Genomic DNA, 60,948 nt, shown 5'->3' on the forward strand with positions numbered 1-60,948 from the left:
CACACACACACGCAAAAAAGATCAAATTTAGAAGAAAAAAATATATATAGAACAAACACAATATTTATTTTTTGGTCAAATAGGAAAACGAGGCAAAATTGCAGCTCATGAACTTTGGATTATATAAGGGGATTAAAAATCTGTATCACTCAAATTCTACAAATTCATAATTCCAGCGGATTTTATACAAAATCCGGACTCATCGAACACAATTACTGATAATTAATTAAAAATTAATCACTGTGCTGTTGGAGTCTCTTAATTGAGTTCAATACTGCGATAAAACCAAAGGGTATGCTGATCATAATCCAAAGATCAAAACCCAACAAATAAAGATACTAATTTTATCATTTTTACAGTAAAAGCAAGCAAACCCAGATCATAAAACAATCAAAACTCAAATCCCATCACAGCAAACAACTCGGAAAACATAAGAAATACAGAATGCCATGCAATCTGAGATTACTGAAACTGCAGAAAATAGCAGTGCAGAAAGAATAAACAAGGAAGAAACAGATGCTTACAGAGGGGAGGAAGAAGAAGGAAGGAGGAGGGAGAGGTGACAGAGAAGCAAGAAACTGACGAAGGTGGAAGATGGGAATCAATACGAATTTCTTTATATATATTATATTTATAGTATTTCATCACATTACTCAAAAATTAATTTTACTAATTATTTATACACAATAAAAAAAAAAAAACTGCGGTAGAAGTTGAGAAGGAATAAGGAATTTACCTTCTGGGTTTCCACGTGCATCCAATCATCTTGACAAAACACACACACGAAATCAACTCTCTCTCTCTCTCTCTCTTCAAACAAAGTAAACGGATAAAATCACAGACTGGAGATAAAAACGTGAAAAATAAACTCCCTCTACAGATGAAGAGAAGATCCTCTACCCTATATTCTCTGCTAAATGGAAGGAAAAGACAAAAAAAAGGGAACATTAAAAACTTGAGTATGGACATCCGACCACGTTATTTAGAAGGGATATGTAACAAAGATACATAATTTTTTTGGTATTTTAATCTCATCCCGTCTCGTGTAATTCTTTTCAAAATAAAAACGATAGTCAAATAGTTCTACGGAATATTTTCTTGAGGATAAACTTACTGATAGTAATTTTGTCCTCAAAAACTAATAGCCAAAACATAACATTTTCTCACTGTTTTTAAATGAGTGGTGTTATCTGCACGTATTTTTACCTTTCAGACACTTTTCTCAATTTTTTTACCATTGGACTGAATGATTGAAGAAGATCAAACTATAAAATTAACAAAAATGTGTGGAACGTAAAAAAATGTGTGTGTAGATAACACAAACCTATCCAAATATCCAATTATGGTGGTGGGATTTTGTCTATACCAACATTACCAACCTCACAATTTACTCCATGCTAGCACATCATTTTTCCTTTATATGTAATTACCAAACTATTTTTGGCTTTAAACCCATTGCTAAAACTATTTGAAATAAGAACCATAAATTTGAAATTTCTAATATGAATTAATTTAATAATATCTTTAGAAAGGTTGGTGAAATTTAATTTCTTACTAGTTTGTTTACCAGTAATATCTCTAGTTTTATTTCTACTGTGGCCCACATAAAAGGGTTTTATTTCTATCTTCCCCTTCATAAATCTTTTTTTTTTCTTGATTCATTTTCTATTTGCCTGCATGACTTTGAATTTCTTCTTGTTTGTTTCTCCAAAAGCAACTATTTGTAAACTTTTTATCTCTACTAATTAATAAAACACACATTGTCAACCAAAATCCTATGAAATTACCAGTTTAACTCTCTAATTAAAACAGAACATGAAAAAGAAATATGAGGCAGAAATGTAATTTCACACAACCAAATTTTGTTTTTTTTTTTCAAAGCCTCACCTACATGTAATCTTAACATATATCTAATTAAAATAAATAAATAAATAAACTTCTCACTCTCATCCTCTCTCTCCTTCTATTTCAAAAACAAAAATAAAAGTGTGTGATCATATGCTAGTAGAGTATTAAGCATGTTAATCAAATCTCATTATTAGATTATCACTTAAGTAATAATACAATTGGTTGAAAACTTAAAAAAAAAATCCAATTAATTGTATTACGACATTTTGTTTATCGAGCCGTATTCTCGACATATTGAAAATTTTCTCGTACCCATCACCTCCGTGATCCCACATATTGACCATCCACTAAGTGGGGGGCTGTATTTAAGAAAATTATGCATGATGAGAAAACATATACGTCCTATTTCTATGGGCACCCACGGTGAGAAAACAAATCAAATCACACTTGTCGATCAACTATTGGAAAGTTGAGAAACCCCCTAGATCAATGAGGGGTTGTGTTTAACTTGCCGCTCCTTTTCATAGCTTGAATTCTTTTCACTTCAAAGTGCTCGTGGAAAGCATTTTTATCTTGAGAAAAAAAAAAAAATTAAAGATGACAGCCTAATCACGTAGCTGATCAAGTCATTTTTACAAACACATAAAATTGTACTATTTTTTTATTATACTTAATCTCACGCTAATTCTATCATATGTAAAATATGTCATGATCGGATAACCCATAATCATATAAAGATGAAAGCTTTAAGTCATGTTTCATGTTGTTTATACTTTAAGTATCATCATGTTAGCCATCATTGACTCCAATTTTTATTCGGAGTATGATTTTTTCCCTCCAAATTTCCTCTCCCTCCCTCTTCTCTTACTTTTTCCAATTTCTTTCTTTCTCTATAAAGAAAGTCAACACCAAATGTTAATACATCTTAATCGTAACCGTTCAAATAGAATAAACTAAAAAAAGTGAAATTTAAAAGAAAGAAAATCTTACTTTTTTTTTCCAACCTCCACCACCACATCCACATAAATTAGTGACACAAAACATGCAATGGAAATGATGAAACACATCAAAGAGTAGTTTGGAATCTCTCACACTCAATCAAAACAGATAAAAAGTGGGAAAAGAAGTTGCCCAAGTAAAAAGTGTGTCCTAAAAAACCAACAAATCAAAATCATAGCCCCACCACATCATGACAGATCAAAGACTTCCTTCCTCCCTCCGAATGAGGATTCTCATTGTTAGGATCGCACAATGTACGATTAAACAGACATAAAGAATCATGAGGATCCTCATAAAGAGGATCCGGAATACTCCAGTAGACAGTAGAGTTTCAGAGAATCTTAGCATTATCAAAGCCTGACACACTGATGGGGTCCTTACATTGTTTACTCCTTTTGGGGAGAAGCAGGCAACCATGAACCATGGCCTTCATGACTTGGCTGACATCTCTCCTTTCACCCTCTCTTCAGTCTCTTCCTTCCGTTGATTCCCAATTTGACTGTTTGAAAATGAAACAAACCCACTTTTCCTAATGGGACTTGGACGGATGGGGTACACGTCACGGCAGTATCTCGGTTGAATAATATAATCCAAGAGGATCCTTGCGGAATCTTGAAAATTCTTCAATCACATCCGTTCATCATATATCGTAAGTTCTGAAATCATTGTAATTTTTTTTATTTAAAATTAAATATAAACAGTACTTAACAAAAATTGACTGCACGATATACGATAAACGGATGTGATTAAAGGATTCCCGAAATCCTCACAAATAGATTCTGGCAAGAATCCTCTCTCTAATATAATGTCTTCTAGAGCATAACTAATGCATAATATTTTGTTATTAAACTAATACATCGCAATAGCGGTATATCTATACGTATAAATTAATACTTCACTTTAGCGCTTATCCTTTCAATTATTAGAAAAATGAAGGCATTTTTTAAAAATTAATACTTTTATGTTTTATTAAATTGTTAATGTTGCCTCCGAGTTGATCAAGTTTCATTCTTTAATTGAAATTTCATAATCCTTAATTAGAGTTAATTAGACTTCTTTCATTTTGTAATCCTCCTTGACAATTATTGAACCATTGAATAGGGGTATGACAAAATTGACCATACAACCATTATTTCATCATAAACCATCGATCCATATGTTGCAATCGATCTAAACAAATTATTATAATTTGGTGGTCCTAAAGTAAATCCTCTACATTAAGAGCAATTAGTCTCCCCAAACCATTATTTTTGCGTAAATATTGTTTCTCAAAAGCCGCTTAGTACTACAGTTTAATAATATTCCTATTTACTTATAATCGAGAGGTTTTTAGTTCGATTATCGTCAAAGATAAATTCGAACTAACATTGTGTGACTTAGCCTATTCTTTCAACCCCTTAGATAATTAGTGGTCTAAATTGATCCCACAAGTTTTTTTTAATGTAGTTCTAAATTCTCTATGTTTCTTCTTATGCTATGTTTTTGTATCATATGCCTTGGTTAAAATAGCATGTTGTACTAATTAATTACCTCAAATTTTTCAAAGGGTTTCCAAGTTCACAAGGAACTATACAGGAGAAGAGAGATCCTTTTACATAAACTGTAAGATAATCTAAATATAGCTTCCCAGAATTGTAAATTTTATCATTTAAAATATTCAAACTTGAGTGCAAAACAAATTCGGAGAAACAAAGTATTTTAAGTGAGTTTAAAATTTTGCAATTTGTCAAAAAGCCAACAAAATACACTTAAATTGGCCGTTGAAATGTTGATAATTATGAAGTCTTTATATTTTTTCTGAGAAAAGTTAAGATGAAGCAGTAACGTGTGGGGATGTAATTGCCTTCACCAAAATTTTGCTTTCCCACCTTTGAAAGTAATATTTCGTATTGCCAAATGGTATCTTTGATTATTTTACACCAATAGTAAAATACACTCATTACACAAATGGTTTGGATACGTGAACTGAAGACTTACAGATACTCTGGTTGAAAGATGTAACTACGAGACGGATGCTCAGGGAAAAATGGTAAAGGAAGACCTAGAAAGACTTGGAAATAAACTTTAAGAAAGGATATGAACGTAAGACTTGGAAAGAAACCTAACACAGTGGCATTATATATGATTCATACAGCTGACCTCATATAATGGGATAGATTTGGTTGTTGTTGTTGTAGTAGTAGTAAAATACAGCCATTTAATCAGAAAAAAAAATAATAATCTAACAAGTTGTATATACGTTATTATTATTTTTATATTAATCATTGTGTGCAAATTATTCTAACTTGGAGTTGTTCAAATTTCAACCAAATACGTAGTTAAAATGCTAAAACAATTAGGCAAGATTTAGTGTTTGAGCCAAAGCAGCCTCGAACTTGAGCAAACTATACACGCAAACAAAACTATCAGGACGTGAGTCAAACTCGGGCGTATAAAGGGAGCAAATTTGCTATAACGAAAGGATATGAATGTAAGATGTGGCACAAAACCTAGTGCAATGGCATTATATATGATTCATACAGCTGACATTGTCTAGTGGGATAAGAGATTTGATTGTTGTTGTAGTAGTAGTAAAATACAACCATTTAATCAGAAAAAAAAATTAATAATCTAACAAGTTGTATATACGTTATTATTATTTTTATATTAATCATTGTGTGCAAATTATTCTAACTTGGAGTTGTTCAAATTTCAACCAAATACGTAGTTAAAATGCTAAAACAATTAGGCAAGATTTAGTGCTTGAGCCAAAGTAGCCTCGAACTTGAGCAAACTATACATGCAAACAAAACTATCAGGACGAGATTCAAACTCGAGCGTATAAAGGGAGCAAATTTGCTATAATGAAAGGATATGAACATAAGATGTGACGCAAAACCTAGCGCAATGACATTCATACAGCTGACCTCATCTAGTGGGATAAGAGATTTGGTTGTTGTTGTAGTAGTAGTAAAATACAGCCATTTAATCAGAAAAAAATAATAATAATCTAACAAGTTGTATATACGTTATTATTATTTTTATATTAATCATTGTGTGCAAATTATTCTAATTTGGAGTTGTTCAAATTTCAACCAAATACGTAGTTAAAATGCTAAAACAATTAGGCAAGATTTAGTGTTGAGCCAAGGCAGCCTCGAACTTGAGCAAACTATGCACGCAAACAAAAATATCACGAGATTCAAACTCGGGCGTATAAAGAGAGCAAATTTGCTATAACGAACATAATTAGGCCCGCGTTTGCATATTTATGACATTAATTGTTAGATTATGCTTGACACATGTTTGGTCTTAGCTAAGAAAAGAAACCCATGTTAGCTAAGAAAAGAAACCCATCAATCTGAAAATAGTTAGTTTGCCAAATCTCAGTGGTGAACTAAAAAGGGATTTGGTTTATTGTTATAGACTTTTTCGTTTGAGGATTCTTTTGTTTCATTTTGTTGATTTATTTTAGTGTTTTTGGGCAATTTGTGATTAACGATAGTTTGGTTTCTCCTACCTTATACATGTGTTGTCTAATCTGGGATTAAGATCTTAGGGGTGTGCTATCCACACATCTCATTTTACTTCTCACACACCCCTTGATAATTTCAATCCGTTGATATTCTTCAATTCATCATATCCAACAGCCGAATATTGAAAAGATGTGTGAAAAGTAAAATGAGATGTGTGGATATCACATCCCAAAATCTTAACCCCTCTCTCTCTCTCTCTCTCTCTCTCTCTCTCTCTCTACACACACACACGTATACATATATACAGTGACGGTAATTAAATTGGAACCAAGGTGGTTTTAGAATCATTTGGAGTTTGGAAAATACACATGTGAAAGTCTTTCAAAGGTCCTTCAAATGTTTGGTCGGAGTCCATTTCGTACCCACCAAGTGTTTGAAGTAGGGGTGTGTGCACACCCCTACTTACTTCTCCCACACCCTTTGTTAATTTCTGTCATTTGATTTTCTTTAATTCATCCAATCTGACGGCCAAAAATTAAAAATGTGTGAGAGAAATAAAAATGGGTGTGTGGATATCACACCCCTTTGAAGTAACGCATGTTATGCATATCTCGGCAGGTTGCGTCGAGTGTACTTGACAAGTTCTCTCAATAGCACTCATTAGATTACTTCGACAAATATTGATATATATTGATATGTGCGCAACATGATTCGGTAAACGACAATAAACCCACAAAATGTTTGACGAAATACCTCAGTAAATAAAACTTAAACCTTCAACACTAAAACTCTCTATATTCAAATATTGGATCTGCGATATTATACATATGGGATCACATATTTCCCCACAGATTGGAGGATGGTTACTTGTAGATGGGGATCGGTAGCCGGTTTCAGGTTGAATGGCCATGCTTCTTTGCCCGGTTTCAATACGTTAAATTTTCCCACATGCTACGTCGAGTTAACGAACTTTGAACTTTTTCATATTTGTACGTATATAATGCATCCAATCACAACGACTCCCCGCCCCTCCCCCTCTTCTCTCCCAATCAATTCGAGAAAAATTTGCATCTCACGAGTTCATATTCTCCGATTCTATTAAATCTCTTTCTCAATCACATAATAATTAAGTTACGTGAGAAAGAAGTATAGAAGATGTGAACTGATGAGTTACACGAGGAGATAGAAAAAGGTATGAGCTTGGATTTGGATAGTCAAGTTATTGTTCTTCATCTTTTTGCTTGGTGACAAAATTACGTGACGAGAAAAATAAAGACGGATATTATCCGATTCTCTTAAATCTCTTTCTCAATCACATAATAATTAACTTACGTGAGAAAGAAGTATAAAAGATGTGAACTGATGAGTTACACGAGGAGATAGAAAAAGGTATGAGCTTGGATTTGGATAGTCAAGTTATTGTTCTTCATCTTTTTGCTCGGTGACAAAATTACGTGACGAGAAAAATAAAGACGGAATGGATATAAATCAGGGATAGGAAATGATTTTCTCCTTAATGAAGAGCCTCCTCATGTAACCTAACTAGGAATTTGTCAATGAGTGAGGAAATTAAAGGGAGGTCTAAATCGTGTCCGTTCATCGTACATTATGTGGTCAGTTTTTGTCAAGTATTGGTAATGTTTAATTTTAAATAAAAGTATTTAAAATAATTTCTAACCACACAATGTACAACTACGATTTGAGGATTTCCAGAATCCTTACAAAGAGGATCCTCTTTAGTCTAAATCAAATCTAACATGATCCTCTCTGGTTCCTTTTGGTGAGAATCCTAGAAAATCGTGAATCGTGTCCGTTCATCGTATATCATGCGGTCAGTTTTTATCAGGAACTATTTGTGTTTAATTTTAAATAAAAATATTTAAAATAATTTCTGATCGCACAATATATAATAAACAGATATAATTTACGAATATCCAGAATCCTCACAGAGAATCCGACGAGGATCCGGATCATATCAGATGATGTAAGGATGGACGGAGAAAACCCACGTATTTGCTTTGGGGGCCTCCCAAAATGGACACATGCCCTCTTTTCAATTGACGTATAAGTTTTTGCACTATTAATATTATTTATTATTTTATTTTATTTTTAATTTTAAAAAAAGACCAACTGGTAGGTCATCATGACAATTCACCTTTTTAGAAGTCCAAAAGGCTCGTAGAGTCATTTCATCTTCTCTTAGCTACCATCGTGTGATTTGCAAATGCTAAAAATAGAATACAGGGCAATGTTGTATAGAATGCAGGTCTAGAATTTGTCTCAACCATTAGTCCATTTAGTGATAATTTTTATTATTATTATTGGATTTAATGAAATGAGTTCATTAGGAAAAGGATCCTCACATGATCATTTTCTTGGGAATCCGGAAAATTTCGTAATCATGACCGTTCATCATACATTGTGCGGTCAAAAATTATTTTAAATTTTAAATTTAAATATAAATAGTATTTAACAAAAACTGATCGCGTGATGTATGATAAATGGTCACGATCACGATATCACTTCGGATCTCCACGAAAAGGATCCGGCGAGGATCCTTTTCCAGTTCATCATTCTCCCCTGCACGACACTTCCCATTCAATTTCAATCTTCATCATTTTGAAGGCATATTCCATCTCTTTCCATCTCCAATCACCAACACTCTCACATAGGGATTCTAACTTTCAATTAGCTTGTTTTTTCACAACCTTTCAAATCAATTATGTACTGCGTTGTGTTTTAACTTTTTAATATGACAGTTCATGATCAGATTTAGATATCGTCACAGTAGCGTCTTTATTACGAAGAAGAAAGAGAAGTTTTTTAGACACCTAAGAGATGAAACACGAATCACTCACACTCCCAGTTTGTATTCGTGGTTGATTTAAGATACCACTGCAGTGATATCGTGATCGAATGCTTCATTGTGAACAGAGTGTTTCATTAGGAGACTTTTTCTTGTCCTAAGAAATGAACATGAAATTAAAATCCAACCAAAACTATGGAGGATAGCAACCAAAAACCGACAAGAAGCAACTCTCATTACACTCTCACAAGTCACAGGGCCTTGTATTCAATTCGTGCTGTCAATTTTAACTGTTCAATTCTCTCTTTTCTTTCTTGTTTTTCTTCTATCTGCTTTATGGAAACAGTGATAATTTTTTCTCTCTCCAAAAATTCCCATGGATTATCTTCATGTGAATCCAGTTGATCACATCACATTCTCCTCACCCCTTTTCTCACCGGACAAGGATTCTCTGTCCTCTTATTTTCGGTGCCCTCTCGTGCCCTCCTGTTTTGTGTGGTTACGGTTAAGCCACGTCAACATTTTATATTGTTTTTTATAGAGATAATAAGACAAAAATGAATAGTAATATAAAATGTTGACGTGGTTTAACCGTGACTATACAAACAGGAGGGCACGGGAGGGCACGGGAGGGCACGGGAGGACACCGGAAGTGGGAGGGCAGACAATCCTTGTCCTTTCTCACTGCTATCCTCGGATTAATTTTTCTGTAGGATAGTCAAATCATGAATTCTATCGTCTACTTGTATTATAATACGTAAATTATTGACGTTATGGATACAAACCCCTTTAGATAAATAGAGATAGCATGAGTTGCTCTTGATTAACAGTTCTGCTTTCACCCATTTGGTGAAGTAATCGACTGTCACAAAGACGAACTTCCTAAGGCGCCTTGAGAGCTTGAAATCTTAAACTAGAATGTTGGATTGGCTACAGTAGCTGTATTTACTTAACGCATTCACGATCTGATTTGGCACTCTAAAAAAAAAAAGCTACCTTATAAGAAGTGTACCGTAGGCAAGGTCCTACAACCCAAGATCAAATTACGGGGTATGATAAAACGCCTTCAAAACTTTAGTTGTGAATTTGAGTGGCATCTGCCAAATTCCCACCAAGAATTTGGCTACCCTGAATAGGCATGGCAGGAGATGGAATGGTCCTTCTGCCCACTCAATAGTATTTGAACATTGTAAGATTGTATGGCCCAAAAAAGTGAGGAATCTGAATACGGAAAGCATAGTGGAACCCTCCGGTCTCACTCACCCGAGTTAAAGTGCAAGGACACCGGAGTTCTGCTAAATCTGTGTAACATTTTCGACTAAAACATCACGAAGCTCTAAAAACTTAAGTTACAAGATACAATTCGATTGGCAATTTCAGTACTCTAGATACAGAAGCACCCTTTTATGCCTGTAAATGGCAATTTCAATCTCTAATCCCGCTGTTTTCGTGTCAACGGTCTGCCTTTGCTATTAGGATCCCTGTTTTCCTTCACATTTGCCTACTTCCACACAGAGCTTTCTGACTCTGCCTCAATGGACTCCAGATTAAACACTCGGTCCTTTTCTTTGCATTTAGCATCCACTTGTTCTGCATAGCATACACTCATAGGAATGTCTTCAAACCGTTGTGGATTATCCGGTACCTTTAGTAACCTTTCCGCACCAGGAGATGACACCTTCAAACCAAAACATAGTTTTATATATTAAACATGTTTGTATGGATCAAATTTACTTCCATTCACTAATCACACGATAAAGCCAGCCACATAATACCTCAAGAGCCAAATTTTGAGATATTTCTCCAAGTTCTCCGATTTCTGGCTGGTTTGGTATTGTTGTCCTTTGAAAAAAAAAACCGTTTCTGTTGTGATGTGAGAATAAGGTTATTTTTGCTGCTTCACGTTTTCAGTTTTTTTTCCACCAAAAACTATGAAAATAAGCTGTTTTTAAGTGTTTACCAAACACATTTTTTAGCTCAACTTATTTTGATACCCACTTTTTATAAAGAACTTCAGTACCAAGCCAGTACTTCATCTAATCGTTGCTTGTATTATTGACTGTAACTTTCAAGTTCCTCCATGCTGGGAGATAAAAGTAGAATATCATGTCAGAATCTCCTCATATCGAAGCGTTGCATATAAGGAAAAAGCTCATCACTGTTCAAACTACGGAACTCGTTTTCTCTAGCACTGTGCCACCGTGCAAGGCTGAGGCTCCTCCTCCCAATCATTCTTCTCTCTTTTGCCTTCTGGGCTTTGGCAACCAATTTTTACAAAGTATTTGCTTGCCGCTGCCGGCTCAGTCTCGTTATTTTCCGGTCGGACCACTCGGTTTTTATTTTAGTTTGCGCCCCTTTTCTTAAGCTAATTACATTTTGCACCCTTTAGTTTTCACATAACAGCAACCTACCATGGTCTTATTTTCTTACATCAACCCCATAACGTTTCAAAACGTGCATCTGTTTGACCGTTTGATCCTCTGTTAAATTGATATGATTTCACGTCAGGGGGAAATGTAATGTACAAGGTGAAGGTAGAGCACAATTACAAACTACCAACTGTTTAGTTATATACTTGACGGAATTCAAACGTTACACACACATTACATCACAGCTATAAACTACCTACCGTTACCCGCACAGCTCCTCAGTAACTTCATCTATATATGCCATTGCGGCAGTAAGAGACTACCGAAAATCAACAAAAATTACACTAGGGCAGCTATGATTCCCCCCTACAATCTAAGAATGGTTCTTAGCGTATCACAAAGATTTTGAATGGTCTGTTGCTCCTGAGTTGCTTGCATTTCTTGAAGCGGCATATCTTCGTAACACCTGAAAGCAAATGAAATCTCTAGAGTAAATAACAAGCAAAAAAAGCAAGTTGGCGGCGTGCAGGACATGCTTGCCGCGGCATAGATGATGTGACATGCTCACATATTATGCACATAAAACAACTTTCTTTTAATTTTTTAAGAGGTCGCACTTGGTGCGATGGCAAGTGCCTTCGCCCATGAGCAGTAGGTCTCGGGTTCGAGACTTGGGAGCAGCCTCTCCATAAATGGGGGTAAGGCTAGCCGACATTCACCTCTCCCAGACCCTGCGTAAAGCGGGAGCCTTGTGCACTGGGTACGACCTTTTTAAAGTGAGCTTGATAAATATAATTTGGTTGAAGAAGACATACATCTTGTGGTAGGCTAACGCTTGTGCCAGATTCATTAGAGTTGAACTTGTAAAGAGCCTTTTGTAAACACATGGAGGGAGGGGCATCTGCAGCGCATCAATAGATAAAAAAATGCTGAGAGAGAGAGGGAGGGAGGGAATGCAGAGAGAGAGAGAGAGAGAGATTTGACCTCGTTTTGCCCTCTTCGTCCCTTCTTAGACTGTCCATCACCAGTAAAAAGCTCCTGTAGTGCCTCCACGGCTACAGATCCACTATTATCCTGATGCATGCCTCCAAGAACATTGTCTGATAAGAGAGCAATGGGGGATATATCGGTTGCCCTCAAAAATGGAATAGGCACTGTATTACCAGCTGCATATATGGACCAAAGCTGCCATGAACATGAAAATAAGCAATTATATACTAGTGTTGAGCCTGTTGACAACCCGGTATTTTTTTAGGAAGGGCTGGTATTTAAGTCAAGGGGTTGGGATAATTTTAGATTAGTGATAAGAGAGGGAATTAGGGATGCCCCTTGAGGAGACGAAATGAGGAAGGCATGTCCCACTGTGATAGGGACCTATCAACAGGCAAGCATAGACCTCAGAGCGAATATTACCTTATCTTGCATTGCAAAAGCTTTCCGGCTGACAGCTTCATTCTTCACTTTGCCACTGCTTATACTGCTTGGACCTCCAACCTGGACTTGAGATGTGCTTTTTGTCTTTATGCTCTGCTCAGATGCCTGTAGAGTGTGCGTAACTGGAATGCCGTTTTTGGTAATACTACTTGAATTTTCCTCCCTGATAGAGCATCATCGTAAATCAGAGCACTGTTGTGGAACTATAGTTTATCTTTTGACTAGGCCATTGATATTACATAAAGCAATCTTATAAAACCTGTGGAGGGGGGGGGGGGGGGTAGGGGGAATCTAAAAAACAAGATTTCTATATGGAATTCACAAATAAAAAGTGAGGGCAGTACCTGGGTTTGGGTAATTTGCCTCCTGCGCCAGTATTGGAAGAGCTTTCAGGAAGTCCAGGAGCAGGTGAAGGTTCTTTGACACTAAAACTCTCTGTCTCGCTAGACATCTCATCTTTTTCATCCCCCTCATGAATAATAAACGTCCCAAAGTTACCTGTTGAACATAGGTTTCACATACATCAGATGGAAGGTATCCTACCCAAAAAGCAAATAGATAAGGGAGTTCACAGTTATGCGCCCACAGAACCGTTTCACTAAGATACATTCAACCAACTTGTCTTCAAAATGAACAATATGAAAATAACGATCTCCAATTTTGAACATCAAGTGATGTCATGTCCCATAGAGAGAGAGAGCACTAAATGATGTCACTATCAGTAATAGCTACACCGTCTTCCCTTATAAGTTTGATACTGCGAAACATAAGGTCCCACAGGTGACTTATCACCATACTTCATGCAATTGAAAAAGAAATAACAATAAATGTGTAAAGGAAAAAAATTCAAAGGAATAACTATTACGTCCCTTCTCAGAATTCAATATCAAATTAGCCCACTCAAACTAAAGTTTCCAAAGTATCTATTATGTACAGCCGACCTAGAGGTCTTCAAAGAACAAGCATACCTTCCCCAGCCATTCCCACATCACCAGATATGTGCTGCTTCCTCAATGTGCTACCTGAAGATACTTCATTTTCCACTTGGAGTGGCTTTGAAGGAACAGTATCTCCATAATCCTCATTGACTTTGGGAGCTTCAATTGTCTGCTTGAAATTATAAACATTTAAGATGAGAATGATTTGACACAAGTTGCACAAGGAAAGACAAAATAAGAATTCGTACACTATCCCGTTCAGGTGGAGCAATATGTTGTGCTTCCAAAGCCATTGAAGCCCTTGCTTGCCTTGCCTTTTCAATCTTTGCCAACATTACGGAGGGACCACATTGGCATTTTTCAATGAACTTGTGCTGCATTTTATAAAAAGTAATAAAGATACAAAATATCCAAGATTATGAGCTCTAGGCCAGATTAAGATATGTTTCTTTTCTTATAATATTATGGGTATCCAAATCTGCTTCAAGGTAAATATAATTATTCCACTCAGGAATTATATACATGCAAGAGAACGTATTGCCATTCACTATTAGCACTACCTTAAGCATCTCAGATGCAGTAGGGCGTAGACGAGGTTCTTTAGTTAGGCATTTTGCCACAAAATCATGAAACACAAGAGACCTGCAAAAGAATGCAGTACTATTTGAGCACAATTCTGCACAATAAAAAGCAAAAACAATGGACTTATACATAAAAAAAGGTTGGAACCATTGTGAACATAATAATTTGCACCGGTAAGAGTTTATATCTGAACCCTTTAATGTTTGATGTGAACTTCTTTAGTTCTATTGCAACTCCTCTCAAAAGAAAAACAGATTAAACTCAAATGCAGTAGCTCGGATAAGTCCCAGGCAAAGAATCACATTCCAAGAAATAAGTTGAACTCATGCTCGGTAATTTGAATCACGGCAGTGGTTATACTTTTGTAATAAAGAATTTTCGGATGAGCGCAAATCCCATAACAATAAAATCACAAAACCTACACTGCTTTAAGATACAGCATAAAGTTATTTAACATTGTCATACAGGCAACTGTTTTCAATAATGCTAGAGAAAGATCGGATATACAAAAGAATGAAAACGGACCATTTTTCTTTATCCTCAAGCATCGGGGCTGGCTCAAGGGATATCATGAATATAACCTATAATAGACAATAAATAGGTTACTTATCCCCTCAACAAGCAATAACTTGAAAGGGAAAAAAGGGGGAATTTTTTTTTAACATTATTAACATTCAACTTGGGAAAGACAAAAAAAAACAATCGAAAGATGAATACTGCAGAATTTTCCTTTCCTCTTTTTCTAAGTAGATTCTGCAATTAATTCCCTAGCCTTTATTCTGTCCATTAAAACTGAAACTGTGGAAACAAACGAAAAAATGCGGAACAAATGAGAAAAGGAAAAAGGAAACACTAAAAAAGGATTTTAATGGTGTACTCAAGTGGTCAACTCAATAACTTATAGTGGCAAAAAAATCCATTATAATATCATATACATTTCCAAGAGTAATGTACACATCAGAGAATGATTTTCAAACCTCATAACTTACAGCATTCCTAATTTTGAACTAGTTTTTTGAAATTTGTAAACCAAAAGAGAATAATGGAACCAGGGAAAAGAGAGATGAAGGCTGTATAAGTTTGGAGCCTTCATCAAGCCAATCATTCTCATACCGATATCAGTGCTATCAACCACACCACCTTATACTTGAATTACACATCACTTCACATCACAGGATCCCTACTTATACTTGGATATGACAATTTTGCTACTTGTATGTATCAGGGGCCATCTACAAGACACAGTTCTTGAAACATCCAATTTTTCTTACAAGCAATGATCGAGCTCAGTAACCCGGGTGCAGGGGTGCACACTCTTAACCAATTGAGCTACAAGCTCCTTAGAAGCATAAAAATTTTACTAATTCGATATCTTAACCTATTGTCAATAAAAGCAAAGAAGGAAAGATTATGCAACCTAGAAAGTGACATCTGTTTTCCATTTGAACATGCAACCTTGGTAGAAACGGAGATGAAAAATATGTAATTTGACTTTCAAGTAACTAGAAACTAAAAAGTTAAAACACTAACCCTCATTGGATGCACTGAAGATCTTGGAGGGAGCCCCTGAAAATTATTACAAGGAGAACATGACAGTATTCAAATTACTATGAATGGCGTGATCTCGTGAAGAAATATGATTAAGCAATTGGTGCTAAGAGAAGAAACAACTATTTGATCATGGGAACTAATACCAGTGTTCTCTACATAGACACAATAGTCATAAGTCCCAATACAGTTTTGAAAAGAACATGCTGAACATATATTACCTCTGCCATTTCAATTGCAGAAACACCAAGAGCCCATACATCCACCTGAAATTATACCAACAAGTCAGTCTTAACAAGGGCAGCACATAGAGAAGAAACAAGCAGGACAAAGGAAATAAACTGTGTAGAGTAGAAATGAATCACATGATACCTTTCCGTCGTAGCGACTTTCCTGAATAACTTCTGGAGCCATCCAATGTGGAGTGCCGATGAACTGAGAACAAAATAAAAGAACTTTCATGTATCAAGCACAAACAGAGTATCACCAAAAAGCCAAGTTTTGTAAGTGTCCATCCTATCAAACCACGATATGTTAGTCATAGTCAAGTCCAGGGAATCATCAGATTCCCTTGTTTACTTTTACAAGTCCCGTTAAGATACCCACTATTAAAAAAAAAGGGAAAACAATAATCATTTGACCTTTAGAGCAAAGTACTAGCAACTTCTGGACTATTAAGGGAAAATCTTGGAGAAATAAATCAAAATAAGTCAAATTAAACACAACTGTGCCGCAGTTATCACGTACATCTTATCAAAACGATAACATACCGTGTTGCGCTTTGACATGGTTCTTGTAAGTTGAGCTGCAACACCAAAATCACCTGCCAATATTGTCATGCACCAAAGTTGAGTAAAATTGTTGTTAAAAGTAGAAGAAAAATGAACTTCACCAGAAAAATTAAAACAGAAAAGAATAGCACAGAACATTTTATTATACTCCATTTCAATTGTCAACCTGGAATGTTGAAAAAATAATTAAGGGGAAAAATCCCCTTGGCACTTTCTTGATGATGTAATAATGCCACTAAGGTTTTGAAGTATTACAAAAGAGAACGTCATTAGCTGTGAAAGAATTGCATAATTGGATGTAAATAACATCCACAATTTTACCGAAATAGTACTGCATTAAATGAAAGATAATTTCACTCACCCAACTTGACATCTCCTTGTTCAGTTAACAGAATATTACCACCCTTAATATCTCTGTGGACCTTGAAAATCGAGTGCAGATACGCAAGGCCCTGTGCAAAAGAAATATTGTCCAAATACAGCAAACAATTTACATTGATAAATATAAACTGAATAAAAAATGAATGTATGTAAGGTGGCATCATCACTGAAATTTTGTTGTCAAGTTCAATTTACTTTCACATATAAAATGGAGAGAACATATATGAAGCATTTTATAGGCACTTCATGACAAAATTTAAGCATAAATAAACCCTTAATGAGATGCAATTGTTTACTTCGAACTCGAATATCCAATCAAAATTGATCTTACCTTCAAAGCTTCCCTACAAATGTAGGCTATTTGATACTCCTCCAGAGCATCCTCGGTAGCATTGATCAAGTCGGCAACACTACCACCACCACAGTACTCCATCACAATCTAACAAGACACAACAAAGGAGCAGTCTATAGTCTCAGATTTTGCACTACCCTACTTACAAACACTAACCAATAACAGCTTCATCATCTAGCAATTTCACCAGTAATCAAAGCAAATGCCAGTCATTACCCAAAGATACTCTTCTCCTTGGTAGCTCCCCAGGTACCGAACCACATTCGGATGGTTACATTGTTGCAGCATCTCGATTTCTCCGCAAATTTCTTCATACCCCTCTTCCTAAAACCAAATCAAAACAAAAATTCAAAATCAAACCAAATACAAATAAAATGCACGAAAAACCGAAAAGAAGATAACCGAAGCATACCTCTTGAGACAATGAAATGACTTTGATCGCCACCAGCTCCGACGTCTTAATATCCCTGGCTTTATAAACCTCGCCATAAGATCCCTTCCCTGCCAATTCAATCCAATTTCACAGAAAACTTGAACAGAAGTAAATGCAGAAGCAGCTGAGATGCATACAAGTTGAAAGTACAAGAAACCCACCAAGCTCATTGAGCAGCTCGTACTTTACAGTTGGGTCTTCTCTGGTAATGCTATCTGGTATCGAACTCGACGACATTTTAGTGGTTTGCCGATACTCTTCTCCCTGCGACGACCCACTGCCCCTCCTCTGCTTCCCAACTCCTAACTCCGACGAGGCCTGCATACTCGCCACTGCCCTACTCATCGTCGAACCAGCGCCGCTGCTCGTCCTCCTCACCACGGTCCCGCTGACCGACTCTCTCTCGCTCGACGGCCTCACCACAAAGGTCGAGAACCCACTGCCTTCTCCGTCATCGTCGAACGACGCCCGCTTGAAGTCGCGCGACCTCCTCGTGGTCCGGTTTCGATCGGGCTTAATGATCATTGTGCTGAAATCGCCGCCGTTTTCGTCTTCCTCTTCGTCGTCGAAGTAATCGATTGAGGGTCCGCCGCCGAAGTCCTTGGGGAGGCGTTTGAGGAGCGGAGGGAGAGAGGCGTCGTCGTCGTCTTCGTCTTCGTCGGCATTACCCTTATAGACCATGGTGGCGTAGAGGTCGGGTTCCGGGTCGGAGCTCTTGTGCTTGCTCTGTCGATTGGACTCGGCGTCATCATCGTCGTGGATGACTACCGTTGAGTAATCGGGTTTGGGTGGGATTTTTCGGGTCCGGCGAGTGGTGAGGATCGGATCCATTTCCGATTGGGAGTGAGAGATAGGGAGATAGAGAGAGAAAGAGTGTTAGCTAGTTGGCGATGGCCATAGCTCGGAGTGGATGCAAACCAGTTGGAACCAGCTGTCGAGCACGATGATGTTTTCGGGCTCTTGGGCTCAATAGTGTTTCCGATTTGGGCCGAACGTGATTCGTTTTTAAAGGACTTGAAAAGCCCATGTTTAGGTAACGCGCCTTGCTACTCATCCCCATAGGCACCCCCAAAAATACGGTCAATTTGTTTTTATATATTATATATATATATATATATATATTTGTAGCACTAAAACAATCTCTAGTTTAGTTTTTTTTTTTTTTTTTTTAATAAACGATTGCGTTAGTGGGTTAAATTGTTAAATCTTAGAGGGAAGGATGATCTGTGGGGGTCTAAACGATTGCGTTAGTGGGTTAAATTGTTAAATCTTAGAGGAAATGATGATCTATGGGGGTCTAACTTGCATTAGGATGCATAAGTATTATTACTTTCTGCCACTAGGTAAAACGTCATATGATGAATGATATAACAAAATGAAATTTTTACAAAAATATCTTTAAATGATGAATAGCAAAATGAAATTCGTATTACAACATTTGGACAATAAAAATGCCTTAATCACAACTGGATTAGTAATATTTGTAACCTAATCAACGACACCATGATATGCTTGATATTATTAGATTTATCACCACCACATGTCACGTGATGAGAAATTTCGAAAAAGTTAACATGCCAAATACTATTACTCAAATTTAATAACTTGAACAAGATTTTAACTAGATGCGTCGCCAAAGGAATTTCAAGGGGGCTCAACTGGCTATATTTCTAAAACGTGCATGGAAAAAAATAGCATGTTGTTCTCAAAACAAAATTGTCAGTTTCCAGGACATGACCTTAACTTTGATTTCACAGCTTTGCAATATGAACATATTGAAGTGAACAATCTCCATTAAATTGAAGGCATTTTTGTCAAAGCAACCCTTCACTTAAACTACTGGTTTCTTCAATTTAATCGAGATTTTTTACAAAAAAAACCAAAATAGTTGACAGTAGACAATCTCAAAGACCGCTTCTATTAATTTTAAAAATTCCAATAATTGTATGCAAAATGAACCATAAACTTGCCGGGGACGTAGTCGGAAAAGATTATCATCGGAATCACTATAGTATTGCATCTCCTTTACAAAATGAAAAGGAGTTGTGTCCATTTATATCCCTGCTGCTCCATGTATGGATATATATTCTCTCTCTCTCTATCCTTCAAAAAGGAAAAGGAATATAAATCTCACCCAACCCATCCTACCAAATCCAGCCTTTGGTTCTTATTCTTTAATCATCAATCATCATGCATGCTGCTCGATTACAATCACGTATATATCGACATAAATTTACTACAATGGAGATGTCATGACATATATATGCCTAAAATACGATAAGATGCATAAACTATAAACCACTAAAACGACAAACGAACCTCATTCCTCATCAACATCGTGAATTAGTATGTTATGCAAGAATTGCCCCCATACACTCTCATTCTCAAGTTAAAGTTGGCATATTTTTTTTTTTATGGTCCCTCAGTCAAGTATGTTCAAATGTCTCTTTCTCGTCTTTCCTTCTTTTTTTCAATTCATGTCTAAAGTTAATTTTTACCAAGCGAAGGAAGTACGTTTTCAATCATAAGCCTTTGTAATATAGAGTAACTCAATTTACTTGCATGCATTTGCAAAATTTTTCATTTTACTAATGTGAGACTCTTTTAAACTTCACATCCGCACATAACCTCTCTTGTGTGGCGAATTTTCGACTCAAACACATAAAAAACACAAATTAAGTGACATGGAGCACGTATAACATTTGGACTTCAATTGTGGGCTAACCTATACCATGAAAAAAATTGAAATACTGCCATAAAACCACTTAGGGCTGGTTTGGTATTGCTGTGCTTTGAAAAAAAAAACTGTTTTTGCTGTGCTGTGAGAATAATGTCATTTTTGCTACTTCACGTTTTCAGCTTTTTCACCCAAAACTGTGAAAATAAGCTGTTTTTAAGTTTTTACCAAACATTTTTTGTGTTCAGTTTTTTTTTTATACCCACTTTTTATAAAAAACACATCAGTACCAAACCAGTACTTAGCAAAATAAACAAAAACCCACATCCTCAAAACTTCACTCTCTTGGTTTGGACTTTAATTTCACAAATGCCAAATTAACGATTTTTCCTAACTAAGGTTCTAAAAGACGTTAGACGCTAGTTGGCGGTGAGTTGGGGCCTAGTGCATAGGCAGATTTAAGTAAATCCATTATATTTCGTGTAAATAAGTGTCTGTTTAATTCCATCATAAACTACAAAATCAATTAACATATATATGATGAAGTATTTGAACATAATGAAAACATGGGAATAAGTATACAAAGTGTGTTCATTTAAGTATTCAACAAGTTTCTTACAATTTAGTGAAAAAAATAAAATACAACATGAAAGTTATATATTTTATGTCTAAGTGAGTCGCAACCTAGATTAGGCCATCTCATACCGAAATGTCTAGAGAACTAAAAATAGCCAGAAAACAGTCTCCAACCAAAGGTTAGACCAAAGGGTTCGTGAGCCTCACCGGACAAAAAATGGCCAAAGGACCAACGGGCTGACTGGCCCAACCTAGCCAACCAACCCTGAGTCGGGCCACAAATTTGAATGCAACAACTAGCCGTTATATTTGATATTTTTTTTAATTTAAACAAAATTTATTTTTTTTCCTATAACTTTCTAAATCATTAAAAACATTAAATAACATAAAAAAATTCTCAGTTTTTCTTATAAAATTAAGTTGATAAGTTTTTAAATTTAAATAATAAATTATGTTTGGTTATATGATTCAAGTTGAAGATAATTTTTTGTCACATGGTTATATTTGACCCTCGGTTGAAGATGATAAAAAATACAGCCCTCCAGTGTTTATTAAAATATTAATTTATTAAAAAACAAGAGGGCTAAAATTGAGACCTCCAACTCTCATTTGGTTTGAGATAGCCTTAATTTTAAAAAACCTAAGCATTAATCGGAACAATGAACAACCACCTACCGTCTATAGAACAGTGTTCCTAACCTAACATGACGGAGTAAACAAACTTGCGACACAAAATGAAAGATCAAGAAACAAAATCACAGTAGAAAATTGTGGGGAAGTTGTATAAACACAAACACAAACCAACTCAACTTGCAAATTAGAATTAGAGGACATAAAACATAATAGCATAATTATACAAAGATTAGCAAAGTTAATCAACTTTGATTACCATATATTCCAAACTGTATTATACAGTCAATAAGCTGCCCATGCATTACGCTAACCCGACTTAATTAACCAAAACGACCCGCACTTAACCCAACAGATGAGCCCAAACTTGTGCATATGGTAGCCCCCCAGCTACGGCAGATAACATATCCAAACCTTGCACACCTAACCACGATTTACTCAAATTAAACTAGTCTACCCTAACTTGTTAACCAAGCTAATTAAATTACGCAGGGGTCGGTTTAACAACTAAACAAAGCTTCATCAAACAAGCCTAGGAACCACCTTGCAGACCAACGGGCTCTTCATCTCCATCGAAAGCTTCAAACACTCCGACAAGTCCACATCACAATTCTCCGATGCAACCCAGGTAAAGTTCTGCAGCAACTGAGCAAGCCAGAGCTGGACGGTGGCCAATCCCAATGCTTTCCCGGGACAAACCCTCCTCCCGGAACCGAAAGGCGCCAGCCTCAGATCAGTCCCCATGATACTCACATCCTCCGCCATGAATCGCTCCGGACTAAACTTCTCCGGTTCAGTCCAAACCTTCTCATCGTGTGTGATTGCCCACATGTTCACCATGGCAGATGTTCCGGCCGGTACAAAGTTATCTCCCACGTAGACATCATGGATGGCAATGCGAGCCCAGGATAGGAGAGGGCCTGGTGGGTGCACCCTCAGGCACTCCTTCACAATGGCTTGGAGGTAAGGCAGGTTGGGAATATCCGAACCCTGGACGGTTCTCGTGGAGCCCACCACGGCGTCGATTTCAGACTGAGCTTTAGTCTGGATTTCGGGGTGCAACACCATTCTTGCAAGGATCCATTCGAGCAGAATTGCCACCGTGTCTGTTCCTCTAAATATCATCTCCTGCAATTAGAACAGTTTAGGTCACAATTTTTCACTGCCGGCAGATTATCTACACAATAAAACACGTTATTTAAGCCACTTTATTGTTGTTTAATTGTGATTAATGTCGTATTAGCGAAAATCTTTACTTAGAACATCGTCACCTGTAAAACCGTTTTATGTTAGTATCTTTAATTTCATTTTTGTACAAGTTTAATATAAAAATATTCTTTTTTTTCCCAATTTTTTAAACAAAAACAAGAATGCTAAGCAATATATTACTACATTAAGTAAAATTAGAGTAGAAAGGTAAAAATTGTACCCAAAGCACAGCAATCATGTCAGAATCGCTGAGTTTGTCATCTTCCTCCAAGTCAAGCAGAACATCAACAAAATCTCCAACCTTTTCCTTCTCAAAGTCGTCACCTTTCGCCCTCTCTAGCCGATGCTCTTCGATGATCTTTCCAACGAAAACATTCACTTTCAAAACCAAATTTCTACACCTCTTCCTTACACCCTGCAAATCCAACCAACCCAAAAAAGGAAAATGGTTGCTCCAGTTAAAAACTCCGAGTAGTTCATACCCTTCAGTCACCAGACTCTCGACCTCCAGCCCATCTCCGCCCTTGTCGAACTCGTAGCATCGCCCAAAAACTGTTATCATAACGTTGTTGAGAGAACCAAAATGGAGCACCTTTTTCACCTGAACCTCACCGTTCTCCGTCATCAAACGCTTCAGCTCCTCCACCATTTTCATCCCCACTTCACGTCGGAAAACCTCGGAGCCGGCGATTCTTTTCGGACTGAACAAATGGGTCGCCGAAATCCTCCTCAGATTCCTCCAGTACTCTCCGTACGGCGCGAACCCCATTGCTCTGTGGAAAAGTAGCTCGTAGGCCGTCTCGTTCACGGGGCGGTTAGCGAAAGCTGTGCTGTTCAGCATCTCTTTAGCCGTCTCCGGGTGGCTTGCGATCACAAACCGCGTCAAACCAACGGAGAAAGACATCAAAGACTCGGCCTTGAAGCTCTTAGCCAACTTGGCGAGCACACGGTGACGAGTTAACCCAGTGAAAACCGTGAGCGACCCAATGAACGGGTATCCAGTTGGACCCGGAATCGCCCGGAAGGCTCGTACCTTGCAGAGAGCCCAGGCGAAACCGCCGGGAGCGAGGCAGAAGGCGCAGACCGCCGTGAGGAGCAGAAAACAGGCAAATGCCTCGAACCCCAGAACGGAGGAGTGAAGAACCGACCTGGGTACGAACAGTAGGTGATTTTCGACAGACATTTTGATTAGGGTTTTAGAGAGCGGTTTTTTTCAGAGTGGGAGAGACGAAGGCAGAAGAGCAAGCACAGGGGACGAAGAGCGTGAAATGGGGTAGTTAAATAGATGAAGTTGGTGGGATGAGTTTAACCGTGGTAAAAAGATAACTTGACTGGGGTTAAAAGAGGACGGTTCTGGTCGACCAAGAATCAATTTCGAAATCGTAGATGCGTCCCGTCCATCCGATTACGATTCTCGAGATGGAGCCCACCACGGAGGGTCCCACGTCTTTCGAAATGCACTTTTGTTCTAGTTATAGTAACGAGAGAGGGAAGGGCAACCGTTGGAACGGTATTTACGTTCAAAATTAAGGACACGTGTAAGTATTAGAAACCGATGGAGGCAAACAACGTCGTTCTGGTTTCGTTCGTTAAATAGTGAATATATTAAACAAATGTCGATTAGTCCATTATTAATCCTAGGGAGAATAGGATTATATATAATTATTGAGATTGTATTGATATATTTGTCGATGGATATTTGCGTAATGAATGACATGGATCTTATTGACATGATAAGCTGTCTCATTGAAGTTTTTTTTTTATCTCGTAGCGACTAGGGGAGTGATACTTTTACGAGTAGGGAGAGATGGCTGTGGGCGAGGAGGATTCGAACCCTGACCCAATTCAAATTATAGAGCTACAACATAGAAATAATTGATTTCAGTTAAGAAAATAGTAAACGTCTATCTATATATACATAAGAACACTGTATTATGAAGTGTGAAGTGGAAGTGCCACACCACCTATATGTCAAAGAATACACCCCCTTGCATTTCCATGGACTTAAAAACCAACGAGGCAGATGATGTACATTTTGAGCAAACGGATAACGTGATATAACACTATGTTTTCAAGGAAAACATTCATAAAACACGTTCGTCACATAACATTTTGATGCACTAACTGAATGTCATAACAAGATACTATTGAGTGTTGAGGTCGGTGCAACTATTGTCGTTAATTTGAATTGGTGGAATTTGTAAACCAAAATTACCCCAAAAGGACAACGTTGATGAGTTTTGGTCCTTCTATAACATAGAGAATCAATATACATCGTATGGATTTGCATTTCCCAACTAGTTTTGTTGGTTTAAAATATTTCTGGCCAGAAACCAGAATGCAAAATACTAGTTTGGTTTCAAGTGGTGACGTGTATGTGAAGTACAGAAAGCCCCATGCACTCTATAAAGTGTTGAACAAGCAAAAAGCTGTGGCCTAGAAAGAAAGATAGCTGCAGCAGAGATTGCAGTCTGCACCAAATGGCAGCAAGTGAGGCAGTGGCGCATGCTGTGTACCTGCAACACCAACACCACCGTGTCTGCTATACACTCAAGAGAGAAAAGGAAAACGAAGAGACAGCTTACGTAATACGAGTTCATTGTTATGTCGTATTTTGATTTAATAATACGTTATATTTTATTGAGGCACACATGGTTGAGGATAAAAAATTGTAATTATGTAAATGGTTTATAGCTTGCTAATAATGCATTGTTGTGCCCGGTGAAATTGATATAATAATAGATTAATAGATTCCAAATCAACCAGTTAACCAGTTGGTTTGTTGTCAGATAATACATTAGAAACCCGCTTACGAGTCGATTCATTATTGGATAACCGTCAAAAATCCTATAATATGTCGTTTTGTAGATCTAAACATCAGACATAACGATTTATTGCATGACTTATTATACCAACAAAAAATAACACGACTTCCGTCAATTGTTAAAAATTTGTTAAGATAACAGATTTGACATAATAAATTTGTTAAAGGAATTTTTATTAAGACTCTAAAAATCTAATTTGACACTTCAAATTTTCTATAATTATAAAACAAAAATACACTTATGAAGAACGTAGAATAAAAATTTTGAAACACTAATAACAGTTTCCTTTCCTAAAATAATTAATATACATGAAAAAGACATAAACGCGACAAACAAAATCTGATTGCAAGGACGATGAATGAGTCATTGGAGTGGTCAATGAGTAAAACGATTTCCTGAGATTTTTCTCTCTCTGTTTTCCTTTTCCAGTAAGAAGGAGTACAGTGGAGTATGTACGACAGTTTTTACGGTGCCGTCCTGCTTTGTCAGTTCCCAGTAACCAACGGAGGAGGATTGTCTACCCTCCATGTTCCTGTGCCCTCCCATGCACTCCTGATTGTGTGGTCACGGTTAAACCACGTTAATATTTTATATTATTATTTATTTTTATCTTATTATCTCTATAAAAAAATAATATAAAATATTAACATGTCTTAACCGTGACCACATAAAACAGGAGGGTATGGAAGGGCATCGAAACTTGGAGGGCAGACAATCCTCCTCTGTAACAACAGCCTTCTCTTTTGCTACAGCTCTCTCTCTCTCTCTCTCTCTCTCTCTCTCTCTCTATATATTAATGTATTATTTACTGCTACCTCGAATGATGGTCATTTTCGAATCCTCTTTGTGAGGATCACGAGAATCTTTATATTATGTCCGTTTATGATAACGTTGCAATATCATAAATCATTTTAAATATTTATATTTAAAATTAAACATAAACAATACCTGATAAAAATTGACCATACGATATACAATAAACGAACACGAGATAAGAATTCTCACATCCTCACAAAAAGTATCCGAAGAAAGTCCTCACAAAGAGGCATTCGTTGACCTCAACAACCTTTGCATTTTTGGTCCGTTTTGGAAAATGGGGACATTGATTTCCTTAATTCCAAGAAAACAAATAGCACCCAGCGCAAGTGCAGCGGCGGGGGAGGGGTGGGGGGGGGTTTGGTCTTGTAACTTCCTTATTAGGGTTTACGGGTTAGGGTTTAGTTGGAGTTTGGAGTTAGGGTTTGGTCCGTCTTGTATTTTAGTTTGCATTCAAAGAGAAGAAATGAACCGTTTTTATTTAGGGTGTCAGGTGTTGAAGGAATTAAAAGTTATTGTCAAAAAGCCAAGCCAAGACTTGCTTATTTTGTTTATCACTTGATTTTTCACGTTATACACATAATTTAATATAACGGTTCAAAAATCTTTATCGTGACTTGTTTCTTTATTTATGTTTATTGATATCAACTATGAATATCTTTAACGAGTTAATTCAACAGTGTCAAATCATGATTTATTCGTAATTCAAGGACAAGAAACTCCAAGAGATTGAGTTGAGATACAAAATCTAGGGAGAAGCAAAGGACAACATAACCCGCCCGTGATAGACATTGCCGCCGGACAATAAAAGCCACCTTCTTTATGGTAAGGATGAATTTCATTGAACTGGGCACAGAAACGGCATTGGCACATACTTTTACATCCCCGCCATGTCCCATAAATACAGCATTTAATTTATAATTGCATACAAAACAAAGCCATTTAATACATTTTCAAATCTTGTCATTTAGTATTACAGTCAAATGGTATTCATTTTCGTTTGTAAGTGAGAGATTTTAGGTTCGATTCTCGTCAAAGACAAATTCGAACTACATTATTGCTAGCTTATTGTGAGGCTGATCCCACTCTCCTACCCCCTTAGTGTAAAAAATATCATTTGTTAAAAAAAAAAATAATGTTACTCATACTATGTTTTTGTACCACATTTTCATACCACCTTAGGTGGTATTTGATGTGGACATCCACATCATTTGAATTAATCAGATTTTTAAATTTAATTCATTATTTAGAAAACTAATAATTAAAAAAAACTAGTTAATTAAATAATGATTGCGGTATACGAGTCTTTCTCCTTCATTTCCTTGAGTTTTGCAAATTTTTTAAATGATATGGTTGTTCACATTAGATGCCACCTAAGATGATATAGAAATGTGGTATAAAAATATGATATGAATAACATTACTTTAAAAAAAAATTCCATTTTCAAACTCTAGCGGACTTCTTTCCCCTCTTCATTCTTCCACTATCAAAACCACAAATGTTGAGTTACATGACTAGGTTAGCACCTTTTGTATTTCAAGTATCTTAGATAACGAATTTAATATTCAAATGTGGTTAACACAATACATAAATTTGAATCACATTATTGCTAGCCCATTATGAAACTAGGCTCAGCTTCCACCTCCTTAATGTATATTATATCGTTTGTTAAAAAAAAAACAATACATAAATTAATCGAAACTCTCATTTATAATAATGTTGGATCACGTAAAAGGAAAAGTCACTTGACTAAAATAGTGTGTTCATTTTTATAATTCGAAATTGATTTTTTTATGATGGTTTTTGGAGAGTGCATTTTTGCTCATCACCCAAGTGGTGATAATGTTCACCACTCTATTTATCACCATTAAATGAGTTAGAATTTTGATATTTGTGTCTATCTATTACACGAATCTCGAAATTCAAACTCATTTAATAGTTTATAATGATGAATAGAGTGGTGTAAATATACCATAATTTATATCGATGACCAAAAATACTCTCATTTTTTAGTACAAAGTGATAGAATGTTACATTAAAATAATTGAGTGTCTGAATTTTCTTTAGTGCACACAAAAATGCATATTTAAGTTATATATTTGAACGAGAGCTGTTAGATCATTTAACTTTAAAAAAGACGAAAGAAGAGGCCCATTGGTCAGTGTAAGAAATAACAGGCCCGTATTTATCCGGCCCAACCCATATCTCTTGCTTGTTCCTACCAAAACCAACGGCACTGCTCACATTCAAAGGCAACCGCCTTATTCCGCCCCAGAAGCCCAAAGCGTCGATCATCCTGTACTAACTCAGTGAGTCAGGTAAACACAAATTTCTTCAAATTTTGTTTGGTTGCCGAGAAAATTGAGGATTGAAAATTCTAATAATTTCGACTTTGAATCTAACTACCCAATTTTTCGAGATTAAAAAAAAAAAAGAAAAAATCTAGTAATCGTCAGGGATCTTGCCCAAATAGTATTCTCTCTTACTTGTTAGCTAAGATTTTCTTAATTTCCCAATATTAATGTGAATGAAACTGTAGTGATTCACAAAAGTGGGTGCTTCATTTCTTTGTTGTGATGATTAAAAACGTTATTGTGAATTACGTTTCATTGGATGCAATGTTCAGTAATTTGCACAGAAACTGTTTGTGAAAATGCTTCATAGGCCATGTTTGTATTTGTTTTGATCGTGTAAAGGTTAAATGGTTGCTGAAATTTGCATGTAAGGATTAGGATTGCAAGAAAAGCGGAGAATTGCCATGTTAGGAAGTGCTCGTGTTCGGCTGAACCGGTGGCAGCAGGTGGCTGTTGCGGTATGTTCAGCTGCGGGTGCATTGCTGGACCCAAGCAGAGCTGATCTCATTGCAGCTCTTGGAGAGACTACTGGGAAGCCTGCATTTGAGAGAGTTCTCGAAAGAATGAAGAGGAGCCCTGAAGGCAGAGTAAAACCTCGTCTTCTCTATTCTTATCCGTCTTAGTTACTAATTACATTTCAGAATGGTTATCTATCAATCGAAAATGATATCATGAAATAACATGTTCTACGTATGTTTACGAAAGTTGTTCACGTAAATGTGGTCATAGCTAATCATGTTGCTTCTTCTTAGCCATCTGATTTATTTTTTATCGACGAAGGTGTTGTAGTTTTCTGTTCTTTGATTGTAACACGTTCTTCGTGACTCTTGGTTCATATGTGACCTTTATAGTGCGTGTTATCTTCCGTTATACGTCTGCTTTTGTAGCATTACTTACAATGCGTTTGTTATCGAACTGATTCTTCTTATGTATACTATTTTGCGTTGTTTTTGCCACCAGTAACAGACTTAGAATGGTCCGAGATATCATAATTTCATTGCTAATCCATTTGCTTGCTAGATTTCTTGTTGTCATCCATAGTCGAATGTGTTTCTTTCTTTGCAGGCCATACTGTTGGAGCAACCCCGTGTAATATCTGTAAATGTGGGTTATGCATGGGATCTACCAGAAAACACATTTGGCGCCACCTATGCAAAGTTCATGGGATCCAGGAACTTCTCGCCAGATGATCGACCGCCTGTGCGGTTCATGGAGACAGATGAGCTTCCATATGTGGCCATGAGGGCTCGGGAGGTGCACGACTTCTGGCACACGCTTTTTGGCCTTCCGACGAACTTGATGGGGGAGTCAGCACTGAAGGTAATAGAGTTTGAGCAAATGTACCTTCCCATGTGCTTGATGTCCGTCATAGGGGGATCGGCGAGATTCAACGGTAAGCAAAGGAAATTGTTCCTTCAACACTACTTCCCTTGGGCACACTACCTCAACCTATATGCTCCACTCACAAAGCTTCAACATACAAGCTTCAACAAAAGAAAATTCAAAGAACTTAGCGAAGAAGGCTTTGATGTATTTAACACAATACGTTGAAATGAAGGAAAGCTTATTTATTGATATCCCCGATAAGTTACAAATATGTACATATACTTGAGTCAAAATAAACAAACAAGAGGGAGCCTTCACAAAGGTTGCTTAGGAGAAGTCTCAGTAGTCGGTAGAGCCCCAGAAAGAGAAGGCACCGGAGGGGGATCATTTGGAGCCTCAGTACTGGACAAAACCCTAGAAGGAGGAGGCATCAGAGATTGATCATTTGGAGCTTCATTACGCGGTACAGCCCCAGAAGACGAAGGCAATAAATGCCTTTGGAACAAACCCATAAATCTCTGATGATCAAGTAAAACCTGACCATCAGATTCCTTCATCTGGTCAAGCTTCCTCTTCATGTTTGTAGCATAGTCATGTGCGAGCCGGTGCAACTGTTTATTCTCATGCTTGAGCCCTCTAATCTCCTGTTTGAGACTCATCACTTCAGCCGCCAATGATTCAACTTGGCGGGTTCGAGCAAATAGGCGTTGGGCCATATTAGACACAGAACCTGCACACTGAACACTGAGAGCCAGAGAATCCTTAACAGACAACTCATCAGACCGTTTGGAAAGTAGTCTGTTATCTTTGGGAGTGAGAAGGTTCCTGGCCACTACCGCAGCGGTCATATCATTCTTCATCACGGAATCCCCAACGGTAAGAGGACCAGTAGGGGAGACGAAGGATGGGCGCCATATGTTGTCTGGAGAAGGCGGGGCTGCCTCTTCAACAAGGTTCAAGTCAAAACGACGGTCGGAGGGGCCAGACATTTTCAAAGGTGTTGAAGAGAGAAGATGTCGGACAAATCAAGATCTTAGAAGTGCAAGAATGGAGCTTTTACTGGTGGATATTCAAGTGTGCTTTGGAACTTAATGTCAGCCCCTATAAAAATCTGCACTCGACGAAGCTTCGGAAATCGAAGAGGCGTCTGCTCAGAAATCGAAGAGGCGTTTGCTTTCTCAAAAGCTGGGCTGCTCAGAGACCACGAGGGTCGATCTCAGAAATCGAAGAGGTGTTTGCTTTCTCAAAAGCTGGGCTGCTCAAAGACCACAAAGGCCGATCTCAGAAATTGAAGAGGCTTGCTTTCTCAAAAGCTGGGCTGCTCAGAGACCACGAGGGCCGATTTCAGAAATCGAAGAGGCACCTACTTTTCCAGCCTTGTCAGCACTTGTCACACGCACACTCAGTTTTGCGGAAATTATGGGCATTCTGTCGAAGATTTCTGGCGAAGTAGAAAGCACATGAATCGTACTGTTCAATCACCCACTTCCCACACGCAACAGTAGCTCATGGGTACCACAGATAACTTTGCCAAAGTTCTCTGACAAAGTTGAGACACGTGAAGCTTGCAGCTCCCACTACATCGCTATGACCAAGAAGGGTAAAAGAATTGCAAAGAAACAACACTAACAAAGTTTAGACACATAAATTTTGAAGGTCTAGCTACCATATTATTACCCACAAGGGTAAAGGAACAGTACCACTGCTGGATAATTGGAAAGTCCCGGTGTGTCAACCTCTGTGCTTCGTGGCAAGGTAGACTAGCAAACATGCCCAACCTTTACTCACATTCGAGAAAACACTCCTAACAAGATTGCTTGCTCCAAAATCGAAGAGGCACCGCCCTCCGAATCTCGAGAGCCAGACTCCCAACATGATTACTTTCTCAAAAATCGAAGAGAGGGTAAAGGAACAGTACCACTGCTGGATAATTGGAAAGTCCCTGTGTGTCAACCTTTGTGCTTCGTGGCAAGGTAGACTAGCAAACATGCCCAACCTTTACTCACATTCAAGAAAACACTCCCAACAAGATTGCTTGCTCCAAAATCGAAAAGGCACCGCCCTCCGAATCTCGAGAGCCAGACTCCCAACATGATTACTTTCTCAAAATCGAAGAGAGGGTAAAGGAACAGTACCACTGCTGGATAATTGGAAAGTCCCTGTGTGTCAACCTCTGTGCTTCGTGGCAAGGTAGACTAGCAAACATGTCCAACCTTTACTCACATTCGAGAAAACACTCCCAACAAGATTGCTTGCTCCAAAATCGAAGAGGCACGGCCCTCCGAATCTCGAGAGCCAGACTCCCAACATGATTACTTTCTAAAAAATCGAAGAGACACCGCTCTCCGAATCTCGAGAGCCAGACCCCCAGCAGGATTGCTTTCTCAAAAATCGAAGAGGCATCGTTCTCCGAATCTCGAGAGCCAGACCCCCGACAGGTCTGTAATCTTCACACGCAACATCAGCTTTCCAGATACCACAAACCACTTTTTCAAAGTGCTCTGACAGAGTTAAAACATGTGAAGCTGGCAGCTCCCACTACCGTGCTATAACCAAGCAGGGTAAAGGAATAACATTATTACTTGATGTTAGGGAGACTCCTATATATGTCGACTTCCATCCCTAACGGACAGGCAGACCTGCAAAAATGCTCAACCCTTTCTCTTATCTGAGAGGGCACTCCCAACAAAGCCTTTCGAAATATTCAGCTTTCTTTCCCCCCGATAATACCTCTGTAAACAAGCTATACTAGAGCAAGAATATCTCATATCATCAGGGTTAAAATCAAGAGTATCCCATATCATGCTTTTTCCCTGTCTTTTCCTTTGGCCTTGTTCTTACCTGCAAGACAAGGAGAAAGAGAGCAATCAGTCAACACTTGGAATCAAGCTTCCAGCCAGGAACTGACTGCCTGGAACCCCTTACCTGATTACTTACCTGGCATTGCTCTCGAGTACTCATCTTCAACATCTTATGCTTCCAGGGAAGATACCGCATCTGCCTGAGGAACAGATAGGGCAAGTGAGAAGGATACAAGGAAGCATGTGGAGACAAGCGTAACAGCACACGTGCCGATACATCCACTACTCTATCAAAAGCAAAAGTATCCCATATCAGCAGGGTCGAACGTACTCTAGATTTGATGGACTTGTTTTGACCCTCAAATTCTTCAGTCGGCCTTATACTCTAGAGGAAACCAGAAAACCCTCCAGCCCAGTTCAAGAATAAGCCTGTGGAAAGTTACTTCTTCAAAAGCAAAAGTATCCCATATCATCTCTCCTCATTTTTCTTCTCTTTATCCTTCATGTTGCCTGCAAGATAGGGAGAATGTGAACAATCAGCCGGAGCTCTGATTGCTTACCTTGTCTGTCACCTCTTTCAGCAGATCCCCCAGCTCGGCGACTTGGGGGACTCCTACTACATGGTTTGTATCTCGCTTGACCAAGCATGAAACTACAAGTAAGCTTCAAGTGAAATTGATACATTACCTTGTGCATCTCCACCAGTTACAGATACCACCCCTAGATGGAGGAAGAGTACTTCCAGAGAAGATGCCACATCTACCTATGAGACAGATAAGGCAAGTCAAGACGATACCACACTCCGGTACTTAGAAGTTTCGTGGCTACGAGATCATTCTCCCACAATATTTCCTAATGTCATTTGTACTAAATCATTCACTTGTACCCACTAAAGGAGAGCTTGAACCTATGTACTTGTGTAAACCCTTCACAATTAATGAGAACTCCTCTATTCCGTGGACGTAGCCAATCTGGGTGAACCACGTACATCTTGTGTTTGCTTTCCTATCTCTATCCATTTATATACTTATCCACACTAATGACCGGAGCAATCTAGCGAAGATCACAAAAAGTGACCGTTTTCGCTACCTATGATCTATCTTGCAAGAGAACGGAGAATTAGATGGAGATCTCAACCATAGAATACAAGCTAGATGGATGAAGTGTAAGAGTGCATCTGGCGTGTTGTGTGACCGTCGTAGGCCACTGAAGCTCAAGGGAAAATTTTATAGGACGGCAATAAGGCCAGCGATGTTGTATGGCACAGAATGTTGGGTGGTGAAGCATCAACGTACACAAAATGGGTGTAGCGGAGATGAGGATGCTTCGTGGGATGTATGGGCACATGAGAAAGGATAAGATTGGGAATTAGGATATCCGAGGTAAAGTAGGAGTAGCCAAAATTGAAGGAAATATGAGAGAAAATCGGTTCCGGTGGTTTGGACATGTGCAAAGAAGGCCTACTGACGCTCCGGTTCGAAAATGTGACTACGGGACAGAGGTTCGGGGCCGAAGGAGTAGAGGAAGACCTAGGAAAACTTTGGAAGAGACCCTAAGAAAAGACTTGAGTACTTGGATCTAACGGAGGACATGACACAAATGAGCGCAATGGCGTTCTAGGATTCATATAGCCGACCCCACTTAGTGGGAAAAGGCTTTGTTGTTGTTGTTGTTGTAACACTACTTCCCTTGGGCCGTCCGAGCTGGAATGCAGTGCACAGATCTAATGTGCGTGTATTACGAGCAGCACTTTCACGAGGATTTGGATTATGTTCGGAGAAAGTGGGGTATAATTCCTGCCCCTGCTCCTCCTAAACAAGCCTGATCATCAGCTGCTTCAGCTTGTTTGGTAGAGAAACTGTAAAATTCTTGAGCATTTCGTTGTCCTCTTAAATTTACGCTTTTCGTTTTGCAGAAAAATGCAACCGATAAATGCAACCGCGCGCTCCGTAGGCCTGTCCCCGGCCAGGCACGGCGTTTCCAATCATCATCGAACTTTAGAAAACAACAGAAATGACCATGTATCAATGGAAAACAGAAATGAATCAGTGACAAAACAACAGGTAACACGAAATATGCACTAGGAAATGTTTGGTTTGTCGATGAAAACGAAACCTGTATCAGATGGTTTATCCATCTAAATAGATCATTCTTGACTGAATGATCCAAACAACCACAAGATCTATATTACATGACAGAATCCACAAAGACTTCCATTGTTTTATATAAAAAGGATGAAGGCATTGCCTCGTCCGGCATGGAGGTTTCACAAAATTCAACGTTACGAAGGGCATGTCTGTCTCAGTTACCACCTGGTCCACCGAAGAGGTAACCCAGAGAAGATCCACCACCTGGGGCAGCATGGACCTTGGTCGAGGGTCGGTCCTGCACACAAGGAAAATCAATAAGAACATCGGTAAACAGAGATTGCGCATAAAACAGAACGAGAACGTTACAACAACAATGTTTTCAGTTGAGAGACAAGTTTTAGGGTGGAGGAATGAAGAGGAAAATGCCAATTTCAGCATAAATATAAACTGTTGTCACTGTACCGTTGGAGATCGGATTTCACACGAGTAACTACTTTCTAGAGAAAATGGCTTCACTGCAGCATAAACACAACACTATTTCGATAACAAATTCAAAATTAAAGAAGAAATTGGGGATTCACGGGGCTATATCTGTAACCGCGTAAGTAAACTAGGTTTTGTCTAAAAGCCTATACGCATCAGAAACAACCGTAACGTTATTTGTAGAAGACAATGAGAAGAACCATACCGTAATGAAGTTTCCGGTGTTCTGGCCATCTGCACGCATGTAGTTGTTTGTGGAGGTGCTATGGATACCAGCAGGAATAGCCTTGGTGATATCAACTGGTTCAGGAGGAGGAGCAGGAGCAGTAGGCTTGGAAGCAGGCTCATTGCTCACAGCCCTCCCTTCATTTGGAACTGGCGCAGCTTGAGCATTGTTGGCAGCTGGTTTCGGAGCCTCTCCACTCCCAAAAAGATAGTTCAAAGAACTCTGACCCCCACCGCTGCTAACTCCGCGACCCATGTTCTCCAACTTCTTCACAGATACCCTGAACTCTAGTGTTAGTAACAAATGTTTAGAGTGGAATTCCGGAAAAAGAACAAATATTTCAAGAAAATATACCAAAAGCTATGTGCCAACAGGAACAATTACAATAAATCCGAACAAAATTCTTTGAAATCAAACAACTCTACATGATGGTAATTCCGTTTTATAAAACATACCATGCACAACAAATTCGAACGAAATGGAAGAAACAAAAATCTTAGAATCTGCACCATGAACTTCAAGGCTCAAACTTTCGACATTGGTAGGCCGAACAATTCCATTTCTCTTCAATTTTTAATCTTTTCTTCACAAATTTTAAAACCCAATTGATCATTTCAGCTAAATTACACACACGGAAGCTCAATTCAACATAATGTAGCCTCGAAGCAAAAGCTTTTCGGTATGAAAATCGAACAGACAGATCCACGATGAACTGTTCATCCTATAAATCTCAAAAAATCAGAAGCAAAAGAAACGCCTCGTCAAACACCAGCACAAATCAAAACATATACATTCTAAAAAAAAAAATCAGAACATATATATAGATCTAACAAAAGAAATGCACCTCATCGTTCTACCAACTCGAACAAACACTTTCACCCCAAAAAATCCAGCGATCAAAATATCAAAATTATTCATCAGGAAAAGCATCAAATCAAACACAGCACACAGTAAAATCGGGTAAAAAAAGCGAGGAATTGAAAGCGAAACGCAGCGATTGAAACATGGAAATCAAAATCCGAGAAGGGAGGCAGAGATCTAGGGTTAGAGAAAGCGGCGCGTGGGGTACCTGGTTGTTGGGATCAGATCTGGACGGAGAGCTGTGGAAGCAGAGAGTGTTGAGCTACTGGAGACGGACGGCAAGACCACACGCCACTTCTATGCGTTATATAGAAATGCGAGTGTAGATACACTGTCACTGTTTTTCAAATTTATTATTATTATTATTATATTTTTTTTAGAAAAAAACAGAATTTAAAATTTTTGAATTTTAACGAAAATAACAAAAAAAAAGGTAAAATAAATAGTATTATGATTGGTTTTTTAGTGTAAAAATATGATTTTTCGTTAAAATAAACAGTACCGATAACTTTTCGTTAAATTTTTTTTTTTTAAGGAATTCGGATTTTATTTTATAAATATTTCAATGTTCACAAATTTAAATCCTACCAGGAAAAAGTAAAGGGAAATTTTATTTAAACCCATTTATCTTTTTTTTACACCAAACTTATTATTTTTTATTTTGAAATTCTAAATGTGCCCAATAATTCTCTTTCTACACCTAACAAACAAAAAAAGAAAATAATAATAATTTAGGAATAAGCAACTCCAGCCACATTATCTCTTCAAACCTCAATCACCCAGGTTTTAACCTCCCCAACTCCCCACCGCCACCACCCTTACCACCCACAACAATTTGGAAATTATAACATTATTTCCAACAACTCACGATTAAAAAACCCAAAAGAAACATGTCAGAATTTATTTTTCTTTTTGAAAAAATTAACGGTATTATTAACATATGGTCCAACACAATTAGATTTGACATGTCGACAATTTCGGCGTAATTCGGACATGTTAGAAGAACTGCATGGAAGAGAAAGCTAATGTGTGGCCGGCGAAAGGTCGGGTGGGTTCGATCATGGTCTCCTGTAGGCAAATGCTTATCGCACGATCTTCTTGTGTTGATACGAAAAACCGCCTGACGCCGCCGTAATTCTCGTCGGAAAGAGAGAGCTTCTCTGTTACTGGTGCAAAAGGGGTTGGCCTCATTGAGACTGATGCCAGTGCAACATCCTGGTTTGGATCAAGGAACACAAAAATTAGCTTCAATATCAAACAATTTGCAAGTCAAACAGATTGGACTTCATCAGTTGTATGATGAAAACAAACAGATTGGACTTTATCAGTATACATATTCCTGTATCTTGTTTTCAAGTTCAGGTTCATCGTTATGGCGTAATTCTCGTCATCGTTAACCTATCACTACCATCTGTATCAACAGTTTCAAGTTGCAATCTCGCTGAAACAATGCGTAGGAAACCTGAAGAAAGTAAACGGTATCCAACATGGATTTAGCTAGCTTTAGATGCTTAGCATCGACAGCATGTCAACCAAACGCTACAACAGCACTTCTCGTCACGTCATGTTGCAATTGTGAAGCCGTTGCAGGGGGCTGCTTGGTTGGACAGGATTAAGCTCTTCCAGAATGCTCTAGTTCACGAGTAGGCGGCGGATGGACCACATGGTCCAGGCTCTGAGCAACTAATCAACCAGTCAACTTATCTCAACATTAGACAACATCGCTATGCCAGCATCAGACGTCCAAGCCACCGATTCTGCAACCACTCCTTATTTTGTTGCAAGTCAGGATCAGGCATAAAAAAAACAGCGAATGGCAGTAGAGCTTTCAAACGAATCATCTGAGCCATGCCTGCATGTACTATGGTACTAGTAAAAACTTCATAAAAACAAAGAAAAAATTCACTGCAGATGGTGCAGACAACAATGGCATCTCCGAATAATCCAATAAGCATACCTCTTCGCACTACCTTCAATTCTGCATGGCATAGAATTGAGGAGCAAGCTCAGTTAACCACAAAAAGTCGATTCTAGTTGTGTTGCGGATGAATTTTCTACTAGTTTCGACCAGTTCATTGTAAATTAGGCACTCTGGTCTATTTCTTAACACAGAAGACGGGTGGATAGAAACCACCTCACCATTTGCTAAAGCCCTGTCATTTGATTAGTTAACTGTGAGAGATCGTACATGATTCCAAGAGAGAACTAAATAATATACATACAAGGGTACAAGTTTCGAAACGTAAATGAAACCAACCAAAAGAATTTCAAAACATGTCAAGGTAAGTTCAAGACCTGTATGTTCCATCAGGCTGCTTTAAAGCTGCATTGAGGAAGAAAGAAGCGGCAAGACATCTGCAAAACTGAAGCACATCATCCCCACAAGAGGTGATACGGAGACCCATTTGTTCAACATGCCCTCGAATTTGTCTGCAAACAAACATCTATTACACTTAGAGAAGCCAATTACTTCAATCCACACCATAATAGACACACCGATCTTCCAAAACAGGGGCAAAAAATCTAGTCTGATTGTGTGAGACCAGCAGAAACATGTCTATAGCTCAACAAGTAAGAAAAATAGCCGACCTGTGAATGTCACGAGCATTTGTCAAGGAGCGACTATGAATGAAATTATCCTTGCACCATTTCCGGAATGCTTTTTCACGCTTCTCTTTACTAAGACCTGATCTCTTCTCCAAGAACTCATTGGATGCTCGATATACATTAACCAAAGTGAGGTGGTCTCCCTCTGGACTGGCAAAGGATTTCTGCGCAGTTCTCACCTGACAACAGGAAGGATGTATAACAAGTTAGAGTAGTATTGTATAAGACAACAGTTCACCGTATTGTGAGATCATGAAAAGAGAAGCATAACTACACTAATATAGCTTCATTCATATCAGTGAAGTAACAAGATTATATTTAACTATATTGTGTGGGAGAAATTGGAAAGAGAGAATGAAATCTCAAGAATACTTCTAATCCACTTTCAAACTATATATAATCTACGAGAAATTAACAGGAGACAGATAGGTAAATGATTCATACACAAATACCTCTTCTATTTTGTCACGGGGATTAAAAAATATTGATTCCACCGAGAGCATTGCAACACTTATCAACATCTCTTCCAGGCAATTGAATTCACTTGCTACGATTAGAGCCTTTGAATAAATAGGGTCTAAGGGAAGGCGAGCCATTTGGATTCCAACTGGATTTGACAATTTGCAGTCGTCTGTCAAAGCACCCAGTACGAACAATTGCTCCAGTGATTTGACAATAGCCAACCTGTTCAAATAAGATTCATGTATGATAAAATTCTCTGGGAGATAAAAAAAATCAATATTTATTAGAAGAACTAACTGCTTGACAAAAACAAATAAAGCTGCCACTTGCTTTCTACCATCAAGCAACAAAAGGCATCATAAGAAACAAAAAAATAACAAAACCTATCAAAGATTTTACCTCGACGGTTTTTCTATGAAGTCAAACCCAGTGATATCATCAACACCCAGCGCCTTAAGTTGCAAAATGACATTAGAGAGGTTGCATCGCTTGATCTCTGGCTTTGTCGAATCCTCAAGTTTGCCAAATTGATCTTCTGGGTAGAGGCGGAAGCATTTCCCCGGTCCTTCTCTTCCAGCACGCCCACTGCACAATGAAAGCATTTGTCATACAAAGTTATATGGTCTTAAGCATCAGTTCAACACTTCAAATATCCACAGGTAAATTTAATTTTATGATATTGCACTGTATAAAGTGTTTACAAAATGAGCTGGCAAAGAAATCTAAAAATTTGTATAACATAATTTTAGTTTTTTTTTTTTTTTTTGATAAAAACATAAATATAAATTAATAACTTCAATTGTCCTCGAAACTGATATTTTATTTTTAAGAATTCTTGTTAGATCCCCTCTGACCAACTATTTACCTCCTTTGAAGAGCCTGTGCTTTTGAAACTGGAACAACAACCAATGATTCCAACCCTTTGTTTGGATCATAGTAACGTGCTTTTACAAACCCAGGATCTACAACATACTTGATTCCAGATATTGTCAATGATGTCTCAGCAATATTTGTTGCCAATATTACCTAACAGAACAATGTAATATTATTAGAGATCACCAAATGAATATACATCATAAACCTTAATTCCCCATGATCAAGTTCATGAAAAGAACAACTTTACACGAACAAATATGTAAGATACTCAAACCAAATGGGTAGACAATTAGACAATTTGAGGGGGTGAGGTAAGTGATTGTAAATATCTTGGGGGTCATATTTGCTCTTCACTTGAAACTTTGTTATGCAACAATCACAAAATATCTTGATGCTTCCTATTCATATACAAAAGCTAATGGACATCATTAAGTTACCTTACGAAATCCAGGAGGGGCTGGTGCAAAAACTCGCATTTGATGTTCTGACGAAAGAGATGAGTATATAGGAACAGCTACTAGTTTTTTACTGTTTTCTGGTAACTGTTTAAGTCTTTCTTTGACAAGTCTTTCTGCAGATTCAATTTCTTCTTGACCCGTCAAAAATACAAGTATATCACCAGGGCCCTCCTCCAGGTGAATCTAACACCACAGATATATAAATAGAGTTATATTATAAGAACATGTACATTATTTAGGAATAATCAGGACCTGCTCCAGATTAATCTAACACCAAATACTGATGAAGGGCACCAAATACCTGCAATATTGTGGTTAATGAAGCATCAAGATAATCTTGTATAGAATGATGTGTATAAAATATATCCACGGGAAACTGTCGCCCTTGGATGTGAACAGCTCTTGCACCACCGAAGTACTCAGAGAAAATTTTTGCATCCAAGCTGGCGGACATGATAATTAACTTCAACGGGGTCCTTCCTTGGTATTGCTTGAGAAAACGGAAGCCCTGAGCACCGTTTTCTTTCGACTGCATGTCATTGTTTGTTTTCTGGTTTTTAGTATTCTGGAGGTTGTTGAGGGATTTTGACCTTGCATCTTGGACATTTTTCAGCAAGCCTAGTAGCACATCTGTCTGGACAGTTCTCTCATGAGCTTCATCAACAATTATAACTGAATACCTAGAGAGATATGGATCCAATAGTGCTTCCCTGAAAGTGTTCCAACCGTTATATCAGTTCATAAAAATCATATAACTAAGCCAAAGTCTACATCTAGACAGACTCCAACGTGGTTTTACACCAACCGAAAAGCGACTTTCTTACTGAGAACTCTCTCCACATGCACCAGAAATGATTGTAAAGCATGTTAATGAAGCTTCTGGATGGAAGTCTCAGAGAAAGAATATATCGCCTAACCAAGTTATTCATAGATTTACCTCAGCAGCAATCCATCTGTCATGTACTTGATCCGTGTTGAACTAGAAGTCACGTCCTCGAATCTAATGGAGTAACCAACCTTCTGACCCAAATTACCGCCACATTCCTCAGCAACCCGCTTTGCCACAGTCATTGCAGCCACACGCCTAGGTTGAGTTACCCCAATGACTTTCCCGTCCCCGGAAAACCCAGCATTGAACAAAAACTGAGGTAATTCTAGAGAAACAAAGAATAGATTATACCACAGGAAAAACAACATCGAGCTGAAAGCTCGGAACTACAAAAATCAAATAAATACAGAAATTCGAAGAAAAAAAACAATCTGCACATAAATACATATTCGTAGATTTATACAATATATATATATATATATATAAAAAGACTACATACGTGTTGTTTTTCCGCTTCCAGTTTCGCCAACAATAATCAAAGTATCGTGCTTCCGAACCTCCTCGATTAGCCGATTTTCAACTAGTAATCAAACAACACCAGTAATTACACTCCTAGGACAATCACTAAACAGAAACAAAAACGATTAATTAAAGTAATTGGAGTCTCAGATAATACCAGAAGCGATTGGGAGGGACTTCCTGTGCTGCGCGAGCGCTTTCCTCCTAGAATTAAAAAATCAAAGACCTTTTAACATTTTCGGGTTTTCTGAGCAGCCAAACAGAAAGTAAGGAGATTAAAGGTACTTACTTGGTGGCGAGGGCATCGACGTTGCCGTTGCCGCTGCCGGCGGAGAATTGGCGGTTAGGGCTTTTCATGGAGTTGTTCGGCCGTCCTTGGCCTGGAGCCATGGCGGTGGGTTTAGGGCTTTGGCGCAAAAGGCCGTCACAGTTTGAAGCACGTGCAAAATTTTGTTTTCGAATGCCGCACGTGCGAACGTAGGATGGGAGTTGTGTTTGTTTTACTGTGGTTGTGAACTTGTGAGGGAGTAAAGCGGAGTTGAAAGCCTATATGAAACGTGTAAAGCCAATAATGCCCTTACTTTTGTGTAATCTATAAGGGCAAAAGAGACATTATATTCTTAAATACTCGTGATTATTTGACAAAAATACAAAAAAACCAAACCAATCCAAACCAGGTTGGTTTGACTTGCAAAAGTACAAAAAAACCAAACCAACTCAAACATCTTAGTTTTTTTTTTTTGGAAACTGGAAATGTATTAACCAGGGCAAGAGATGCCAAAGACGACAAAGAAAGCCAAACAATAGGCAAACAACCATAAAACAGACAGGAAGTACAAGGGGTAGAAAACCCGACATTCGAAGCCAAGCTCGAAATGTCCCCCCTTGCACCCCCAACACAAAATTAAGACGGGCAAGGTAAACCATCATTATTCAGTACATGCACTAGCAAAGATGGGGTAGATCAACCCAAGACACATCACACATCTCCACACATCTACGCGATGCCAAATGGTTAGCCGTCAAATTGGCTAATCTTGAAATCCAAGACCAGAGAATCCTGAAAGGCTTCCCCAAGCTTCAAACACTTCGCTAAAATAGGAAAAACCTCTCATCTTCCATCAGAGATTGTTCCCCGCAAACATGAAATGGTTGCCTGAGAATCAGATTCAACAACAACATGGGTCAAACCCAACGAGAGACCCAATTCATAGCCACACTTCAAAGCCAACGATTAATTTTTTTGGAAACTGGAAATGTATTAACCAGGGCAAGAGATGCCAAAGAGGACAACGAAAGCCAAACAATAGGCAAACAACAACAAAACAGACAGGAAGTACAAGGGGGTAGAAAACCCGACACTCGAAGCCAAGCTCCAAGTGTCCCCCCTTGCACCCCCAACACAAAATTAAGACGGGTAAGGTAAACCATCATTATTCATTACATGCACTAGCAAAGATGGGGGTAGATCAACCCAAAACACATCACACATCTCCACACATCTACACGACGCCAAATGGCCAGCCGCCAAATTGGCTGATCTTGGATTTGCCATCAGAGATTGTTCCCCGCAAACATGAAATGGTTGCCTGAGAATCAGATTCAACAACAACATGGATCAGACCCAATGAGAGACCCAATTCACAGCCACACTTCAAAACCAACGCTTCAAAACCCCGCACATATCCTCTTTCTGCGAGCAGCAAGGAAATTGCTCAAAGGACACCGAAAATAAGAATATGTGTCAAAAATTGGGCTTCTCTATCGAGGAACCTCTCATATTAAACATAATTACAGATACAAAGCTTGAAAATCACATCAAAACAAGGCTCTCTTTCAAACGGAAACTGCTGCAAAATAATATAGTACACATCTAACACTTTCAGGTACTACCGATGTTGAGTAAGAAATCCTTTTGCAATTGAAATACTCGGCACTCGATTCTTAAGCAATACCAAAAGCCAAATATGAATCGACGTCTGCTTTCGTTAATGCTGGCTTTAACGAATCTTTTGCAGTCTGGAAATGACGATTACAAACAAAAGTGGCTGATATGTCTTCCCTCAGAGCTACTATTCCTGCTTCCCTGCATAGACCCTCCAGCTCCGCTCCTGTGAAGTGCTCAGTATCTTTTGCTATGCGTTTGAGATCAACATCATCTCCTACTCTCATGTTACGAGTATGTACCTGAAGTATCTCATATCGACCTTCTAAATCTGGTGGTTGTACAAAGAGCACCTAGAATTTCAAGAAAATAAAGAGTTAACGCATCTCTTTGACATACTGCTGAGATTTGGTTTGTAGAAATTTTTTCTCTAGACCTCGGTAACCATTCATATGATAAAACAAAATCTTTACCAAATCAAAGCGTCCAGGGCGAACTAGTGCAGCATCAATTGCATGAGGACGGTTTGTAGCAGCCAAAACAAAGACTCCCTAAAAACAAATGAGAAAACAATTTTAAAGCCACAAGAAAATGAGAACTGATGCAGCATTGATACCTCTCACAGATTGATTTTGAAATTACAGCAGCAGTAAAAGAATTTAATGGGGTACAGCGCTTACCTTAGCCTCTTCTAAACCATCCATTTCGGTCAGCAAAGTAGAAAGAAGCCTTTCTCCAACAGTACTGCTGTTGCTTGAACTCCCACCTCTGCACATTCAAGGAAAACAAAGAAAGTTATGAAACTTGTACTGCTGTTCTTCGTCAGGTTACGCAAACTTGTTCTAGTTGATACAAAATAACAAATCATCATGTTAATGGTCAATCCCACAACAAAGAAGGCTACTGGACAATTGCAGCATACTAAGTTACTAACCTTTTGGCAGCAACAACATCCGCCTCATCAAAGAATACTATGCTGGGTGCTGCAAGGCGAGCTCTCCGAAAGGTATTACGCAGCAAAGCTTCACCCTCTCCAACGTACATTGAAAACAATTCTGCACCACTGATTCAAACTTTATGAATTTCAGGCATGCAACTCTTAACAAATTTGTCAAACTATGGAAGAAGTTCAAACCTCAAAGAAAAAAACGAAGCTTGGGCAGCATGTGCAGCGGCTTTAGCAAGAGTGGTTTTCGAGCATCCCGGAGGACCATAAAGAAGAATTCCACGCATGGGTGATATTCCCAGCCTTGAAAACACAGAAGCATATTTAATGGGCCACTCAACAGCTTGCTGGAGCTTTTTCTGTCAACAAGAAAGGTAAAATAAATTAGTACCATGAGACTTCAGCCTGAGATGAAAACAAACAAGCAAAAACTTACACACCTTTAAATCATTCAACCCTCCTATGTCTTCCCATGTCACCTTGGGAACTTCCACTGTGACACCTCTTGTTATACTTGGACTAACCACAGACCTTGCATGCTTCCAGTCTTCTATTGTTAAGCTAAACGCACCAGCATCTTTATTTGCATCTGAATGTCTTTTAATTGCAGACATAGCAGCCTCACGACATAAAGCTTCCAGGTCCGCCCCAACAAATCCATTGCAAGATGCAGCTATGCCTTGTAGCTCAACGTTGGGATCCAAAGGAACTTTTCTTGTGTAGAGCTGAACATTCATTGGCATTGTTATACTTGGAATTTAGTGAACACTAGGTGGAATTTCGATTAGTTGATTGACATTATTGAAAAAGTAAGCCACGTTATCGCTTATAAAATTTTTAAAGCATCACTCTAACCTTTAGAATTTGAAAGCGTTCTTCTTCAGTAGGTGTAGTAACTTCAACTTCAACATCAAACCGCCCAGACCTTCTGAGTGCTGGATCGATTGCTTCTGCTCTTTGTATGTAGAAACCAGATATTAATATATTTGGAAAATAAGACGAAATAGTATACAAAACCCCTACATATGTACTAACTAGAACATAAATCACAATGTAAAGCCATGAATTCTTCTGCTAATTGGCTTTACTGGCAATGCGATAATGAGAATGCATAGAAAATTTATGACGACATAGTACCAAAAATTTCAAAACCATGGTGAAATAATAGATCGTATCTCTCATGAAACAATCAGATTTTGTAGGCATGATTAAACATTATCAACTATTCAACTCTAGAAGAAACAACATACCTGTTGGTGGATGCAACAACCACAACCTGTGGTACTGATGCTGAGGATGTCTTGGAGTCCATCAGCGTAAAGAGTTGTGAGGCAATACGAACATCTTGCTCTCTTCTGCAATTCAAACATAACTTAACCATGTTAACCCGGGCATGTCCGAAGTTCATTAGAGTTCAGAGTTCACTCTAGCACCACTGGTTGTTACCTAGAATCACGGCGAGGACAGAGTGCATCTATTTCATCTATAAAGATAACAGATGGCTTGCCTGACAATGTACGTGAGGTAGCCTCTGCAAAAGCCTCCCGTAAAAATTTCTCACTTTCTCCGGCATGTGCTTTGTGGACAGAATGTGGACTATAGGAAAATAAACGAAATTAAAACCATGACAACATAATATCATAATCCTAACTTAACATGAGTCAAGAGCAACATTGCTACTGACATCATTTCATCTGTACCCAGAAGATTAAGATTAATTCAAAGATTAAGGAATAATAGGGTACCTAATGACAATTAAATGTGCACCACATTCCCTAACCACAGCTCGTACCAAGCTTGTCTAGCATGAACAAAAACAAAAACAAAAAATTTCATAAAAACCCAATAAGCAAACAAAATTAGTAAAAATCCAATTGGAAACCAATGCTAATTAAAACTTTAACAATATGATCAAGCACATTAACAAGTATAAACCTTGGAAAAGTGATGGTTCAATCAATATTTACCTTTCCGGTGCCGGGAGGGCCGTAGAGGAGCAAACCCCGAGGCCACTGAAGAAAAACCCAGAAACCCAAAACCCAAAATTAATTAGCATAAGAGAAATGGAAGCGTAAGAGATATGGAGTGTGCGTGTGTGTGTCTGTGTGTGTCGGTTTTGAGATGTTTACTTTGAGACCGAGCTTTTGGGCTTGACGGGAATAGAGGAGAGGGTAGATGATGAGTTCTCTGAGAGCTCGGAGAGCTTCGGCGTTGCCGGCTATGGCGTCTTCCGCTCTCCATTGCTCCTTGTTGGTGTTGTTGCTGCTGCTACACGAGGTGCTGCCATGGCTTTCCATCTCTGCGAAAAGAGTAGAAGCGAAATCCGAGCAAGAAACGAAAGAAAAATTCTGTGACGGTCGCCACTTAACGGCGCCAGACTAGACGATCGTATCTGGGCCTGGAAAGCGTTTATGACACCCCTCAAGATTTGGGCCAGTTACAGATGTTATGTTTCTTTCTTGGGCCTCTGACAGAGATTCAGATATTGGTCGTATGACGGTATTCTCACTATTTTTCTCAAAATTCTAACGTTCGACTCATATAAATTGCTAGTTAAATACTTAAAGCTCATTTAGAATTATTTTTAAAATGACTGAAAATACTTTTTAGAGTATTATAGCTTATCGAAATTCAGCTTTGGTACCAATGCTTGATGATTCAAGTGGTAAGGAGCTTGTTTCTCTTAAGCAAGGTCTCGAGTTCAAGCCTTATGAATGGAGAAACCAACATTGGGACAGCTTCCCCCCCCCAAATAGGGTCCGACCCGGCTTGAAAGATTAGTCCTCGCCCATGTGCGGGGATACCCCGGATTCTTCCAAAAATATATATATATATATATATATATATATATATATATCGGCTTGGATCAACACAAAAAACAAAAACCAAAAAGACGATGAAATACACCACCACGAGATGTCTAACGAAACACCAACTGCTACCGTTTGATTAGTTCCATGGTTCCAAACAGGTTCTTTCCGCACAAAAACTGATATATAACGAGACACCAGATCAATTACAGAAGGTCAAAATGTTCCCAAGGCCAAGTTAATACAAATTAATAAGCGATTAAGCGCCAAAGAAACGGAGAGACATGCGTGCGAATGTGCATAAAACAACGTTGTTTCCGAATCTTCCAAGATCTTCCATTTCCAATTCAATCATAAACATGTATGCATCTACGCTGCATCAAAGAATCCCACTAAGCCATGTCAGTCCAACCGTTTGTGAATCACTGCACTTCCTGCAGATGCTTGATTTGCTGCACGGTTACTTCCGTAATTCTTTCGGTTTGATTCCCTTGCAATTCTTGAACCAAACTAAAACAGAAACACAGAAAAACGCATGATTAAATCACCTAAACTATCACAGTTCTACGCATGCTCAGCCCCAAAAAAGTGGGGGAACACAGGAAAGAGAGAGAAACAGAAAAGAAGAACACCTGTATAGCTCTTTTAGGCAGAGAAGCAGCTTCATACAAACCAAGCAATTCTGCGACCTGCATAGCCACCATAGAATAGGATAACATTGTATTCAGTACACATCAAGTGCAAAAGCAGATCAGACATTACTTAAACACTGAGCAAAGGAATTAGCACTGACCCCTCTCAGAATCTTCTTATCTCCTATCCCGCACGGTTGATCAAGGTTGGCAACCTCCCAGAGAGGAAACCCAAGCAAAATTCTTATAACATCTTCATCCAGAAACGGAAACCTTGCCTGGCATAAATTAAGACTAAAATCAACACATAACACAAGCCAAGGAGAAAATGAAAGATATTTATCCGAGTTGTCAGCAGCACCTCCTTGCCATTGTCAGCAATGCACCGATCATCTCTCCCAAGGTTTCTTTTCCAAATTCTCTGCATGTCCAATTTCATTTCATCGTTTAGTGCACGCCAGCTGAGATACAGTAGACCACCAGAATGAGTACCTGAAAACATATAATACTCTACACCCCTGTAATTTAATTTCATACCCGCCACTTCTATATTTCGTTCTGTGCCTACCATAGCCAGCACATTGCTCATCTGCACCTGAACCAACAAGAAGAATCCTCGCCTTGGACTTGTACTTGACGCATTGACAATCCTCATCATTATAATTGGTATTTTCCTCATATACCCATCCATCACCACCAGCAGCTAGCCACAAAGCTATTCCTATATTCAGGTCCTGCAACACTAAATAACATAAAACACCTATCTCGAAACCTTAACATACTTGTGATATCTAAAACCGTAATTTAGTCAAACAGTCAACAAAAAAAAAATATAAATATAAATATCAGCAGGAAACATGTCCTGGACAAATGTAATCTACACTAGGCCATAGAATGAAATTGAGTACCATGTAGGTGTTAGCAGGATTTATGAGTGACATGACATGCTTTGTTTCAAAGGTCAATGTTGACAATTCAGCGTCGATCTCCACAAGCTTCCACCTGCATTTCCAATCGCATAGAGTAAGGAACACCATAAGCATTAAGAATGGAGTCAAACCATCAAGGACTTTAATCCAAAGCTAAGTGATATTGAGTATGTGGACCATAAACACTTCTTTGAAAAGCACGTTAGACTGCATTTTAGCGTTGAACAAATAATCCAAAAGTATATTATTTTATACACATGCTGAGCCAAAGCATTAAACATAGACATAGACTCGCAAGAAAAGTTTAGTGAGTACTTTCTTGAAGGTGCAATTCTTCTCAGTTCGCTTACTCCTGCCCTGGCAGAGATTCTGTCAGGAGCAGACCGACCATCAAAGCTCACATTAAGTAGATCAATATCATCTGCAAACAAAAAATTAATATAAAATCAACTCAGCTAAAGATATTACACAAGTATTTCACAATGCGATAGGCAAACTGAGTTTCTCAAGGCGAACATTGAACTATGGCAAAATAAACTGCTGACCTAGCTTATCCAGCTACACTTACAGCTCGGATCAAGGCACTCATGCAACAAGGCTGCAATTATCATAGAATCTAATCCACCAGAAAAAAGAACTGCCACCGGTACAAATTCCTGTTCCATATCATGTCTACCTGCCTAATAAACAGTAAGAAGTTAAAACTTAAAAGTACTACATCACTGAGTATTTAATATTAATACTGCAGATATAACTAGAAGCATGACAAAACAGAATAAGATTTCTGAACCTGAAAAATTGTGTGCAGTGAAGAGCGTCGCCTAACAGATTCCCTTAAAGCAATCAGTACTGCCTGTGCTGGCACAGAAATTGAAGCTTGTATAGATCCTGCTCAGTCAAAACAAAAGGCACAATGACATCCTCAGACAACAACGCGTGTACTAACAAATACTGAAAGTTTAAAGTTTACTGACTTAAGGTTAGATTCTCTGCAGCAAAGATGATATTAACCTGATTTTAATGGTTCTGTACCTGAATTAACTGAGTGCATATCACGTTTCCCTGTCAGAGTCTTGGAATGGGAAATGTGTAAGTCTTCAGGTTTACGTTCGACATAAGTTCTCTCCCATTTTATCAGTTCTTCTAGTACACCATTTGTCCACTCATGTTTTTGCACTTCACCAACCAAAATCCCATCAAGACCTGGAGCATTCATAGATATACTGTATATTCCACATCGGAGCTCTTCCCAAAAATTCAGCTTGGTAGTTCCATTTTCAGCTTCAAAATCTACAGTCCATTGACATTATCCATTAATAGATACGGCTCACTACTGTACAGTCCAAGATCAAGAATCAGATTGGCAAGAAAAATAAAGCTCTACCGAGCTATACATACCAAAAGAACGCTCATTTGAAGAAAAAGGTGATACAGACGACAGCAGAAACCGAGAGTCCTCCAGTGTTGGCCAGTGAACAAGAAGACTCCGCCGACCAAATGCATCTCGAGCAAACCACAGAGTTTTTGAACTTTCCTATCCATGGAAATACATAAACAATTCAGAAGCAATATCCCAAGCAAGAAAAATGCAGCAACAAATGCCAATAAACTAAAACCAAACTTACCACTCGGAGTTACCTGCCAATAGATGATAGCCCAAGGCCCTTTGATCCTAGAAAGAACATCTGGAACAGAACCCGAACAGCACTGTACCAGCAACTGCAAAAGAACTTCACCATCGTTCTCATCTCTACCAATGTCTATGCCCCCAAAGATTTCACCTTTCACAAAGAATCCAAATTCAATATCCACCATCTACCAAACTTAAACAAAACGCAATGCTAGAAAGAAAAAAAACCCGAAACTCGAAAACAAATTTATACCATTAAAAACAAGGATATTCTTATCCGAATCTATCAATGGCTGAACCACAGGGCTTACTCCCCTGAGCTGCAAAGTGGCACCCAGGAAGTGCAACTCAGCAGACGAACTGGGAACGGTGCTGAAATGGGTATGCAGATGAGGCGTTCGATCATTTTCCAAAGAGAAACATTTGCCTTCATCGCCTTCGCGACCAGCCTCCTCCTTTACTACCCCCTCAATGGAAGACACAATTTCCCGCACCGGGAGACGATTCGAAACGGCTGAATGGAGAAGAAGTTTCGTGCTGCCTAAGCTATCGGGACCCCTCCTCCGCAAAGCTTTTCTTAGATCGTCAATGGCGAACGCAAGCTGCTCGGTAGCAACAACAAACTCAGTTAATCAAATGGTTAAGCCGAAAAGCTTCGATTTTTTTTACCAAAAAAAAAAAAAAAAAGAAGAAGAAAGAGACAGACTTGGTCGGAGTTGGGGAGTGGAGGTGTAGGATTGAGAAGCAGGGACGACAGATCAAAACGAATTCCCCAGATGATCAAAGCGATTCCGCACATTTCTGTTTTTGTGTGATTGCCAATTTGCCACCCACCCTAAACCCTAATCATTGAAATTTTGGGGGTTTAACTATATTCCCACCTCTGTGCAAAGTTTAGTAAGAAAAACATTGAGCAGAATTGGAGTGTCAATAATATTTTTTGACATGAGATAAAATTAAGGAGTAATTAGGTTTTCATCCTTATTTTTACTACTCTATTGATTAAAACCTTATTACTTTTCAATTTTTTATCAAGGTCCTTTGTATTAATAATATCATTAATTATTTCAATAATAAAATATTTTTTATTTCTAAATATATTCATTTAATATTAAAAATGTTACAATTAGTATATTTATATTTATGGTTAAATTTTTTATCATATATTTTTATTTTTAGTTTGTACCCATTTTTAATTTGCAACCCTTTTTTAATTTGTACCAATTTTCCTTTCAATTTTAATTTGTACCCATATATTAATTTCTTTTTGTGCCCATATTTTTTAAAGTTTTATTTGTATTTGTACCCATATTTTTTTATTTATTTGTACCCATTTTTATTTTTGCTAAATGTACCCATTTTGAAGAATGTACCCATGTTTTGATACAATAATTTTTTGGTTATTTTTTATGAATGTACCCATGTTTACACACACACACACACACAATAGTATATTTATATTTTAATATTTTTAATCCCACAAATTATGTTTTTTATTTAAAATCTCATTACTATAAATGACACACCCCGTCCCGAAGGAGGGCATGCTGGCCGTCATGTGAGAGTGACGTAACCATTTGCACAGTACGGAAGCTTTAATTATACAATTTATAAGTTGATACACCCGAAGGTGAGTCCTAATTTTGTCCAATCTGTCAGAACACCGTCGAATTCCTCGTAGTCACCACACCTTTGTGATTCCTGAACCTGGAGGGGCGCAAAACCAAAATTGAGTGGGTCAGTAAAACAATTCTTTTCCAAATCCAAAATTTCTCAAAACGTTGTAACCCCTCTCCGTAAAACTTGTATACTTTCCCAGAAATGTAAAATAATAATATACATATATATTCTCAAAACTTCATTTTTACTATCTCAACATTTTTCTTTATCAATCATGCCATGCCATGTCTAATTCAACAGTTAAGTATGGATGCATCAACAATAATCATATCAGGTGCAAGAAAGTAATCAACCGGAAGCCCTCTAATAGCCTGTACGGTTGAACCTAGAGCTCAAAATCTATCACTCTCACTCTGCCGGAGTCACCTCTGTGACCTGTCCGGCCTTCTGCACACAAGTTACGCTCTAGTGCTTTCTCATCAATCATCTGTGCACATAATCTAAGGTCACCCACCAGTCGAAATCTCACTAACACTCTTCGACTGGCCCGTCGCACCCACTCCGCGTGGACTGTGCGACCAGCATCTACTTGGATCCAAGGCGAGCGTGCGATGCGGTGAATACTATAAGCACTAAACCATGGTGCAGGATTTGAGCTCAATATATATCATCATCATCATAACAGTAATTAAATACTCACCTGATACTCACCTGTGCGTCCGCCGCACCAATTCATACATATGCATCATATATCAATTCATATCATTTCATGCATGGCAATTCGATTCACATTTCTATATACTTTTCATATACTTTCATGCATAGCGTTTCAATTCACATTTTTCGTATAATTCTATAAACTTTTCACACATTTCTATTTAAAGCATAATTTCATGCATTTTCAATTTATGGGAAAACGGCAAGTATATATGTATACGAAAAACAAAATTGCCCACTCACCTGGAGTTCGCCCTACAACTCCCTAGCACAATACGCCAAGGCGTCATGACGATCGGCGCCTAAAACAATAATCAATTCCAACCTCAGAACTCATATCGATAGAATATATAACTTATATAAAATACGTCACTACGTAGATCGATCCGGAAGATCCACCACTCAGATTTTAAATCCATAACTTCCAGAGGTCCACATTATACCTCTAGTACAACATCCTAAAATTTCATTACCATCCAACGGTCGGATCTCCGTCAATTTCCAAAACTAAGTGACGGTTACATTCTATTTTATGAACTTACAACTCCAATTCTGGAAGATCCGTAAATCGGATTCCCAATCCGTAAGTTCCAATAATCCTCAAATATTACGTATTACAACGTATCAAAGTTTGGTAACGATCCAACGGTCGGATCATCAATTCACATTTTCACCTAATGCGAAAACTATAAAACATTATTTAAAGCACCTAACCAATAATCGTAATAACTTTCTCATACGATGCTCAATTTGGGTATATGAATATACCAAAGTGATCTACTCGACGTCACGAACGTCGAAAAATTTTTAAAATAATTTTTTACTGTAGCACGCGCCCCCACGCGCACCTTCTTCTTCCTTGGGTCGCCGGACTGGTTTTTCCGGCGGCCGTTTTTCAAATTGCCATAACTTTGTCATTTCTCAACGAAATCAAGTGATTCAAAAACGAAAGTTGTAGCCCTTGAAGAGACAAAGAGAATGGTACCTTGAACAACACCTAGTTCGCCGTGTTTTGGCCGGAAACTGCCTCGAAAGCCTCGGAGGTCGCCGGAAACTGGGTATTTTTCAAATGAGTATAACTTCTTCAATACTCAACGAAATCGAGTGAAACAAATTGTAGTACTTGACGAGACGAAGAGATTGATACCTACCTCGACTCCTAACTCACCGGGGATTCGCCGGAAAATTCCTCGAAAGCTCCGGCCAAACTTTGAACTTGTCGATCTCCGTGTTCTTACGTCCAAAAACTTCCAACGAAGCACTCCGAGCTTCCTTGGGACCTCACTAAGCTCGCTGTGATCTTGTTTTAGCCTAAAACGTAGTCATTTAGAAGATCATGAACAGTACCATTTCACGGGAACTTTGAAACTAGGGTTTTCCGAAGCAAAACTTACCTGAAATGGATACCATCGTGATCGTGGAGGTTCCATGAGTTTGATGGTGGTCTTAACTCCGTCGTTGGTAGAAGTTTAGGGTGGTTTTGGAGTTTGTCCGTGCATTTGAGAGGGAGAGAACAGAGAGTGAGAGTTCGTGAGGGAGGAGAGAGAGAGACAGGGTACGGGAAAGAGGGAAGGATTTGAGGTGTGTGGGATCCTACCCAATCCCAACTACAAAATTCTATCATAAAATTTAAGTCTAAATCTCCACTCTAATTACCAAAGTTTAGGAGCTTAGATATAACGAACGTGAAAATTATACCTTAGTCACGTATTAGGGACATTTCCGTTAATTCACCATCACGAGTGTAAAACTTTGGGACGGGCTGTGACAATAAACAACTATAAATTTTAATTTTTAATTTAAAAAATATAGTAACGTACATAGAAATAAATTATCAATTAATTTTAGGGACTTGGATCAAAAATTGAAAACCAACAAAGTTTCAGTCAAAGATTATTCATAACTAGGGACCGCATCCAAAGTCTCCCTAAAATTAAAGAGAGTGTGTTTAATTGGGATTTTAAGAAATTTTAATGGATATAAATTAATAGATTTTTATAGAGTTTAATTGATTTGTATGGATTTTATGTAAAATTTTAATTCAATTCTCTTAAAATTTCTTAGAAATATGTGAGATATGTATATGCTTTACAATATATTACTAAATATCTTTAATTCCCTCAAATTCCTCAACATTTTAAATCCTCTAAAATAAATTTCTAAATGAATACACTTTGAATTTCAATGAATCTTAAAATCCTTATTGAATATCCCTAAATTTGTTAAAAATAATTAAAATCCGTCAAAATTCCAATTGAAATTCCTCAACATTTTAAATCCTCTAAAATCAGTTTCTAAATGAATACACTTTGAATTTCAATGAATCTTAAAATCCTAATTGAATATTCCTAAATTTGTTAAAAATAATTAAAATCCGTCAAAATCCAATTGAAATTGAATACATCTTAAAACTTTAAGATTGCGTGTGATTATGTAAGTTATGTGTAGCTTAGACAAGTATAATATTAATATTATGTCAACCGTGCACAAAATAGTAATTATCCTGACTCGATTATTATTAGTAAAGAATCGCACCCTAAATACATTAAAGACTCATAATCTTACCCTAATCATCTCACAATATTGTTTTCAGTAGAATTTCCTCGTTTGAGCAAATTATTAGCAAACAAAACAAAGGGAACAAATTGGCAATCTTAATTCCTCAGCAAAAATCAACAAAATAAATAAATAAATCCCTTAGCGAATACCCAAAAAAAGGAAGAAATTGACAATTCTTAATTTCCCTTATTCAACATGGCATAAAATCCACCAATCGTAGCCGTCAGATCAAGAACTTTTTATTATCTTAAAACAAATCAAGGACTTCAATTCTAAATGCTCGTACACCAGTAAGGATACTTGCCGGATCCTCTTTATGAGAATCTGGAAATCTTCCAATTACATTCGTTCATCATATATCATACAATTATTTTTTATCAGGTACCATTTATATTTAATTTTAAATAAATAAAATATAATAATCTCTAATCGTATAATATACGATGAATATATGTAATATGAAGATTCTCAATCCTCACAAAAAGGATCGGCGAGGATTCTCACTCGTTGTACAATATCCGTTTAGTTTTGGTGGGACCCTCCCGAACTGTGCAAATATGAAAATTCCCTCCAACTCCAGACTCCTGAGAGAGGCGGTGGGCCGAGAGAGGAGAATAAATCGGACCAGGATTTGGAGTAAAACACAAACAAATCGCCTATAAATTCCAACCTTCACATCAGATTCTCCACACCACCTATTACTCTCTTCTTCTCTGCCGCTCCCCTCTGAGTTTCTCTCCCCTTTATCTGGAGTTGGAGCCGCCGCAGGGCGCTTCTCGGCTCCCTGTTGCCGTCGTCTGGTGCGTCTTGATTTCTCTCCTCTCTCCGTGTTGGGTTTTTTTTTTTTTAATTTTTTTTTAATTTGTATCTGGGGTGTTTGAGTTTTCGGTTGATTGCATTGTATCGTGAATGAATTTGAGTTTGCTTGCGTTTTGTTTTCTTGGTTTTTATATCCAACTGTTGTTTTCTTTGCGATTTGATTCAGGAACTGGTTGTTTTTTTTGTTAGGTTTATGATTCCTGGTGTAAATTTTGTAGATTTGGCTCCAGAAACAAAAGAGAAGAAAAAATATTATAAATTTGGGGTTTTTTTTTTTATGTTTTATATGTAAATTATGCCGATGATAATTGTATTCCTGTTTTATTTGGGGTTTTAGGGTTGGGGTTTTGTACCCAAGTTCGAGTGGTGATCGTATCAGTACGTTCGGTTTCTTTTTTTAGATCCTCAATTTTCGGTTAGTATTGTATGTTTTTCTTTTGGTTGATTTCGAGAGAATGTGAAATTAAGCTATAAATTGGGTTTTGTATTTTGGATTAATTCTGTTAATATCAAATAGAATTTAACACCACCTTTGTGGTTGCAGAGATGGCAAATCAATCAGAAAATCCACCAACAGCAACGGACGTGGGCGAGAATTTTATAAACCAATACCATCAAGTCTTTCGAGATGATTCTAAGGTGCTCCATAAATTTTATCAGGATTCAAGTGTGATATCTCGTCCTGAACAAGATGGTTCGATGAAGTCAGTGACAGCTATGGAAGTAAGCCTTGTAAAAAGTTTTAATAGTTTCTTTAGCTGCTCTTTCGTGCTTCTTTTGCCTGCATTGGTCTTTGGCAGCCTTAGTTATTGTAAATTTTCATGATGCATTCATTCGGTTTTCCCGCTTTTCCTTGTTTCTCTGTTAGCTGAAAAATTTAGGATGTTTAAGCAGGGTTTTAGTGTTAACTGGAGTTCTCCTATTCTGATGATTTAATTGGATGTTTGTTTTGAAACAGGGCATTGAGAACATGCTACTGTCCTCGGGTTACCAGAATTATCGTGACTTAAAAATATTGACTACCGATTCTCAGTTTTCACTCAATGGTGGAGTGATTGTTTTAGTGACTGGGTATTTAACTGGAGATGACAAAGTGCGAAGAAAATTTACTCAAACTTTCTTTCTAGCCCCACAACAGCACGGATACTTTGTATTGAATGATATCCTTAAATACTTGGATGTTGTGCCAGATAATGTTGTCGAAAGTACACCAGAAGCTCCTGTTCCCTCGAACCATGGTATGTTATATGGTGTATGCGATTTCAAATATAATTTTCCATTTTTTATTTTTTTTGGGGTTGGCTTTTGGTAAACAAATTATTTATGGATATTATGTTATCAGTTGTTACAGAGCCCTCCGCTGTCGCTGATCAGCCCGTGGTCAGTCAAACTACCCCTTTGGAGGTTGAGATCACTAATGAAAAGAAAGCCAATAATGTGATGGAGACTGTTCCGGAACCTGTTACCAAATACAATGTGAGTGCTGATAATCCCATTGAATCAAGACAGAGTGTTACCCTGAAGGCAACGGAGGACGCAGCTCCTAAAGCCCAGAAGGATGCTCCAAAGAAGTCTTTTGCAGCAGTGGTGAGTTAATGTTTAGGTTGTATAGTAGTTGGTACTTGGTATTACTAGACTTGTGCTTATCATCTGATTGTTTCTTGGTTCAGGTGAGTGCTTTGAGCGAGAATAAAGCTCCATTTGTTGTGAGGACACCTGTACGCAAACCTGCACCCAAACCTGTTGAGCAGCCGCGTGCACCTATAACGCCTGAAGCTTTACCTCCCCGAAACAACCGTGCTGTGGAAAAGAATAATGTCCCTGCAGGTTGATATTCTTTTTATGGTGTAGTATTAAATTTTACCATTTTACCTGTTTTGGTTGTGCCAGTTAATGAGGTGTCTTATAACTTTCTCACTGTTGGAATAAGTATTCATACTTTGTACCCTTCTTATTTGTCGTTGCAGTTAAGTCTCATGCCATTTTCGTTGCCAAGTTGCCCATGGATGCAACTCATGAAGAACTGGAGAAGATATTCAAGCCTTATGGACCCATCAAGCGCAATGGGATTCAAGTACGAAGCCATTGGGTATGCTTTACGTCTTTTGTGTATTCGTCTTGATTTAAGCCTTTGGTGTATTGTTTCTCACTCGTCCTGCATCACACTTGTACATCCAGGATCAGGGAAACTGTTTTGGGTTTGTGGAATTTGAATCTGCTGACTCCATGCAACGTGCACTTCAGGCATCTCCTATCAAATATGGCAATTATGAGCTACAAATTGAAGAGAGACGAGGCAAGTTGCAATGTTATTCATCATTCTTTCTGAATTATGTGCATTGCTTTTGTAGAAATTACTCTCTTTCCTCCACCATTGCCTTTGTCACAATTGCTCATACGAAAATGTCCTATGTCCAACATGTTTAAAATAAAAACTCTTATCTGCTGTCTCCTATCTTTTCCTCGCTGCGCTCATTTCTTTCTCATCACCAATGCAGAAACAGTATCAAACGAACCCATGTGTTCTAAAATAATTTTACATTGCCAAAAGACCATAACCTTATATCTGTGGTAAAAAATACAAATGTGTTATCACTCAAAATATGCTTGGGAGATGGCATGCTTGATTGCTCACGACTTATTTTATGCTTGCAGCCAGCGACAAAGGAAGGTTCTCATCGGGAAGGGGTGGATACCAAAATGACAACTTTAGGGGCCGTGGGAACTACAATGGAGGCCGCGGAAACTACAATGGAGGCCGTGGTTATGGAAGAGACGATCATGAGAAGAGGGGTGAATACCGTGAATTCTCCGGTCCAGCTGCCGGGCGCAATGGAGAAGCTTATCAGGACCAGAGACCTTACCAGAATGGAGGAAAAGCTCCTCGTCAAACATCAAAATCTGCAGCTTAAGTTAGGTTAAGGATCTTATCAGGTTGAAACATATAAGAAAAAGCTTATTTACTTAAGAGATTTCATACACTAGGCGTTTTTGGTAGGCAGAAGTTAGAGAGCGGCCATATTACGAGGTTCTTTACCTTGCTCACTTTTTCGAGTTTTCTTCGGTTTAAAAAATTTTGTAACTATATTTTGGTGGAATAATTATTATTGGAAGCTTCATAATTGAGTAACGTTAGGAAAGACCATATAATTGAGTAACATTAGGAAGATCATATATTTATACTACATCAGATGATACACATATGTGATACAAAAATATGGTCTCTTCAACATTTTTCTTCATAGTTATGCTGATTATTTTGTGTCATATGTTTGACATCATCGAATGATTGGTGTTGAAGACCAAATTGAGCATATATGTGCGTAGCTAAGTTGTTATTTATCGCACAATTTGTTGTCCTTACACTCAAAAAAGCAAATATTTAACGTGATTATGATTAGATTAGAGTATCACTTGAATAAGAAAAAGGCATATTTTCGATTTGCCCCCTGAACTTGTATAGAGGTGCTAATTTCCTCCCTTGAACTTTAATTTTAACCAATTACCTTCCTAAACTTTTATAATTAGCCAATTTCCCCCTTGAACTTTAATTTTAGTCAATTACTTCCTAAATTTTTATAAATAGCTAATTTTCCCCCTGATGCTAGATTTAAAAAAACAATCATCCATTCAATTTTTTTATCCATTTTGATCATGCTGACAATACATGACAATGTATTGGGGCAAAAAGAATGGAAAATTGGATGGATGAAAATTTTAAAAAATTTAGAAGGGTAATCTGCTAAAGTTAAAATTCATAAAAGAAATTGACTAATTATAAAAATTTAGAAAGATAATTGGTTAAAATTAAATTAAAATTTAGGCGAAAAATTGACACCT

The 60,948-nt window shown here is 38.0% G+C and overlaps 10 protein-coding genes across 20 annotated transcripts in view; 2 read left to right on the forward strand and 8 right to left on the reverse strand.

Moving 5' to 3' along the window:
* The window catches only part of LOC126608498 (probable 6-phosphogluconolactonase 1), a 3,033-nt gene extending 2,365 nt beyond the window's left edge, over positions 1 to 668 (reverse strand). Inside the window, exon 1 of the mRNA XM_050276437.1 lies at positions 525 to 668. The gene's annotated coding sequence lies outside the window, so the exon portion shown is untranslated. The remainder of the gene's footprint in view (positions 1 to 524) is intronic.
* A 10,985-nt stretch (positions 669 to 11,653) lies between these two features.
* On the reverse strand, positions 11,654 to 18,841 carry LOC126608020 (serine/threonine-protein kinase 1-like). Its single transcript, XM_050275765.1, has 18 exons — positions 18,098 to 18,841; positions 17,916 to 18,004; positions 17,720 to 17,827; positions 17,483 to 17,590; positions 17,132 to 17,222; positions 16,750 to 16,802; positions 16,352 to 16,414; positions 16,201 to 16,245; positions 15,962 to 15,997; positions 14,957 to 15,012; positions 14,410 to 14,491; positions 14,098 to 14,223; positions 13,880 to 14,018; positions 13,256 to 13,409; positions 12,891 to 13,074; positions 12,462 to 12,662; positions 12,293 to 12,378; positions 11,654 to 11,943 (listed from the first exon to the last, which is right to left on the reverse strand). Exons 1-18 carry the CDS (start codon positions 18,765 to 18,767, stop codon positions 11,844 to 11,846), a joined length of 2,391 nt encoding a protein of 796 aa, XP_050131722.1. The 5' UTR covers positions 18,768 to 18,841; the 3' UTR covers positions 11,654 to 11,843.
* A 3,199-nt stretch (positions 18,842 to 22,040) lies between these two features.
* LOC126606457 (cytochrome P450 78A5-like) lies at positions 22,041 to 24,275 on the reverse strand. The gene is made up of 2 exons (XM_050273851.1): positions 23,249 to 24,275; positions 22,041 to 22,947 (listed from the first exon to the last, which is right to left on the reverse strand). Exons 1-2 carry the CDS (start codon positions 24,209 to 24,211, stop codon positions 22,342 to 22,344), a joined length of 1,569 nt encoding a protein of 522 aa, XP_050129808.1. The 5' UTR covers positions 24,212 to 24,275; the 3' UTR covers positions 22,041 to 22,341.
* Positions 24,276 to 28,897: 4,622 nt separating this feature from the next.
* On the forward strand, positions 28,898 to 35,360 carry LOC126607418 (ubiquinone biosynthesis protein COQ4 homolog, mitochondrial-like). 4 transcript variants are annotated; one of them, XM_050274998.1, is made up of 4 exons: positions 28,924 to 28,987; positions 29,366 to 29,610; positions 30,089 to 30,416; positions 35,066 to 35,360. In XM_050274998.1, the coding sequence occupies exons 2-4, from the start codon at positions 29,428 to 29,430 to the stop codon at positions 35,080 to 35,082; spliced, it is 528 nt and encodes a 175-aa protein (XP_050130955.1). In that variant the 5' UTR covers positions 28,924 to 28,987; positions 29,366 to 29,427; the 3' UTR covers positions 35,083 to 35,360. The 4 variants fall into 4 exon arrangements, with proteins under 4 accessions (XP_050130954.1, XP_050130953.1, XP_050130955.1 ...); XM_050274999.1 differs by having other exon boundaries at positions 30,089 to 30,440; positions 34,827 to 35,070; XM_050274997.1 differs by lacking the exon at positions 35,066 to 35,360 and having other exon boundaries at positions 28,898 to 28,987; positions 29,402 to 29,610; positions 30,089 to 30,600.
* Positions 35,215 to 37,156, reverse strand: LOC126607419 (protein SPIRAL1-like 1). 2 transcript variants are annotated; one of them, XM_050275000.1, is made up of 3 exons: positions 37,019 to 37,156; positions 35,929 to 36,229; positions 35,215 to 35,535 (listed from the first exon to the last, which is right to left on the reverse strand). In XM_050275000.1, exons 2-3 carry the CDS (start codon positions 36,202 to 36,204, stop codon positions 35,452 to 35,454), a joined length of 360 nt encoding a protein of 119 aa, XP_050130957.1. In that variant the 5' UTR covers positions 36,205 to 36,229; positions 37,019 to 37,156; the 3' UTR covers positions 35,215 to 35,451. The 2 variants fall into 2 exon arrangements, with proteins under 2 accessions (XP_050130957.1, XP_050130958.1); XM_050275001.1 differs by having other exon boundaries at positions 35,929 to 36,236; positions 37,019 to 37,155.
* Positions 37,157 to 38,088: 932 nt separating this feature from the next.
* Positions 38,089 to 43,092, reverse strand: LOC126607417 (pre-mRNA-splicing factor ATP-dependent RNA helicase DEAH10). The gene is made up of 13 exons (XM_050274995.1): positions 42,851 to 43,092; positions 42,719 to 42,765; positions 42,542 to 42,622; positions 42,151 to 42,367; positions 41,515 to 41,923; positions 41,193 to 41,396; positions 40,745 to 40,905; positions 40,279 to 40,464; positions 39,870 to 40,101; positions 39,400 to 39,596; positions 39,106 to 39,240; positions 38,768 to 38,963; positions 38,089 to 38,662 (listed from the first exon to the last, which is right to left on the reverse strand). Exons 1-12 carry the CDS (start codon positions 42,949 to 42,951, stop codon positions 38,783 to 38,785), a joined length of 2,151 nt encoding a protein of 716 aa, XP_050130952.1. The 5' UTR covers positions 42,952 to 43,092; the 3' UTR covers positions 38,089 to 38,662; positions 38,768 to 38,782.
* A 1,209-nt stretch (positions 43,093 to 44,301) lies between these two features.
* On the reverse strand, positions 44,302 to 47,738 carry LOC126609422 (cell division control protein 48 homolog B). Its single transcript, XM_050277374.1, has 12 exons — positions 47,522 to 47,738; positions 47,360 to 47,404; positions 47,138 to 47,193; positions 46,839 to 46,988; positions 46,643 to 46,747; positions 46,248 to 46,347; positions 45,833 to 46,117; positions 45,582 to 45,751; positions 45,381 to 45,509; positions 45,127 to 45,214; positions 44,920 to 44,997; positions 44,302 to 44,799 (listed from the first exon to the last, which is right to left on the reverse strand). The coding sequence occupies exons 1-12, from the start codon at positions 47,687 to 47,689 to the stop codon at positions 44,506 to 44,508; spliced, it is 1,668 nt and encodes a 555-aa protein (XP_050133331.1). The 5' UTR covers positions 47,690 to 47,738; the 3' UTR covers positions 44,302 to 44,505.
* A 571-nt stretch (positions 47,739 to 48,309) lies between these two features.
* Positions 48,310 to 52,275, reverse strand: LOC126609046 (uncharacterized). 4 transcript variants are annotated; one of them, XM_050277065.1, is made up of 14 exons: positions 52,100 to 52,272; positions 51,647 to 51,995; positions 51,402 to 51,544; positions 51,162 to 51,297; positions 50,775 to 51,053; positions 50,554 to 50,651; positions 50,332 to 50,443; positions 50,079 to 50,184; positions 49,743 to 49,836; positions 49,372 to 49,568; positions 49,196 to 49,295; positions 48,996 to 49,112; positions 48,835 to 48,891; positions 48,310 to 48,712 (listed from the first exon to the last, which is right to left on the reverse strand). In XM_050277065.1, exons 1-14 carry the CDS (start codon positions 52,190 to 52,192, stop codon positions 48,605 to 48,607), a joined length of 1,989 nt encoding a protein of 662 aa, XP_050133022.1. In that variant the 5' UTR covers positions 52,193 to 52,272; the 3' UTR covers positions 48,310 to 48,604. The 4 variants fall into 4 exon arrangements, 2 of the variants coding, with proteins under 2 accessions (XP_050133022.1, XP_050133023.1); XM_050277066.1 differs by having other exon boundaries at positions 50,796 to 51,053; positions 52,100 to 52,271; XR_007618084.1 differs by lacking the exon at positions 48,310 to 48,712 and having other exon boundaries at positions 49,196 to 49,255; positions 52,100 to 52,275.
* Positions 52,276 to 52,847: 572 nt separating this feature from the next.
* Positions 52,848 to 55,495, reverse strand: LOC126606681 (uncharacterized). Of its 3 annotated transcripts, XM_050274054.1 has the most exons (5): positions 55,125 to 55,495; positions 54,899 to 55,041; positions 54,716 to 54,784; positions 53,974 to 54,032; positions 52,848 to 53,100 (listed from the first exon to the last, which is right to left on the reverse strand). In XM_050274054.1, the coding sequence occupies exons 1-4, from the start codon at positions 55,352 to 55,354 to the stop codon at positions 53,986 to 53,988; spliced, it is 489 nt and encodes a 162-aa protein (XP_050130011.1). In that variant the 5' UTR covers positions 55,355 to 55,495; the 3' UTR covers positions 52,848 to 53,100; positions 53,974 to 53,985. The 3 variants fall into 3 exon arrangements, 2 of the variants coding, with proteins under 2 accessions (XP_050130011.1, XP_050130010.1); XR_007617296.1 differs by lacking the exon at positions 55,125 to 55,495 and having other exon boundaries at positions 54,882 to 55,118; XM_050274053.1 differs by lacking the exon at positions 54,716 to 54,784 and having other exon boundaries at positions 54,882 to 55,041; positions 55,125 to 55,494.
* Positions 55,496 to 56,879: 1,384 nt separating this feature from the next.
* On the forward strand, positions 56,880 to 60,258 carry LOC126606389 (nuclear transport factor 2-like). Of its 2 annotated transcripts, XM_050273768.1 has the most exons (9): positions 56,880 to 57,089; positions 57,446 to 57,523; positions 57,653 to 57,831; positions 58,067 to 58,346; positions 58,451 to 58,695; positions 58,779 to 58,935; positions 59,076 to 59,197; positions 59,287 to 59,408; positions 59,768 to 60,258. In XM_050273768.1, exons 3-9 carry the CDS (start codon positions 57,655 to 57,657, stop codon positions 60,018 to 60,020), a joined length of 1,356 nt encoding a protein of 451 aa, XP_050129725.1. In that variant the 5' UTR covers positions 56,880 to 57,089; positions 57,446 to 57,523; positions 57,653 to 57,654; the 3' UTR covers positions 60,021 to 60,258. The 2 variants fall into 2 exon arrangements, with proteins under 2 accessions (XP_050129725.1, XP_050129724.1); XM_050273767.1 differs by lacking the exon at positions 57,446 to 57,523 and having other exon boundaries at positions 56,881 to 57,089.
* The last annotated feature ends 690 nt before the right edge of the window (positions 60,259 to 60,948 follow it).

Source organism: Malus sylvestris, chromosome 16, assembly GCF_916048215.2.
Source record: "Malus sylvestris chromosome 16, drMalSylv7.2, whole genome shotgun sequence".
Taxonomy (NCBI): Eukaryota; Viridiplantae; Streptophyta; class Magnoliopsida; order Rosales; family Rosaceae; genus Malus; species Malus sylvestris.

Bases quoted from the DNA above. Each gene is read 5' to 3' on its own strand.
- LOC126607419 (XM_050275000.1), bottom strand. From the start codon at position 36,204: ATGGGTCGCGGAGTTAGCAGCGGTGGGGGTCAGAGTTCTTTGAACTAT. The intron at 35,536-35,928 runs GTATGGTTCTTC...CCTTGTGTGCAG, and splicing joins ACACCGGAAACTTCATTACG to GACCGACCCTCGACCAAGGT.
- LOC126608020 (XM_050275765.1), bottom strand. From the start codon at position 18,767: ATGGATCCGATCCTCACCACTCGCCGGACCCGAAAAATCCCACCCAAA. The intron at 14,224-14,409 runs GTAGTGCTAATA...TATAAAATGCAG, and splicing joins CTGCATCTGAGATGCTTAAG to CACAAGTTCATTGAAAAATG. The intron at 14,019-14,097 runs GTACGAATTCTT...AATTTCAAGCAG, and splicing joins CTCCACCTGAACGGGATAGT to ACAATTGAAGCTCCCAAAGT.
- LOC126606681 (XM_050274053.1), bottom strand. From the start codon at position 55,354: ATGATAGAATTTTGTAGTTGGGATTGGGTAGGATCCCACACACCTCAA. The intron at 55,042-55,124 runs GTAAGTTTTGCT...ACTACGTTTTAG, and splicing joins CACGATGGTATCCATTTCAG to GCTAAAACAAGATCACAGCG. The intron at 54,033-54,881 runs GTAGGTATCAAT...TTATTGTTTTAG, and splicing joins CCGGTGAGTTAGGAGTCGAG to GCGCCGATCGTCATGACGCC.
- LOC126607418 (XM_050274999.1), top strand. From the start codon at position 29,428: ATGTTAGGAAGTGCTCGTGTTCGGCTGAACCGGTGGCAGCAGGTGGCT. The intron at 29,611-30,088 runs GTAAAACCTCGT...CTTTCTTTGCAG, and splicing joins AGAGGAGCCCTGAAGGCAGA to GCCATACTGTTGGAGCAACC. The intron at 30,441-34,826 runs AACACTACTTCC...TGTTGTTGTTGT, and splicing joins GCAAAGGAAATTGTTCCTTC to AACACTACTTCCCTTGGGCC.
- LOC126609046 (XM_050277065.1), bottom strand. From the start codon at position 52,192: ATGTGCGGAATCGCTTTGATCATCTGGGGAATTCGTTTTGATCTGTCG. The intron at 51,996-52,099 runs GTCTGTCTCTTT...GCTACCGAGCAG, and splicing joins CACTCCCCAACTCCGACCAA to CTTGCGTTCGCCATTGACGA. The intron at 49,113-49,195 runs GTGCTGCTGACA...AATTTATGCCAG, and splicing joins TTGCTGACAATGGCAAGGAG to GCAAGGTTTCCGTTTCTGGA.
- LOC126606389 (XM_050273768.1), top strand. From the start codon at position 57,655: ATGGCAAATCAATCAGAAAATCCACCAACAGCAACGGACGTGGGCGAG. The intron at 58,347-58,450 runs GTATGTTATATG...TTATGTTATCAG, and splicing joins TCCTGTTCCCTCGAACCATG to TTGTTACAGAGCCCTCCGCT. The intron at 59,198-59,286 runs GTATGCTTTACG...TTGTACATCCAG, and splicing joins TTCAAGTACGAAGCCATTGG to GATCAGGGAAACTGTTTTGG.
- LOC126609422 (XM_050277374.1), bottom strand. From the start codon at position 47,689: ATGGAAAGCCATGGCAGCACCTCGTGTAGCAGCAGCAACAACACCAAC. The intron at 47,194-47,359 runs GTAAATATTGAT...TGTTCATGCTAG, and splicing joins GCCCTCCCGGCACCGGAAAG to ACAAGCTTGGTACGAGCTGT. The intron at 46,348-46,642 runs GTATGTTGTTTC...CTACATACAAAG, and splicing joins GTTGTTGCATCCACCAACAG to AGCAGAAGCAATCGATCCAG.
- LOC126607417 (XM_050274995.1), bottom strand. From the start codon at position 42,951: ATGGCTCCAGGCCAAGGACGGCCGAACAACTCCATGAAAAGCCCTAAC. The intron at 40,465-40,744 runs GTAAATAGTTGG...TTCATTGTGCAG, and splicing joins GCACAGGCTCTTCAAAGGAG to TGGGCGTGCTGGAAGAGAAG. The intron at 40,102-40,278 runs GTAAAATCTTTG...TTATTTGAACAG, and splicing joins TTCATAGAAAAACCGTCGAG to GTTGGCTATTGTCAAATCAC.
- LOC126606457 (XM_050273851.1), bottom strand. From the start codon at position 24,211: ATGTCTGTCGAAAATCACCTACTGTTCGTACCCAGGTCGGTTCTTCAC. The intron at 22,948-23,248 runs GTACAATTTTTA...TTCTAATTGCAG, and splicing joins ACATGATTGCTGTGCTTTGG to GAGATGATATTTAGAGGAAC.